The sequence below is a fragment of the Clarias gariepinus genome, chromosome 4 (assembly GCF_024256425.1).
Source record: "Clarias gariepinus isolate MV-2021 ecotype Netherlands chromosome 4, CGAR_prim_01v2, whole genome shotgun sequence".
Taxonomy (NCBI): domain Eukaryota; kingdom Metazoa; phylum Chordata; class Actinopteri; order Siluriformes; family Clariidae; genus Clarias; species Clarias gariepinus.
Window position 1 is genome coordinate 28,270,914 of NC_071103.1, and position 53,033 is coordinate 28,323,946.

Consider the following 53,033-nt stretch of genomic DNA (forward strand, 5'->3'; position numbering starts at 1 on the left):
TGGATTTAATCCAGTTTTCACATCATGCTCATTATAAACCATGCAGCATTATTTTTTAAAACAAGGAATGAAACCATTACTGATGAGAAAATCAGGTTTATAGAGAGTGGATTGCAGCATTATATAAAGCAGGGTATTTTGACATATCTAAAGGCTTTATGCCATTAGGAGAGGTTCACAGATTTTTTGCCGGATGCCCTTCCTGACGTAACCCTCCCATTATACCCAGGCTTGGGACCAGCACTGCATCCAGTGGCTGAGGGGGCTTGGGAACTGGCTGGGAATTGAACCCAGGCCTTCCGCATGGCAATCGAAACACCTACAGTACCACTGAGCCACCAGTGCCCTTTTTTAGTGGTTAAACATAAGTCTTTTAAATTTTGGATATTTTTAGGGACAATCATTTAGGGTGTCTCAAAGAGCACAAATGGAATTAATTTAATTTAGTATTTAAATGGATATCATTAATTGTTTGAACAAATATTTTAGAATTTTATTGGAATGTTAAAAATATTACCTAGTAGGCTGGGCAAAAACAGGAAGACTTAAGAAAAACTGCACACAGTATTATTATGTCTACTCTTATATGAGACATGAACCAGTCCTGTGGAGTATGATATGACTAATAAACTCAATGCTAAATACAAGCACTCCAAGACAGGCAGAAATGCAGTTTCTTACCTTTGGTAAATATTATACGATCATAAAACAAAATAATGAAATAAAATAGCTGTTTCTGGAAGAAATTGCCAAGAAGTCCCCAGCATATCAGAATATGTATTAATTTTTGCTACTAAAAAAAACTTTACGCACTATTAACTTTACCATACAGTATGCCATAAGCAATGACAATATATCTCCATATTTGATCCAGCTTTAAAGAAAAATTCAGATATACTATATAACACTGATTTGTGTGTTCCTAGTAAATTTAATGCATGGAGAGTTTAAATAAAAAATTTAGCAAAAAAAAGATTGTCAGGAAGTGTGCAATTACTGTATTGTGTAGTAATGCGAAAGTAGCAAAAAAAATAAATAAATGATAAACAAATATAAATAATAAAAAAAACAATTGCGGGCTCAATATACGGTAGAATTTTTTAATTTCTTCACACTCAATTTAACAACCTGTAACAGACAGTTTCCATCAATCATTACATAAATGCAACCACACAGTCTACCAAAAAATAATCATTTATCTTTAGAAAATGCTTTATCCTTGTGTTGGATCCACTGCTTACAATGGGAACACTGGGTGCAAGATGGAGACACCCCAATGAGACACCAGTCTATTACAGGACCCTATGCACACACACACACACACACACACACACACACACACTTATTTATACCTAGAGGCAGATTTACCGAAGCCAATTTACCTAGTGAGACTTGGCATAATTGTTCCAAATAAATGATGGCATAATGTGGTAGCCTCACATCTCCAGGTTCTCTGGTTATATTCCTGAATATGTATGTGTATGTGGTATTTTTCTGGTATCACCAACTTGTACCACAATTCTGATTAGAATAAAGCAGTTACTGATGAATAAATGAATAAGTGAATGACCTGTTGAGAAACTGCATTAACTCTTTTTAACTGTCACTGCCACCTTCCAGATAACCCAAAGGTTCGTAATCACCTTCTAAAGACAACACCATGAACGTCAGGAAGTGAGAACACTAATCATAGTTAGTGCTATTAGCTGTTTTAATGTAGGTAAATAATTATACTGATAAGGGCTGATATTGGTTATTAGTATTATGATATGAAGATGAGTGGTAAATATGGTTTTACAATGTGTGAAATATGTCAATAATTACAAATATAGGCAGAAAATAGAGAATCATAACTACAGAGAAAAGTTATTGTTTCGCCTTTATTGCTCCACTATGACATGAGCACCTTTAGATTTATTTTTTTCCATCATGAATTGAAATATTGATTCTAGTGAATCACATTTCATTTATAAAGCTACAGAGAGAAAGTGTTAAAAGTGTTTCTAAGCAGCAGCTACCTGTATGAACATGCCACCATCAGTAGAATTTGAAATGTGTAAATGCTTGTTGTAGGTTTATATCCTAGTGTACCATCATTTCCTATAAAAACTGAGGAAAAAGTGTGAGGATAACTTGCAGTAAGGATTATCAGTAATTTGTAAAAGTCACTGTAGTGTATGAAGTGCCATGCAGCGGGTTTCACATTCCTTCTTACTGTCAAATCTATTAAGGTTCCCACCACATCCTCCATACCAAAAATGAGAGCATTTATTTTGCTCTTGATCATAGAACCATTTGGGCACATAATTGCTGCAGGTCCCTTCATCCTTTTTCAGGTGGCACACATCTGTAACTATAGAGAGAGAGAGAGAGAGAGAGAGAGAGAGATATTAACAAGAATACTTTAGGAATAGTTTGTAACCAAACTCCTGAAGGGTGTATGGACACAGATTATTTACTGTTCTTGAAGACACGTTATGTAGCATTCAGTTTTTGTGCTAAATCTGTTGCTGTTTTCACCACAACCACCATACCAGAAGTGTGAGCATGCAACAGATTTTTTTTTATAGTACTACCTTTGCACATATTCTGCAATCCACTGTCCATTTGCAGTAAACACTAAACTACTGTAGAAGCAAATCAGTACAAAAACATGCATGGTGCATGCAGGACATACTGTAGGCATCACACTACACATGCTACATTTGCACTACTCACTATGTATCATTAACAAATGTCTAACAAATGTTTAATCTTTTTATATTATGTTATTGTTATCATAATCATTATAAGCATAGCTTAGAGATAACCTCTAACAATTCATATGGCTTGGGTTGCTACTGTCATAACAGATGTTTTTAAATTTTACTACAAAGCAAAATCTGCTTTACCATTTGAATCTCCCGGTTCTGAGTTCAGCACATGCCCATATTCATACTCGGCCCCCCTTAGTGTCACTGTCGGTTCAGCAAACTCTTTGTCTAATTCCTTTTCCACTTCTTCTGTCTCTGTATACTCCGTGTAAGTAGATTCTGTTAGAGGAATTCTGAGAAAAAAGTACTTCTTTTAAACAAGTTGTTTTTTTATTACACATTCTCCTAATTTGAAAAGCAGATGTAAACAATCCTGATGATCCATATGGCAGTGTGTTATACACATATATAATATATAAATGCTTAACTTTTTCATGTACAATCATACAACACTTAGTTCTGAACGAAGTAACCTGATTAAACAAGAGACATTCCACAAGTGCTGAAAATGGAGGGTAAATTGGATTGTTTTATCATTTTCATACTAAAATGTGAAAATAGGAAAAGGGGGACAGCAGCTGCCTTCTAAAAACAACATTAAAAACCAGTCACAGAAGAACTTTCAGGAAGAAAACACATCTGATAACATTATATAATCTATTTTAAGTCTTAGTAATTGCATCAACAAGGGCTGTGGTAGCTCACAGGACTGTGAGCTACTGATTGAAAGGTTAGCGGTTTGAGCCCCATTTCCACCAGGTTGCCTTTGTTGGACCCTTGAGCAAGGCCCATAATGCAATCTGCTCTATAATGGCTGACCCTGCGCTCTGACTCTAGTTACCCTGGGATATGTGAAGAAAGAATTTTACTGTGCAGTAATGTATATCTTGACAAGTAAGCTTTACATCTAGATCAGTCTGAATTGATAGTGCTGAATCACCTGCTTATTTGTGGTCCATGTAACAAATGTATCCATTGATGTTATTATGCTCACTACATACAATATGCTACTGTGTTATGGTCTAAAATGCCCCCGACCTAGGCCACGGATTGCCCACCTAAATTCATAGGTTTATGGTTTACAAATTACAAATTATAACAAATGAATTTTATTATAAAATAAGCAATATAAAAAAAGGTTGTACAGGGGAAAAAATATATATATTTATATACCACATGTATATTTTTATATTGCTTATTTCATAATAAAAATCGTTTCCTGTAATTTTTCACCACAAACAATATTTATTTAGTGTAATTTGTGATAAATAATTTGTTATTTGTACATTGACAAACCCCTGCAAAATAAATGTGCCATAAAATAATCATTTTTGGGGATTTGTATTAATCGTCTCGACGGCTGTCACGTGCCTAGGGTTAATTATAATAGTAATAATATATTCGATAATAATAAACCTTTGAATGTATGTCCAAATATAATATTTGATAGAGATTATGCAGGGGGGCAATCCGTGGCACGGGGGCATTTTAGCGCATAACACCTGTTTGTGTCCGCGTGTGTATTTTTGTATATTTAACAAAAATACAGAAACATCAGCATACACATTGGAATAAATGAATTGACATATATAATACCGAATGTTTCCTTATATATTGTTCCTCTGTAATTAACATGCCGACATTAAACCGTTATTGTTGCACTATGGTTCCACTTTTTCTCTGATGTTATTTTAATTTACTTGTATTAATGATCCATTTCTTTGTGTGTCATTATTAGTTTCGAGTGTCTGATAAAGAAAATAAAGATTAAATAAATCAATAATTTTGAAATTATGAATTAGAATAGGTACTTTCCTATTATTTTCCACTAATTCCCTCCCGTTCATTGCGCCCCACCTGTCATATCTGTATTACCCCACACTTATAAAGGTAAAACATATCACTACATTCCACATGTGAACAACATGTACATTGGTTTTTTTGAGGATTGCTAGCTATTTGTAAGTGTAATTCTGTCCGCTAAATATTGCCTACAGAATGAATGAATGAAGGTATTAATATTTAGTGATCCACTATGACTAAATAATTTGTAAGATAATGCAGTGCATTAAGAGAAAGAGACTGAGAAACACAAATAAACGCTTATGCACATTAGCGTCTGTTAATCTCAAACACTATGCTACAGTACCAAAAGACAATATGGCCCCCCCACTCACACACACACACACACACACACACACACACACACACACATAATCGCTATCAAATATTATATATGAACATAAATTCATAAGTTTAGTATTATCAAATATGATATTACTTTTATAATAAACCCTAGGCATGAGACAGCCGTCGAGACCATTATTACAAACTCTTGTATAATGTTTATTTTGTAACATTTATTTTTCAGGGGTTTGTCATAAAAATATGTAAATAAATATTTATATATATTAAAAATAAATAATTTAATAATTTATACGAAACTAATTTTATTATAAAATAAAAAATATAAAAGTATACATAATATTTCTATTTTTTCATGTACAACATATTTATTTTCATATTGCTTATTTTATTTTATTGTCTCATGTAATTTGTAATTTGTAAACCATTAACTTATGAATTTATGTTCTAATATAATATTTGATAGTGATTATGTAGGGGGGGCAATCCATGGCAGGGGGGCATTTCAGCGCATACCACGTGTTACAAAAAAAATTAAGCCGCTCTTTTTCCATTTCGTCAACCAATCGGCGGGCTTGTGATCAGTGTTTCTACTGTCGATGCATATCGCCTTTTAAACCAACGCACGAGCGCGCAATAATCCTAGACAACTCAATCCAGTTATACTAATCATCAACAACAGGTGAGCTCGAAGAACCGAATTAGCCAGATCGTAATTAGCACGATGATCTCATCTTAGATGTGTCAATTCATCTCGGATGTGTCAAGCGACGTACGAAGAACAGACCCCTGGTGGGTTAATATTCCTTCAAATGAGATGTAAATACCCTTGAGTAAGACATGAGTGTTGAGAATTTGTGGTGGTAACATGAAAAGCGCGCAGTTAAGTAGTTTTGCTGTAATGTTGTGGGACAGATGGTTAGCTATGCACTATTATGCTAGGCTAATCGACCTGTTGCCAGTGAATGCAGCAGCATACGGATCCATAGCGAGGTTAGAATCATAGAGATTGTTACCATATTAAGCGGCAGAAACGTTAAAGGGCTAATATACAGGACATATTGTTTTGCTTTAGGGCACTGCATTTTTGTATGTTTATGCAGTTATCAAATATATGTACAGAGGAAGTTGGCATGTAAAACATATCATTTGACAATTTGACAAATTATTTACTGTTTAAATTGCTGTTTGTTTTGTTTCATCTGGACCTGTGATATGTGTTCTAAAGTACTGGAACTGTTGTTCAACTGAGTAGAGCCATATGTGGAAAATGTTTGTTTTTCTCATCATTTTGCTGGTTGAAAAGGAATATTTTGAAGAACATATTTTCACGTACATTTTAATGTTCAATGCTCAAATTATAAATGTATTTACACAGACTAGAGTCACAGTTCTCCAAAGATTCTGTAATGATGAAGATGATGGTAAAGAACAGCTGAGCTACAGTGACCAAGCTGATGGTAAAAGTACCGAGGTGAATGAAGGCGTTGATGAGAAAGATGCAGAGCCAACTGATATAAAAGAAATGTCTGAGGCAATGGATACTTTGTTTGTATGCATTTATTTTTATCCAGCTTGCTGAGAGAAAAAGTGGTTGTACTAGGTGTTTATTTTGTAGTTTATCATCATAATGGTTACATATATTTTCCTAGTTTGTAATCATAAATAAAATTGATAAAAATATTCTGGAAATATAAATGTTTTCTTCTTATTGGCGACGATGAGTCTTATTTAATTTCCAATTTTTAACTTTGCCATTATCTACTGAACCAAGGTTGTGCCAATATTGGGCCAACCTATCTTTGACCCCACCAATGAGCCTATGTTGGGCCAATGAACAAAATAACATTGAGCCAACCACTAATGCCAACACTGGTCCAATGTGCACTGCTCAACGTTGGCCCTTCAGCAGTGTGCTATCTGGGATTAGCACCCAGAAATTAATGTAGCTGACATTCTAAAGCTAAATATGTGAAAATGTTAACATGTCTGACGTTATGCATGCAGTTTTTTGTAACTGGCATTTATTCAGTAAGTTTAACTTTAGTGTTAATGATAGGAGAATTGTAATTGTAAACATTAATATTTTTTAACTATTTATTGCTGGCTTTTTTTTTGGGGCTTAGTCAGTGATGCATGTTCAACCATTTTGACACTTTAAATAAATAAAAAAACATTTTCCTGTTTAACTGGCATGTAGAAATTAAATTTTCTTTCACAACACTAAACCCATTACACATTTCCTGCACTATGACATCCTAGCAGTGAGACAAATATTTATGATATCCTGGAAAGGATGTCTTGCATTTTTTTCTTAACTTGAGATGAGTTCACAAAAAAGCCTACACTGTATGTGAATACAAAATTAACATGTCCTGATTACACAGGGAAGTAGGTAAAACAAAACAAAACAGTATACTCATAACCTACACATGCTTTTTGGATAACCCAAACACATGCTTTATTAATCTATTAGTTTACTAATCTAATTTGTAACACACTCATAATACAATGACACTTAAATGGTAAAACAATGTAATTAGAGCTGTTGAAAATATTATAGATTAGATATACAATAAGCCTTGTATTGTTTTTGACATTTTTCTCAACTGCATAGTCTATAACTATAATTTTGACCTATTATCAAAATGCATTTTTTCCTAATTAAAATGTGATATGATAGGCAGGAGATCTGTACAATTACCTTTCAACAGAAGGTCTCTTAGCAGCCTCAAAGATAACACGGGTAATTTGACCTTGACTTTGCTGCTGCTGAAATCTCTCACACTGTTGTCTGAGCAGCGGAGAAGGGTAGGTATTTATTTTTCCTGCATTCACAAAGAGAAAACACAACTCAACCTAACAATAATACAATACCTGAGAACATCAAACAAAAGAGGATAAAAAGCACTCTTGTAATGATATGCATATATTTAAGATTTTTTTTAATAAATAAACAAACATTTCCTTACGGCTCAAAATGTGTAGGAAAGTCCTTATAAAGCGCTGTGAGTACTCCTGCTCTCCTTTTTTTACATGGCCCAAGTGAACTATGTGCTGCTCTTGAGGAAAGCTGGCAAGCTCCTCTACCTGGGTGTAGTTAAAATGATCCCCGACTGTTAGAGTGAGAAGCACCACACCCTGACACTTAGCCATCATAGAGATAAAGTCCAGTTTTGCTCGATCAGAATATTCTGTCTCCCCTCCAACTATCAGCAGCACCATCTTGTTTTTTCGTGGCTTGGAAGCAGTGAGGAGATTCTGCATGACTACAAATTCCACAGCGTGACCCAGCCTGGAGTAGCCACCAGTCTGCTGTAGATTTACAGAGATGCTCTGCTTCATCTGGTTGCGGTCTTTGAACTGCTGGAAAGTGAAGATCTGCTTGACTGGAGCCTGGGCTTCACTGTATGATGAACTCTGCTGATAAAGTGCCACTCGTGCCTGTGTGTCAACTTTACTGGGCTGACCACTCACTACAAGCTGGTCCAACACAGTGCGTAACACCTCCTTCACTCCCTGATACTGATCAGCCTGGATGCTCCGGGAACCATCCACCAACATTGCCAGATCCACGTCTACCTCCTTTGGAGTGGACACTGTGGTGGTTTGCGGACAATCTCTAGCTGGATTGCAAGGATCTGAAAAGACAGCAGATAAAATAATATTCTGTTAATAATTCTAATGCTGAAATAATTCAGCTTTCTTTTTACTTTTTATTAAAATAAATCACAAGAAATGCATTATTCAGATCACCATCAGCTTATTTTACATATTACCAAAGCAGATGATACATCGCTGGATCCTCTCAAGTGCTGCACCCTGAGCCTCTGATCTCTCCCGGACATTAATGAAGCTTCCTGTCTCATCAGCCTTTTTGTTTATAATACACAAGGAAAGAAAAGTATATAAAAGCCATAAAAGTGCATCACACTAATCAACCTGATTATAATTGCTTCAGATACCACTGTTACCATTTTATATTACCTGAAAAGCACGTTGAACATTAGGAGTATCTCCAAAACCAATAACACCAAGGTTTATATCCAGAGCCTTGTATTCTAGAACAGCTGTGGTAATGGAGGTCACATCCTGGGACTGTCCACCAGAGAAAAAGATTGCCACCTTTCTGATCAGGACACCCTGACGAATACGTTTGAAGACATTTCTCCCCACAAAGCGCATGGCTGCACCAATGTTGCGTCTGTTGGATGTACGTGTCAGAGGGATGTTCTTTACAGCTTCCAACAAGTCCTTCTTACGACGATAGTCAGAAAAACGGATGAGGTACTTAGTGTTAGAACTGTAGGACACTACAGCCACTCGTGTCCCTGTGGGACAGTTGCTTTCAGCGATATCAATGGTGTCCAGCAGAGAAAAAAGAGTTGAGCGCATTCTCTCAAATAACTGAGATGTCATGTCTTCAGACACGTCCAAACCAATCACCAATTCAGTGGGGTACACAGGGCAAACTGCTTTATCTAAAGAGGAAGACATGCCAAAAAATAGAGAAATGTGCTCATGTTAATTGCTGTTGTATTCATGTTAATCAATGAATCATTATCGTCCTTATTAATGGTATGTTGCGTGGCAAAAAAAGTAAGAGACCTACCTTTACAGCAGGCTGTGGGAGTAAAATATAAAATACAGGTTAAATAATAATTTATGTAGGAATTATATAATTTAAAGGAATATAATTAAAAAGAAATTTAACTATTATTTTCAAGGACCTAGTAAATCAGAGTAGAGTATTATAAAACTTTACCACAGTTTTGTTGTACGTAGCTAATCAGTTGACAAGTCTAAAAGAATACAAGGCAATTGTTATACACAGTAGAAAGAAACTGAGAAGTAAAAAGCAAAAAAAATAATAAACACTTACAGACTTTTCTGAGATTCCTGGTGGTCCTTTAGAGCCCTTTAAATAAAAATATATGGAATATGAAGCAAATTATTAGTTAATAAATGTCATAAATAATATTATTTAAAGCTTACAAACCCTTTGTCCAGGTGGCCCTATGGTTCCATGATCACCTGGAGCTCCTGGCCTGCCTGCATTTCCCTGTAATACAATCAGGTCAACAATGAACAAAGTGAGCAGTAAAAGAAAGGAACTGTTATTAGTTATGGACCATTAATGACAATGAATCTTACTCCTCTTCCACTTCTGCCTTTAGGACCATTATTTCCTTCTCGGCCAATATCTCCACTTTCCCCCTAAGCACAAAATTATAGAATTAATATTAATATTCTCACTGATCTTCCTTAGAACTGGATTTATATTATCTCGTGTTTTATGTACACACCAGCTATCTCTGGTAACTGTAGTGCACTTCAGGAATATTGGCTGAGGTTGAAAAAGTTTAGTACAGTACAGTACACAAAGTGTCCAGTAAATCATATACAGTAGTTTTGGCTGAGTGCTTGTGCAGGTATAATGAAGCAGTTAATATTCCAAATTTTCCTTAAACTTACAATAAATAGCAATAAAAACCTTCATTCTAATTGCTTGACAGTGTTCTACAGAGCAACGGGCCAGTGTTTCCCATGCATAGCTGATTACTTTTATTTCAGAAAGGCAAATAAAAAACTCCTCCAATGATGCACAAGTTGTGTGACTATTTATGGCAAGGTGTCAGGATAGTGAGAATAGCAGCCCAGGACTACAATGCCCATCACAATGCCCATCACTAACGGGCACAATAAGCACTAATATATATATAATGTTTGTATAGAACTACCAACTGTTTGCCAACTGTTTTTACATCCATGCAACATTTGCTTCATGCTTGTGTTTATGCTTTACATGTCCAAGTCATTATTCAGGTGTGTACTTTATAACTATAATTAAAATAATCTGTGCTTGCATCTGTCTCTAGCCTCTCAGTGACAGGACACTATTCCTATCCATGGATGAGTTCATCCAAATTATGTCTGATCAGGCCAAGCAGATCCAGGACAACCAATTGCAGCTCAACATAATGAAGATTATCCTGGACCAGCTCCAGGCTGGGCATCCTCAAAGAAATATTTGTGGGAGGGAAACAACCTGTGTACTGTATTTGCCCATAAACAGGCAGTGGGGCAACAGTGGTATGACAACAGCTGCTAGCTGGTTCATCAAGGCTACATATTGCTTTGTTGGTATTACCACTTTAGTTCATGTCATGCACCAGTAAACAAAAATATTAAAACAAAAATAATAATATAGATACAATTCCTTAAAAAACTTGTATGTGAATATGAGGGCAATGGTATTCCATTTGTTTCTGAGCAAAAGGCTAAAAATGGCTCATTTATTGACCAAGAAATTACAATGGTATAAGTCTGTATACTGCCTGTGATTCAGAGAGTAAAGTGGGGCAAAAAATGTATTTAGTCAGCCACCAATTGTGCAAGTTCTCCCACTTTAAAAGATGAGAGAGGCCTGTAATTTTCATAATAGGTATACCTCAACTATGAGAGACAAAATAAGAAAAAAAAATCTAGAAAATAACACTGTAGGATTAAAAATATATATATTTTCAAATTATGGTGGAAAATAAGTTATATTTGGTCAATAACAAAATTCTATCTTAATACTTTGTTATATATCCTTTGTTGGCAATGACAGAGGTCAAACGTTTTCTGTAAGTTTTCACAAGGTTTTCTTGTGAAGTATTGCACACTGTTACTGTTATTTTGGCCCATTCCTGTTGATGTTTTGGGGCTGTTGCTGGGCAACCCACTCTGCAAAGATTTTCCATGGGGTTGAGATCTGGAGACTGGCTAGGCCACTCCAGGATCTTGAAATGCTTCTTACGAAGCCACGACTTTGTTGCCCAGGTGGTGTGTTTGGGATCATTGTCATGCTGAAAGACCCAGCCATGGTTTATCTTCAATGCCTGATGCTGATGGAAGAAGGTTTTTACTTAGAATCTCACGATACATGGCCCTGTTCATTCTTCCCTTTACACAGATCAGTCATCCTGGTCCCGTTGCAAAAAAACAGCTTGTTGAACAGATGTTTCCACCTCCATGCTTCACAGTAGGTATGATGTTCTTTGGATGCAACTCAGCATTCTTTCTCCTCCAAACACGACAAGTTGAGTTTTTACCAAAAAGTTCTATTTTGGTTTAATCTGACCATATGACTTTCTCAAAATCCTCTTCTGGATCATCCAAATGCTCTTTAGCACACTGCAGGATTTGAGTCCCTGGCGGCGCAGTTTGTTACTGATGCTAGCCTTTGTTACTTTGGTCCCAGCTCTCTTTCTGGTGTCCTTTGACAGCTCATTGATTTTGGCCATAGTTGAGTTTGGAGTGTGACTGTTTAAGGTTGTGGACAAGTGTCTTTTATACTGATAACAGATGCCATTAATACATGTAATGAGTGGAGGACAGAGGAGCCTCTTAAAGAAGAAGTTACAGGACTGTAAGAGCCAAAAATCTTGCTTGTTTGTAGATGACCAAATACCTATTTTCCAACATAATTTGCAAGTAAATTCTTTAAAAAACCTACAGTGTGATTTTCTGATTTTTTTTTTCTTATTTTGTCCCTCATACTGTACAGTAGTTGAGGTAGTCCTATGATAAAATTTAGAGGCCTCTCTCATCTTTTTAAGTATGAGAACTTGCACAATTGGTGGCTAACCAAATACGTTTTTGCCCCACTGTGTGAGTCAAGGGTGTGTGGCTTGGGCTACCGCTGCAAGCAAGCTATTTATAAGTATTATACAAATATTTATAATAATCCTCCTCATAACTCAAAAAAGGTTGTATTTTTTTCAGGGTTATTTATATTCATTTGAATGTACAATATTGTTACAGTACCTTACCCTGTTTGCATTAGTACTAGGGTATCATTTCAGTATTTATTGCTTTAAGCTGAATGCTGATATCATCTTTGCACATTTTTCAAATAGCTTTTTTATTACGAAAATGTTTCATAAGCCTGTAAGAAATGCAATCTTTATAAAAGTATTTTATTTTCTGCTCTATAAAATTTTGTTAACTAAAATTTACCTGAAGTCCAGGATATCCTGGAAAACCAAGATCCCCCTGTATGCAGGCAGAAATTGCAAATTAGCATTTTGTTTAAAAAGTCAAGCTGTACTGTACCATAATGAAATCAATTTCTACTGATTTGTGATATATTAATTAATTATGTAGACACTGTGGTGTAACCTTCTGTCCTTTATGTCCTGGTGATCCATATCCATCTGGACCATCATTTCCCTGTTGTGAAGGCACAACAAAGAAAGTAGGAGTAAGGAAAATAATTCCTTATTTGAAGAGTGAAAAAGAGAATGACAACAGGAGATGGAGAACAGAAAAAAAAACAAAAAAAAAAAACAGTTAAAAAGACCCAAAATAACAACACACATACTTGAGGGCCCCTGAATCCTTCTGGCCCAGCTTCTCCTTTATTTCCAGGTTCCCCTGACTGACCCTATATAAGAACACAGACTTGTACATCGATTGACAAAGTGCTGCAGAGAAGCTGTACAAGTGATGTTGTTTCATATGGAAAATGTTGTAGAAATACCTTGTGTCCCCTGGGTCCTACACTTCCCTTGGATCCTTTGATTCCTTGTGCACCAGGTGGTCCCTAGTGAAAAGTTATTTACATTATTAAAAGCAAACTGCTTTAAAAACATCAATGTATTGTATGTGGCCAAAGTTTTGATCTGGATGTATACCTGAGGTCCTGGAAAACCAAGTATTCCCTTTTGTCCTGGAGCACCAGAAGGGCCGATTTGCCCCTGGGGAAGAGGAGAATGATAAATCCATCACAAAATTAATTAAAATAACACAGTTGCTAAAAATAATTATTAATGGATTTAAATGCCAGGTGTATTGCTACTGTACGTGTCACTACTCGGTACACATCTTCTCCATCTACACTACAATAAATTTAGACATTGCTACTAGTTTCTACTTTTTTGACCCTAAGCAGTTATTTAGGTGTTTTTTCGAAGGCATCCTGACTATAAGGTAGTAAAGTCTGGGTCTTAGGAGATTAAATAATTACCATTTCAGAATATTGGCCTATTGAAGCATTCTCTCAGAAAGCTAATTTAAACCATATGTAAAGTTTTAAATCATCCTCATGAAAGAAGAAGAAAATGGCACCTGTGGCCCTGAAGGTCCAGGGGCTCCAATTACTCCAAATTCTCCTGGAGATCCATTATTACCCTGAAGAAAAGAGGAAAATAGGTAATAGGTTCAGGAATAGGTGATAAAGTAAATCAAAAATCAAAGAAAATTTAAAAAAGTACATTGGATAAAAATGAGGTTTTGTCTTTAAATTACACTTTAGCGCTGTAATCTTGCACATAACTGTTAAAAACTTCACTTTTACTAAACATTTAATTTATAGTGAGATTTTTTTTAGATTAAAATTTAATTTATAGTGCAGGTTGAACTTCAAGCAAATACCTAAGTACTGCCATTAAATTTCATTAAATTCTGTCTGATAGTCAGTTTAAGAAGCGCCCAGAATTTGATGCTTGTTCAGTACACTAGGTCAACTTTAGGCGAACCAAAGTACTGCCAAATTCTGATAAAATCTGTCTAGACATACATTCTATTTCCTCCAATGTATGAAAAGTCAAGATATCATTGAAAGAGCAAGCTCTGACCAATGTACAGACAAAACCCTTTTATTTATATAGATTAGTGCTAAATACAACATACTACTGAACCAGCAATGCCTCTTCTTCCCTTTTGACCCTGTAATAGATAAAAATAAATAAATAAATAAAGGTTACTCATTTGAAACTCATTACAACATGCGTATTGTAATGCCTGAAGAAACATACAGGACTGCCTTTATCTCCAGGTCTGCCTGGGCTTCCATCTGGCCCTGGCTCTCCCTGTTATTGAAGAATAGTGGGAGTAAATTATTATGTAATGACCAGCATTTTACCATTACCTATAACTTTAGTAGCTTGAAACTGAAACACAATAAATAATTATTAGAGGCATACCGGTTGGCCTGGGTTTCCAATCTCACCCTTTGGACCACGTGCATTGTTGTCAATTCCTGACACACCCTTCATAAAAGAAAAGATTATAAGAGAAAATTATCTTTAGTAAACGTACATAATGCTTTTTTGTCTGGAAAAAAACACTTATAATTGTCAAATTTGTTGTCATATATTGTAACGGGTTCGACTCTTTTTGCACGGGCAGCACCATAAAGCATGGACACGAGACGAGGTCTTACGGAAAAAAAAGGGTATTTTATTTAAAGAAGGGGGCACGGAAAGAAAAGGAAGGATAGAATGTGCACACGCAGGTCTGGTGGGCAGTGCCCCGCTGGCATGTGGGAACAGGCTGGCGAGCAGTGGGCAGCTGGCAGAGTGGTAGCATGGGTCCACGTGGACAGCAGCTCCTGCCTCCGTCAGCTCGCGCTGACTCTGCTCTCGGCGGATGGCCACTCTGGCCACTCCCAGCTTTCTCTGTGGGCGCGGCCTCAGATGGGAGTCCTCTTTAACGTTCGACGGTTGGGCGGCTTTCCCCGGCTGGGAACAGGGGCCATAACGTGAGCCCCTAGCTGCCTTATCTACCTCAGCAGCAGGGTCATGAAATCCAGCTCCATGTAAGAGTATGAGAGCTGCAAGAGTTCTGGCAGTGAGCTCGTGGCTGTCCTCTTCGCGGCGATCAAAGGGAGGAATTCTGCTCCCTCTTTGAAGGCCATGGGGGCGTTACACAGCCCTGCTCGCGTGCCACTCCTGCGAGCCTTTGACAGGCGGCTCCCTCCTGCAAAGCTTGCATGCACTTGCGTCGCCAGGCGGCTTCTCTGTCCCTCCTGTGGGACCCAAGCGCGCTACTAAGGTCCGCCGCATGACACAGACATGCCAACAGCCCCCGAGCTACACTCCCCACTGTGTTCTATAGCACGGGGAGAAGCCCAGGATCATTACAGATGATAGCTCATCAGCCGTGCCTTATTCCACGACCCCGCTCCTTCGTGCACCTGCAGAAGGGGAGGCCGCATAGCTAGTGAGCTTTGTAGTGAGCGAGGAGCACGTGCCCATCACAGGCGCACGCCGTCAATATGTTTTATAGTATTGCAAAGGTTTTCCTTTTCCCTTTGCACATCCAGAAGATAAAATTTGGTTGTATAAAATGTGACAACGTTGCTCCTACTACTGTACCACTCCAACTGCATATTTTCAAACTGCTCACTCACGCACCGTTGGGGGCATCGTAACACACTCGGAGAACTATCTGGTCCATCCGCTTGTGTGAGCTAGGCCTCAGGCTGCGAGAGGTTACAGCATCACCCGGGAATCGAACACCGGATGATACGGCAAGCACTGCGCCACTCGGAAGCTTCATTTTATTTCTACATTTACTGTATAACAGACGCCTTCAAACTTTTCCCCATAAACCCCGACATCTAAAAAAGCAACAAATATGACAAGGATTTTGATATAAGACAACTGAATTCCAGGAGAAAAGCTTTAACACACACCTTGCTCTGTGGCAAAACTTCATCATCAAACTTTTTTTCTATTAATGGAATAAGAAACTGTACCTGTGCACTAACACCTGAGGTAATTCTGCCACAACCCTTGGAACTCCTGTTTCAGCTTGTCTGTTTCAAACAGTACATTTTTTTGTGCTGCACATCTTTTTTTTTGCTATACATTTTTGCTATTTTGCCTTAATTTATTTATGCTTTTTGCTCTTTCTTTTCTTTGATACCTTCCTTGGTTTAACTGTCCTGTACATACACAGAGGTAAACAAATTTGTGTTTCCTGCTGAACATCAATAAACACCTTCCCTTTTGAGAAAAGAATCTGTTTTGTCATGTTTTTTATGTTCTATTTCTAAAATGTGATATACATTTAAATGATGCAAATGATTTAAAGTAGTCTATATGAAAATGAATGACAATCCGGACCCAGGTGGCTTGGAGGCCACTGTAGTCTTTCCTGTAAACATAATGTAAATGGAATATCTGATCTGTAAAAATCAATGGATAACTTGTCTGCAGCTAGCAGAGGAGATTCATCTGACAGCAGGAACTTTTGGTTGATTTATGTTTTTTTTTCTATCTATATGAACATTATGTATTTTTGTTCTCTATAAATTTTAATGGTGGGGACAATTGATAAAAAGGGGAAAGACTGGTATTATGTAGCTGAATTATTATTAGTAAAATATGAGTATTTTGTTTTGGAATACTTCATGGTACTGTATAAAAGAATATATCAGTACATAACCAAGCATGTTTAACATAAATGTTTAAGACTGTTGTTTTTTTCTTTTGGGACCTTTCTGGTAATTCCTTAGAATATAAAAGCAATATGCAATTCAGTTTAATACTTACAGTGGTGTGAAAAACTATTTGCCCCCTACCTGACTTCTTATTCTTTTGCATGTTTGTCACACTTAAATGTTTCTGCTCATCAAAAACCGTTAACTATTAGTCAAAGATAACACAAGTAAACACAAAATGCAGTTTTTAAATGATGGTTTTTATTATTTAGGGAGAAAAAAAACTCCAACTCTACATGGCCCTGTGTGAAAAAGTGATTGCTCCCCTTGTTAAAAAATAACTTAACTGTGGTTTATCACACCTGAGTTCAATTTCTGTAGTCACCCCCAGGCCTGATTACTGCCACACCTGTTTCAATCAAGAAATCACTTAAATAGGAGCTACCTGACAGAGAAGTAGACCAAAAGCACCTCAAAAGCTAGACATCATGCCAAGATCCAAAGAAATACAGGAACAAATGAGAACAAAAGTAATTGAGATCTATCAGTCTGGTAAAGGTTATAAAGCCATTTCTAAAGCTTTAGGACTCCAGCGAACTACAGTGAGAGCCATTATCCACAAATGGCAAAAACATGGAACAGTGGTGAACCTTCCCAGGAGTGGCCGGCCGACCAAAATTACCCCAAGAGCGCAGAGACAACTCATCCGAGAGGCCACAAAAGACCCCAGGACAACATCTAAAGAACTGCAGGCTTCACTTGCCTCAATTAAGGTCAGTGTTCACGACTCCACCATGAGAAAGAGACTGGGCAAAAACGGCCTGCATGGCAGATTTCCAAGGTGCAAACCACTTTTAAGCAAAAGAACATTAAGGCTCGTCCCAATTTTGCTAAAAAAACATCTCAATGATTGCCAAGACTTTTGGGAAAATACCTTGTGGACCGACGAGACAAAAGTTGAACTTTTTGGAAGGTGCGTGTCCCGTTACATCTGGCGTAGAAGTAACACAGCATTTCAGAAAAATAACATCATACCAACAGTAAAATATGGTGGTGGTAGTGTGATGGTCTGGGGTTGTTTTGCTGCTTCAGGACCTGGAAGGCTTGCTGTGATAGATGGAACCATGAATTCTACTGTCTACCAAAAAATCCTGAAGGAGAATGTCCGGCCATCTGTTTGTCAACTCAAGCTGAAGCGATCTTGGGTGCTGCAGCAGGACAGTGACCCACATTATCGTGCTGCAGCAGGACAATAAACACGCCAGCAAATCCACCTCTGAATGGCTGAAGATAAACAAAATGAAGACTTTGGAGTGGCCTAGTCAAAGTCCTGAACGGAATCCTATTGAGATGTTGTGGCATGACCTTAAAAAGGCGGTTCATGCTAGAAACCTCTCAAATAAAGCTGAATTACAACAATTCTGCAAAGATGAGTGGGCCAAAATTCCTCCAGAGCGCTGTAAAAGACTCGTTTGAAATTATCGCAAACGCTTGATTGCAGTTATTACTTCTAAGGGTGGCCCAACCAGTTATTAGGTTCAGGGAGAAATTACTTTTTCACACAGGGCCATGTAGGTTTGAATTTTTTTCTCCCTAAATAATAAAAACCATCATTTAAAAACTGCATTTTGTGTTTACTTGTGTTATCTTTGACTTATAGTTAAATTTGTTTGATGATCAGAAACATCTTGTGTGACAAACATGCAAAAGAATAAGAAATCAGGAAGGGGGCAAATAGTTTTTCACACCACTGTATACAGTAGAGATTTTTTAAATATTTTAAGCCAAATAAATGAAATAAAAAAAAAAATACATATGTGGCACATTTGCCAACAACAGCAATAATCATCATCATAAAACAACTCACCGGATCACCTCTCAATCCTTTTTGTCCTGGAACACCTAGAATTCCTTGGATACCTTTCTTGCCCTTTAACACAATATGTATCTTTAGCAAACTAACCTTAATAATACCAAACAGAACAATTAAACCAAAGCATTTGATCTACAATTTTACACACTAAAGAGAGTGATGAATGAGAACTATAGACACATTATAATTTGAATATATTCCACAATGAAAAACACAAGGCAAAATTATTACTGGGCTGCCTGGATCTCCTGGCTCTCCGGGGTATCCTGCTAATCCAGTCACACCCTAAAGAAGGCAGAGAAAAATATCTGAACCCCACAATGGTATAATAATACAAAATATGCCATCCAAACTAACAAAAATAGATTATAATAGAAAAAATTATTAGTTTATTTAAAAAAATTATTTAACCTGTTCTCCATTTACTCCATCCAAACCATGTTCTCCATCTTCACCCTGTAAAAATATAACAGAAAAAAGTGCTATTGTGTGGCTATTTTACATAATGAAATACATATTGGATAATAATACATGTGCATTCTTTCCCATGTATAAATGTATATAAATGTTACTTTGATTTGATCCATTAATATGATCATTAAATCTAAATAAATATTACTTTGGAAAAGATGCCTTTACATCAATATGTGTCCAAAACAGTTTTTCCAGACTTTGTCCTGATCAACAGTAAGCATGTAATGGAAATTATAAATGAATATGAATATACATAATGCACACATACAGAGCATCTTAATTTTTTTTAATGAGTAATTATTTTTTACAACTGAATTTAAAAAGTCAAACTCTCATATAGTCTAGATTCATAAAATATAAAGTTAAATATTTTAAGCTTATTTGGTTTTTCTTTTTTATGTTTGCAAAAATGTTTAAAAATATGACAAGAACAGGAAACAGGGCTGATCACAGCCTAAAGAATATTTTCAAGCAATGCAAATTCAAGAACTTGGGAGAGCTTCACAAGTAGTAGAGTGAGGCTCTTGTGGAAATGAGCTAGAGCTGTTGCATTACTAGCATCAAGCCACTCCTGAACCACAGACCACATCAGAACTTACTGTATCACCCCTGTAGCCTCTGCCACCCTGTAGAAGAAAAAAGCAGAAATGAGTTTGGTTTATTTGTTAATATATAGTTGTATGAGGTGAACCACTCCTACCTTTATACCTCTTTTCCCCTGACAACCTGGATGTCCTTGGGTTCCATTTAAACCTGTTGGCCCCCTCTCTCCCTGCAACACCACAATTAGTTGAAACATGACAACAGTGTATGTTGAGAAAATACATATAAAACATAAATAATAGAGTCAGTCATACAACTCCTCCTTCTTCTCCAGGAAATCCAGGATGTCCTTTCTGGCCAGGAGAGCCCTGTTAAAAGGTAACAGATATGCAGTTAAATAATTTTTTTTTTTTTTAAATCCCAGTGTTATCACACTATGTCCATACTGTCTTGTTTCAGTCTGCATATGATCATTTATGATATTACGTGATACCTTTGTCCCTGGAGGTCCTTGTGGTCCTCGAATCCCTTCATGGCCAGTACATTTACATGTCACATTGCAGCACTCTCGTGAGGTCACAGAATCCTAGTAAGAGTTGGAAAAGTAGAGAAAATGGCATTTACATACCCCTTTACACAATTTAATGCTTTATACAATCTTTTTTGGGGGGCTTAAATCATCTTAAACTTAACATAGTGGACTGTACGCTAAAATAAGCTGTCTATTGAAACATGACAGGTATGATTCACCTTGTAATTGAATTATATAATTTTATAGTATAAAGTAGTTGCTATAATATGATAGAGACAATTTTAATCATGTTTTGTAATGGAAACATAAAATTCTTTTGTACAGTATGCTTCTGTGGTCATGGTTTTGCTTTTATGATGATATTGTGATAATAAAAAGCTATTCATTATCCTGATTTCTACCTTAGCATTATTATTAATTAAATATCTTCACTCACGATCTGCTTCTGCAGAGAACTGGCCACATTTTGCATGCCAATCATAAGAGGCTCATTGTAGCCAAATCCTCTTCCATATTCCAGCTTTTGTAGGTCTGTGGTGCTTTTGACTCCTTCCAGAGCGACTGGAATCAGTGCATGAACTCCTGGCATACAAAAACAATAACTTAAGGAACACTAAGGAGTATTAGTATAAGTATTTGTGTCACTGATAAAGAAGTAAGGGTAGGAATATAATCTATATTCTCTACATAATTAGCAAAGACTTTTTATGAACAACATACTGTATATAATATATGTAAAAGACACAAATGCAGGCACGCACACACACACAATAATTTAACTACTTCCTCCTTACCACTTTTCTTGAGATTTTCCGAGGCAACAAAGAGATTTTGAACTGATACATCCAGGCCATCGGTGAAAATGATCAATACCTGAGCATATCAACAAGGGCAGTTTAAGCATTTGGCTTTTTATCAGCCTAAGGCTGTGACTTACAATTAAAATATTAGTTATTCTACAATTTTTACACTTTGGAATACACCATTTCCCTGCTAAGTTTTCCAAATATATCTCACTATAAAAGTCTACATATATCTCAGTTCATGCACTAACAATGATAGTATTTCTTACTTTAACACCAGCTTTGGATGCTGCAAACTTATTCTGAAAAGAGTGTAGCAGCTGGGTGTTAAAAGCCAGAGCCTGAGTCTTATTATAGTCCATCACTTTCTTCACTGAAGCTTCACTGTAGGGCTCAAAGTTAATGTCGTGCAGTATCTTGCCATCGCTAGCAACCAGGCGGAACCCAATGTTGGTTTGTAGAACAGGCTGCCCGGGTAGACAGCACAAGTTGTTCACAGTGGAAATATGTCTGATAATCTCAGGAAGGAAGGTCTGCAGGCTATACTGGCCACTAAAGAGTGAATGTGAGCTACCACGGGATATATCAAATCCAATACCAATATCTACAGTGCAACCTGTAAAAAGAAACAAATAATGCATTAATTGGAAATATGTGTTTAATGTAAAGATTTATCAACCGATAAAGGTTATGATACTCATGTACCAGCACCTTCATATTTGGAAAAATTAACATTGCCTTCTTTACTTACTCCTTTGTTCTTCTGGATCAGGAGTGCAAATGCTATCGACCACCACCTGTGTTGTTTTGTTTAATTTGAGGCAATCAAAATTGTCCACATAAAATACTCTGTCAGGTGACGCAGCAATGTAGTTAATCTGTGACCATGAGATTTCACCTATTCCAATCACAAATATTTCAATCCCCATGGCCCTCAGTTGATCAGCTGGGCCCTTAACATCATCATGTGATTCTCCATCAGTGATCAACAACAGGTTCTGTGAAATTCCATCTTGAATGCGGCTCCCACGACTGGCATGAAAGAACTCCTGCACTTGTTTTAGAGCATATCCAATTTTTGTTCCTTCTTTCATTTGCTTAATGGCTTCAATGGCCTTCTTCACATCCACGTCATTATTATATTCATTCAAGTTAAATTCCTTTTTGTATTGTGAACTGAACTGGGCTACACCAACTCTAAAGAGGTCTTGTCTGATGCGTAGATTGTCAATGAGGCTAAGCATAAAACTTATTATGGTCTTCCATGACATCTCTTTAATACTTTCAGACCCGTCAATCAAAATGACCAAATCAGCTGCCTTTTTCTGACACTCTGAAAAACAGTAAAGTTAGACTGAAATCAGCAATTATGTAAGATTCTATTAGAATGTGGTACTTTATATAATAGAAAATTATGACAAATATTTAACACTGAAGACAGTACAAGATATATTTTCTTTTCATTTGGTAACATTTGAAATTATTCAGATTCGAGTAGCAGGATTTACTTACAACTGCGGCCTAAATATGTGAATTAACCTTACACAAGGTGCGTTCACATGGACCCTATTATTCCACTAATAATCAGAATATTAGGCCAATCAGGATAAAAATGCATCATGTAAACACTCAGGTCAGATTTTTGACTGGAATGAGAAACGTGGTAAAAACCTTTGATAATGTGTTAGTATATTAATACCAGCCATATAAACACTACAATCGATTGTTTCGCTCTTGTCAGAATAAATTTATTCTTTCCACATGTTTGCCGCATGAGGGGGTAACATTAGATTAGTTTTTTGAAATGGGAAATTTGTTTTCATTCATTTCATATATAGTAACATATCTCACCAATCACAGATGAGATATAATTAATCATAATTTAAATTTTGATTACATGCCTTAATTACATAAATGAATATCTTATTGGATCATCAATCTTGTAAACATTTATGTTAGACACTCTAATCTGAATAATTTTAAATTGGTTAAAGAAATATTATCCATTTGCACATAACTACACTTAAAAAAAACCTTAAAATTCAAAATCTTAATTTTCAGAGACGATAGTCTAATATTTGTGCAGTTACCTGGTTTTGTGTTGTTGCAGATCACACCAGAAATGTTTTTTTGCAGGGTCTTTAAAGCTTCAAAGTCATTAACATGGGAAATTTTTCTTTTGTCTTTGGTTATGATCTCCAGCTCATCTGTTTTTGCACCGGCCACGCCAATGCCATAAACACTAACACCAAGTTTTTCAAGCTCATCAGCAGCTTTGGGTAAATCATGTGGGTCTGTGGCCTCACCATCTGTTATGACAAACAGCATCTGTGGGACACCTTTTGTCCTTCTTCCACCATTGGCTTCACTAAAGTAGTTCAGTGAGTAAAGTAGTGCCCTGGCTGTGTAGGTGTTTCCACCCTCATGGTTTAGATTGTCTATAGCATCCCGCACTTCTCGTTTACTGTAGTAACGATTAAGGGGAAATTTGCTCTTAGGTGTGTCAGAGTAAAGAATAGTACAAAAACGGACATTATCCTGTCCAACCTGTGTGTTGTTTACCACTGAGTTCATAAAAAACTTCATACTGTCAAAGCCATCTCCAGTAATGCTGCTGGAGTCATCCACTAAGAAGACAACATCTGCTACCTGTGATTTCTGGCAATCTAAAAAAAAGAACCATGTGAAATAGAGACAAATGATGAGTAGAACATTTCAATAAATCCATGAAATATACCTGTTTAGATGTGTTTATATCTTTTCTTACCATACCATACCACACTTGGATATTGTATATAGCTATTTATTATATAGAGTATATCTACACCTATATAAGGGCAAAACTATGGTTTAGAAAAAAAAATTGGCCTTTTAATATTTTTTGTATGTACTGTATGACATGACTTTACGTATCTAACTGCCTATTTTAAGCCATTTTATTTCTTCAGTTTCTTTAATTCTACAAGGCTGTATGACGAATCAATAAACGCTACCTTTAGTTTACCATGCACTATACACCAATCATCCATAACATTAAAACCCCATGAGAGGTGAATAAATAACATTGATTATTTTGTATATATTAAAAAGCAAGTAAACAGTAAATTCCTGAAATTGTTATGTTGGAAGGAAGAGAAATGGGCAAGTATAATAATCTAGGTGATTTTGACAAGGGCAACATTGTGATGACCAAATAACTGGGTGAGTGCCTCTCCAAAATCGCAGTTCCTGTTGAATGTTTCCAGAATGCAGTGGTTAGTGCCTACCCAAAGTTGATGCTGGAAAACCTTGGATCTTGACATTTATGTGGATGCTACTTTGATATATATCACCTACATAAAAATTGTTGCAGACCACCCAAACCGCAAAAACTGTTTAGGAATGATTTCAGGTTGAAGATGTTGTACAGTATAGCTTCACAAAGGGTGGTTTTAATGTTTAAGGCTGGTGGTTTCAATGTTAAGGCTAATGAGTGTATGTTCTTTCCACAATGTCGGTAAAAATTTTATCTAGGACCCTATTTCTTTAAGGTATTCTAGAATTGCTAAAAAACTAAAGAACTGTTAAGACCTCCTTTTCCTCTAATTAATTAAATAGCAGTTATGAAATTAAATTAATTAATCGTGTGTCACTAGCATGTTGCTAAATTGCTATGTAAAAAGTATGTCTCACCATTATCAGAAGTGCAGATCTTAAGCAAGACATCTTTATATAAGGAGTCCAATGCATCAAAATCTCTTTCCAGATAAACTTTGTCCTGAGTTCCGCTGATCTCTCGCAGTTGTGTGCTGTTGGCATTACGTACTCCTATGGAGTATATTGCAATGCCTTTGTTTCTGAGGGCTTGTGCAGGCTGAGCAACAGCATCCTGAGATTCACCATCCGTGATTACAATGAGAATCTGTGGAGTGCTGGGACGACCCCCTTGTTGTGGATCAAAGTAATCTGTCACAAAATGGAGTGCATTGCCAGTCATAGTCCCACCACCCCGTTGCTCCATATCATTAATGGCCTGCTGCATTTGATGTTTGTTAGAAAAATCGTTAAGGGAAAATTCAGTTTGGGAGTCTGAGCTAAATTGCACAACTCCGAACTGAACACTATCCTTGCCGATTAGAGACTTCGAAATTATAGTATTCATGAATTTCTTCATCTTTGAAAAGTCTTCAGATTCAATGCTCCCTGAACCATCAATCAAAAAAATGACATCTGCCAACACGTTCTTGCAGGCTACGAAAAAGAGAAATACTTGATAGTCAATGCACCTATTAATTATCAGAATTTATTACGTATATTTTTATTCAACTTTAATTAAATGTGCATTTGCCACCCTTACCCTCATCTGAACAAATATCAGTAACAATTTCATTCTGGAGGGGTTTCAGTGCATCAAAGTTGGTGACGAAGTACATCCTCTTTGGATCAGCTGCTATCTCAAGGAGCTCTGGTTGATTTGCGTCTTTCACTCCAATGGTGTAGATGGTCACCCCCTGTGCTCTCAGCTTTGCTGCTGGCTCTTTCACTTTATCCTGGGACTTTCCATCAGTAATGACAATAAGAATCTCTTGAACCTTAGTCCCACGAGTCTTTTCAGCCTCCTTAAAAAGTGGCATCATGAAGGACAGAGCATCTCCTGTCTTTGTGCCTCCACCTATCTGCAGAATGCTGTCCACAGCCCTTTCAAGAGAGGCTCTGTCATTATATTTATTTAGTCGAAACTCTAGTGTGGTGTTATCGGCAAATTTCACCACCCCCACACGGACCTGTTTTGGCCCAATACTAAACATAAGCAAAAACTCAAGAATGAACTTTTTCATGTCCTGAAAGTCTGATGGATAAATACTTCCAGAATGGTCAATTAGGAAATAGATGTCTGCTTCTTCTGTCTGGACACATCCTAAAAATATGTAATATAAGGTTTAATGACAAAGTTGTTCAAATAAATGCAATCTAATCTAAATTTATTAATGCAATCCATTGTACTCAGAAAGCAATCTGACCTTCAACATGCAAGTGACTGATACCAGTTTTTACTTTGCATAATTTTCTAAAACGCTTTTTCTGAAAAAACGCTATGGGAGCGATCTTCGCGCAGCCGGTTGTTGCAGCATGTGTGTCAGACACGGCAAAAATTTTGGCATATATAACCATGGTCAGGTTTTGATTAGGTGCACCTGGTGGATGTACTGTAAATCTGGAGAGCACGAACTGGACACAGTGAGTGAAGTCTTTCCTGCTCCGGAGCTGTAAATGGCAGAGGACAGAGGCTTCAAGAACAACTGGGTGCATAGTTGAGAATGGAACCTTTGGAAGATAGTTAGGGTGAGGATGCAGAATAGCTTTGACTAGCCCAGGGGCAAAGTCTAAGCAAGATGGGGAGGCTAACCAAGCCTGCAAATCTCCAATTCTCTTCAGAGAAGTAATGGCCATGAGATCTTAAGGGTCAGAAGCCTGAAAGGCGCTGACTCTAGTGGTTTTCTAGGCCTCAACCATTTAGTTCCAATAAAGCGGGCAACTAAAGGGTGCTTTCCACAGAAACCCCATCACTCAGAACATAACAAGCCAAAATTGCGGCTACATACGTTCTGAGAATACTAGGGCATGAGCCTGAGGTCGGTTTTCTTTTTTTCTGTAAAAAAAATTCCAGCACTTAAACAATTTGGCAGTGGACTGGGTCTACATGTTTAACTATGCACCAATTTTCAATACACTCCATTTGAGGGCATAAGTTCTTCTAGTGGAGGAAGTCCTAACACTTAGTATACCCTTATATTAAACTGTCTGGAAGATCAGCCTCTCTTCACTGGTCCCCCTCTGGGGCCAGACGTGAAGGTAGAAGAGCTCAGGCCAGGGATGGAATGTCATCCCCTGCGCCTGAGACAGAAGCTCCCTCCTCACACGAGAGATATTAGATCTGAACACCACACACTGGTCGGCCAACGGGGCGCTATTAGTACAAGGTGCAAGCCTTGTTGACGGACCTTCGCCAGGACTCCCGAGAGCAAAGCTACAGAAGGAAATGCATAAGACGCTGTCTGGGCCACGTATGGGCCATCGCCTGACTACTTTGGGGTGGGGTTCCCCGTAAGATTTTCGGCATCCTAAAACATGGCAGGAGGGAACCGAACACCTAACATTTCGCTGGAGACCGCTGCTCCCCAAAACACCAATGATGGCGGAGATTGAGCCACGGCCTCCTGAGGGTGCCAGGAAGGAGTTTATATTCTTTATTGTAATTTTTTAGGTGCCCCTCTCCAGGGGGAGACACCCCCATGGTCCTGGGCACGTAAGCCTCAGGACTCCTTTTTAGAGGAGATAATGCTTCTCAGGTCTGGCCTCCTTAAGGCGGACTGCGAAGCGCGGGGAATCCTCTACGAGGGGGTGCTGGGCTTGCAACACTCTCCTTTTGTGCTTCACGCCTGGCAAGAACCGTGTGTGGTCAGGATTGAGACCGCTGAGCACGGCGGAGGAAAAACCCTTACAAAGGCCTGCTCGTAGAGCTTTGCCTCCCGAACCTAGTGGCAGCGATGTTTACAGCATTGCCAAAAAGGCCAGAAGGCGAGATTATAGCATCAAGGAGGAAAGCGCGATTCCTGTTCTTGATGCCCGTGAGGTTAAGCCACAGCTGTCTCTCCGTGGCGACCATTGCAGCCATAAAACGGCTGATAGCACGGGCCGTCTGCTTGGTGGCACGGGGAAATAAATTTGTGACTCGGCGCAAACGCTGTGTCATCGATAGACCTGCCAGTGCTCAGATCTCTCAGTAGGTCAGCCTGGTATGCCTGCAAGGCCTTCGTGTGCAGGGCAGCACCAGCCTGACCCGCTGCCTGAAAAAGCTTTTCCCACTACGAAGATGTTAGTCTACACGGCTTGTTGGGGAGTGTGGACTTTTTTAGGAAGGATGAGCTCCCCAGAGAGAGATAGCCCGCAAGTGTCTCTTCAACCTGGGGCATCATCATATAAAACCGCGCTTTCGCATCAACAACATTGGAACAAATCAATGTCAATAGCACAAAAACACGGGATGAATACAGCTTATTCCATGAATGAGGTAACTCTTCATGGAGGTCGCCAAAGAAGGGAGGGGGCCATTGTTGAGGCCCCTCCTCCGGCCACCCGACCAAAACCTGTCATCTAACTTTGAGCGTTTGGGGGATTTTTATTTTATTTTATTTTATTTTATTTTATTTTATTTTATTTTATTTTTTACGCCGAGTCAAAGTGTAAGCGTTCAACTGCGCGTGTTACCACCTCTAATAACTCATGATACGCTCGCTCATCGCTAGAGGAGTGCTCTGAAGTAAAAGTTTCCATCTCCACAGAAACAAGAAAGAAAGTTTTTTCTGCCCCTTCACAAGAAGCGCCGAAACTCGCTTGAGAAGTGGACGGTAAAGGCTCATAATCCGGCGAGAGAGCGAGAGAAAAGAAAGATTCCGTCTCACAGCCAGATTTGCACGTGAGAAATGCACAGCGGCTCGCGGTTTTGTTTTAAAGACGGCGAGCCGAGCGCGAAGGACTTTAATAGGGAGGAGATCGCAATGCTCACATGCTCTCTCAAGCCCAAGGATAGCGTGCTCTTTCCCCAAACACTGAAAACAGAAAGCGTGGAGATCGCCCTCAGCGAGATATCTTTTATCCGGAGGCATCTCCTGTCCAACTATGCTATCTTTCTGGTGAGTAATAAGACACTTTCTATTTTTGCTTTCTTTTTGCTTTGAAAAAGTGCTTGCACACATGCACACACACAATGCAGTCCTTGAAAACAAAAAGACCTGAGGATGTTTCCAGGTCATACCTATTTATAACCTTTAGGTGAACCTAATTAAATGACGTCACCTGATCGAGGTTATATATGCCAAAATTTTTGCCGTGTTTGACACACATGCTTCAACAACCGGTCGCGCGAAGAGTGTTCCCATAGCGTTTTCACAAGCATTGAGTGTAGCTTTTGAAAGGAACACAACCTTACATCCATATTTTTCTAAGATGCATTTTTCTGGTTTGTACATTAGCTAAACTATTAGGATTTATCAGGGTGACTGTGTAATACCTTACCTTGCTTTAAAGTGTATCTAACAGACTTGTCAACCGTTGAACGGACAACGTTGTTACACAGAGTCTTCCTTAGAATTGTTTCCATTTTATTAAGCCTAGCAAAGTTTTCCACACTGAAAACAAACCTCGCAGGAGGATAAGATGCAATCTCTTTCAGCTGCTCTACATTATCTTTCGTGACTCCCAAAGCATAAACCTGAACTCCACTTCGCCGTAGCTCTGTTGCTTGTTTTGTGACATTATCCAGCGAGTCCCCCTCAGTTATGACTACAGCAATCTGCTGCACTCCTACATCACGTCGGCTGCCCGTTTCATTGATGAAGAGTTTATCTTTAGCAAACTTCAGCGCCTTGCTAGTTTTGGATCCCCCACCCTTAAAGGGTAAAAGTTTAATGTACTGCAGGATGTCGTCTTTGTTATCAAAAGTGTTTAGGTAAAAGTCAGCAGTGGGTGTGTCACTGTATAACACCATTCCAACCCGCACTCCATCAGAACTTATCTCCAAGCCATTAATCATACGGTGAAGAAAGTCCCGAACCAGTCTATAGTTTGAAAAAGCAATGCTGTCTGACACGTCCACAATAAACACTATATCTGCCACCGCTGGAGCTGACTTGCAGTCTGTGAAAAAAAAAAAAACAGAATTTAATTATGAATCTAGTTCATTGTAAATAATTTCAAAATTAGTGGTGAACAATGTATGTGATTTTTGATGATCATTTTGACATGTGACTGAAAATAAAGACAATCTGACCTCCAGTTACTTGGACTGTTTCCTGAGTTTCAATGATAGTCTTTACATCTTGTGTTATTTCTACAGCATTTTTGTTTCTTGCATCATGTACAAAAGAAACTCCCTTCACGTTAGGTACTCCAAGTGCAGGAGCAGAACCACGTGGACCAGGACTTCCAGGTAGACCAGGTGACTGTAGGACAAATAGTTCCTTGCTGAAGTCAACATTGACAACAGTCACTTCCTCATCCTTTAATGCATGAAGTGCTTTGTGTACATCATCATGTGATTCTCCTTTGCTCACGATCAGCAGATACTGCTTATTTCCCTCGGCAATTCGACTGCCTGCTTCAGGGGTGAGAAGGTGGGTGCGCACATAATCCATCGCCTTTCCAAGTTTACGCTGTCCAGTGCCTCTGAGTTGAAATTTGCGAATAAGTTCAACTGCTTCATTTTTAGTTTTGTAAGCATTAAAACGAAATTCCACTGAAACACTTTCACTAAACTGAGCCAAAGCCATTTGATTGAATGTACTCCCCACGTTAAGTTGATTGGCTAGGCGATTTAGGAACAGTGACACCTTTTGGGTCTGTTCAACTGAGCTGTCCACCAACACAAGCACATCTTTGAACTTTGGAGCTAGAGCTGAAAGCAATAACAGTATAACAGAAAAAAAAGAACTGGTTTCAGTAGTGGTTTACTACAATATTATTATGTATTATTAAAGTTGATGATGAATGAGGTTTATTTCTAATTGGTGAAACATTACCTTGCTGTTGGGCCTCCATAGAAATACACACTTTGTCAACTATGGTGCTTGTGGCTTTTACCAGCTCCTCATAGTCTTTGAAACTCAATACAAAGTGCTGATATGGTTTGTTAGCAATGGACTCTAGCTCTGTAATGCTATCTTTACCAACCCCAATGGTGAAGATTAACACCCCCTTTTTCCGTAGCTCCGTGGCTGGACTCTTCATCTCATCAACAGAGCCACCATCTGTGATCACCACAGCGATCTGTGGCACACTCTGACTGATTCGACTAGCACTTGAATTTGTGAAGTAATTGTCTCCGATAAATTGGAGAGCTTTACCAGTTTCAGTGCCTCCTCTTATGTGGCTAAGGTTGTCGACCTTCTCCAGCAGATCATTTTTGTCTGCATACTGCCCCAATTCAACCTCATCTTGGGGGCTATTACTAAACTGTACGATTCCTACTTTTACTTTGTTAGGTGTGACATCAAGAGCCACTATGAAATCGTATAGAAACTTCTTCACCCTCAGGAAGTCTGCATCACCAATACTACTAGAGCCATCAACAAGGAACACAATGTCAGCTAAGTTAGCCTTGCACCCTGAAAATAAAAACACAAAAATATAACACACATTATTAAGTTAATTAATGTCATTCTGTAACTCATTAAACAGTTTAGTAATATGCATTTATCACAAGACAACCACGTTTCTTTTGTGGCTGTGTTGAATGTAAATGTTGAACACTAATCATCCTAACATATTTTTAGACCTTGGTAAAGAAACTTACCAAACATATAATAGGGAGAAAATGCACACTACAAGACTGCAGGTCAATATTTAAACCCCTGACCCTGAAGGCAAGGCAACACTTCTAACCTCTAAGTCACGATACTGCCCAAATGTGCCCAATTGTTGTGTAAATATATACAGTAGTGGCTTTAAAAAGTATTTAGTCCTCCAAACCTTTGCATATGTTCTTGTACTATAATTTTGATTTAATTTCATTTTCTATTAAGCCACATACAGTAATTCGTGATAAAAAGTGACAAGTTTCTTTTTCCTGCAGCCATTGTTTAAAAAAATAAAATAAAATTATTAAGTGTTCATACTCTTGGCTAAAACATTCCAAATTAAGCTGAGGTATATCCTGTTTGAATAGACTGTAACTGGAGTCCACCTGTGGATAATCTAATTAATTGGTAATGACATAAAAAGGCACATACTTGTGTCATCTAATTGTTTACAGACATAGACCTGAGCCTAAAAAATTATCCCTAAAGCCATTAATGTTCCCAGGAACACAGTGGGTTACATTTTTTTGAAGTAGAGGAAGTCAGGAACCACCAGAGGTCTCTTTTAACAAAGTATGTGTAGAAAAGGTCTAAATTACAGAGTAGGAACCGCCAAAACACATACGGAAGTCAACATTTATCACAGTTGTGTATGCACAACTGTTTGCAGTGGCCACCCCCATATGGCAATTTGTGGGTGTTTCTTTATGCAAATGAGTATGGCCAGAGCAGTTTAGAACATATGGGATTCATCAGCATCCACTACATACAAACAATGTTAAAAGGTCTAAGAAAGTACAGTTTTCATAAAACGTGAAGCCATATGTGCATAAAGTACAAAGTGTCCCAACAGTTTCCATAAACATTTTTCCTGATCATCAGGTTGAGGTCAGGACCAGACCAGTCAAATTTCTTCACACCAAACTCGCTCATCCATACCTGTATGGACCTTGCTTTGTGTACTGGTGTATGCTTATGTTGGAACAGGAAGGGGCCATCCCCAAATTGTTACCACAAAGAGTGACCCATTCTTTCACAAATGTTTGTAAAAGTGGTCTGCAGGCCTAGGTGCTTGATTTTATACACCTGTAACCAGGAAAGTGATTGGAACACCTCAATTTAATAATTTGTAAATACATTTGGCAATATAGTGTATACTGTATATCACCTCTCATTGTCAGTTTGGTGACACGTTGCTCTTTTGTTGCTCGCATTTTTATAACTGTGCTTATAATATATTAGACAAAGTACGCATTTTAATTATTAACATATAGGACCTGTACACACAAAAAAATGAATTTCTTTCATGTTTGAAACCCCATATAATTTTAATTTGCACGCATATACCAAAAAAGGCTTCACCACCTCCTCTTTCTGATCTTATTTTTTCCAACAATTCATCAAATCCCCACAAACTGATAAACGTAATGAGATGCACAATAATAGTAAATTAGAAAGTAACTACTAACGTTTTCCAGTTTCTGCCACATCCTTCCTTCTTACTTTACAGACATGCCTGGCATACATACTTATGCTTTGTCAAAGATCTGTGGGAAACATTCACTATCAAACATGCAACTAAACATACAGCATACCAAAGTGCTACTTTACCTAGTGGCACCTGAGACACTTGACGTTTAGCTTCCTCCACTGTTGTGCAAATGACCTGGATGAAACCCTGAGAGATTCCTTGCAAAGCTGTGAAATCAGTCACACTGTAGATGTGCTGGTCATGTGGCTTAGTAGCAATTTCCTTCAGCTGCTCCATATCAGCATCTTTAATACCAATAGCATAAAGTATGATCCCTTGCTGTTTTAGGTCTTGTGCATGTGGCTCCACATCATCCTGTGACTGTCCATCTGTGATAACCACAGCAATTTGAGGCACCCCATCTTTAGCACGACTTCCTGCTTCTTTCACAAAGTGATGCTTCAGCAAAAAGCTTAAACCTAATCCAGTCCTTGTGCCACCTCCTCGATAAGGGAGATTTTCAATGTAGTCAAGAATCTTCTCCTTGGTTTCAAAGGTGTTAAGGTGGAATTCAGAATGCGGTGAATTGCTGTACTGGACTAGACCGATTTGAACCTTATCAGGACTCACATCAAAACTGTTCACAAAAGTGAAAAGAAAGTCACGGATCTTCTGGAAGTTTTCTGTGCCAATACTAAAAGAACTATCCACAAGGAAGATGATATCAGCCAAGGCTTCCTGTGTGCATACTGACAAAGGGAAAAAGTCCAAATCATTTTTACAGTATGAATGTTTTGTAAATAAAAGCAATTTGCAATAGTTTTGAGAACTAAAATCTGCACATACCTGTTTTCTGTGCACTGCTCAAAAGGAAACCTGATGTTAAAATAATGAGCAGGAACTGTCCTTTTATTTTTCCCATGGCCTCAGTGATCTAATGGGGAAATTAAGAATATATTAATTTAATTATATTCATATCATTAAATGCATGCACAATTGCCAACATAAAACATAATTGACGCTGAATGCCTGACAAGTTGGAGATGAAAGAATTCACAATGACATTTGAGACAGCGTGAAGGTAGTAAACAGCTTTCAGTAAGTCATACAAAAAGCGGGCTCTTAAACAAACTAAGCAAATGATAACCCTATAATGTCAAATATTCTATTGCATATTTGAAACTACACACATTTTGCTATGTTCTTTGAAAATGGCATGATTTTTTTTATGCTGTCATACATGGGGCAGCAGTGTGACCTGGGAACAGTAGGTTCCCAACTTGTGAATTCCAAAAATAACCTTCAGGTTCAAAACAACCACTGGAGCACAAGTCTCCTACTGAGTGATGACAGCTAAATAAATAACATTAATACTTTGAGGCTAGATTTCTATTAAAACTGAGGTTTTAAGATTTCATTTATTGTCATAATTTATTGTCATAATTTAAGTTGAACATCTTAACAAAAGTCCCCAAAACATTCCAGTACACAGTGGTTCAAGGCAGTCCACTGACTAAAGAAGCAAATTAAGCATGCATTTCTTAGGTAAGTATGCAAAAAGGCCAAAACATGGACAAGATTCTATAAATAAAGAACATGAAATGATAGTAATTACAAAGTAGTAGTATTTAGTGATTACACAGTAGTAAAATATATTAAATTAGTATAATGTCTTCCTAAATTGGATTTCCAATATTCGCAATAAAACAACATTCGTGTCTAGCTACTGTACATTGTGAATGACTCAGTAGCGATTCCAGGCAATAGAGAAGACCTCCAGATCTGCTTAGTTACCTTTTTTTAATATACATTTACAAATAATGTATATGATCGTCTAATGTTAGGAAACAACATTGAATAAGTAGATGAAAAGTGAATAAACCATTAAAATTCAAAGTAGCAGGCCACATAAATACTACATCATTTGGCCAACACTCTTAACAGCTAATCCTCCCCAATGTCATAGAGAGTGTTTTTGGAATGTTGTTTAAAAAGAAACATCTTAACTGTTGTAAAGGAGCCTTTTTTTGTCAGTATTTTAAAGGATTATAACCTTTCTTTAGACCATTTATTATTCATTTATTTTTTAGTGTATTTCCATACACTTTCAGTGCTCTTTACCAATTGTTACATGAAAGTTCTCTTATTGCATTTTGCATTCATGTATTGGCTAGCAACAATTCCTTTACCCCTAACTGATGCAGTGAGTAGCTTCTTATTTGTTAAACAACCCCGTAGGAAAGATGTTTCCTGTGTTAATGAAGAAGACATTGGTGAAGTTTCATCATTAATGCAAAATGGCAGTAAAAAGCAAAGCTATGTTTAATAGTGAAATAAGAGCATTTTTATTCACAATGCTCCAAAAAGTCATACAATTGGGGCAAAGTTGTGACCTAAAAAAGCCACTTGTTAGTGAAGGTTTAATTTGTAGTCATGCTGTCTGATGGTACAAAATGACCATTCATGGATAGTGGCCACTGTACACATTTCTGGATTTATGGTCGCTTCAGGTGGTCAGGTTCAGACTTAGCAATGTTATGTGTCAGTAAAATGAAATCAGCTGATGACCTGAATATACTGAATAAACAAGTAATTCATATTCATAGTTTTTTTTTCCTTTTGGTCATATTCTAGGACAACAATGACAAGATTCATTAAGCTGTTAAAGAGCAGTTCTGGAAACATGAGGAATCATTCTCACACATGAATTGCCACCAACAAGTCCTGACCTTAAATGAAGCTAAATACTTTTTGAAATGGTTTGATGCTCTCTATACAAGAACTCAGATCTCAAAAATAAAAATAAAAAGTCTGTACAGAAATAACAGTATATACAGAATATAAGCATTTTATTGCAAACCATCAGAATATTAGAATTAGCCGCAAGGCAAGATGAGTTTCAAAATGCTACACATGTAGCATTGTGTGGGCTGAACAGCTGTGACCCAACAGATGTTTGGAATGATGGCAAGGAGCATAGAGTACATGCATAAACCCACAGTTCCTGTGCTCTGGAAAAAACCCAAATTGTTCAACATCTTTAGAAACACTAGCATTTTGCCCATTTTGCCAGGGAAAAATACGAGGACAGGGGGAAACAGAACTGCTGTCGCAAACTCAGTGAAAAAAAAAAGTACTCAGCCCTTTGAGTTTCTAAAACCTTTCTTAATAATAATTGAAGATAAAAATGCAAATCGCTAACTTTAATAACAGACATGATTTTAAAAAAAAGGTAGGACAAAGAAAAAACATCCAGAATATATGGCGGAAAAGGTAAGCAGCCTGTGCCCCAGCAATTGTCACTGAGATCCTTCTGACAGATTGACCTAAAAATGCAGAGCAGATTGTCAAGACCACCCTCAGATGAGACAATGTTCTCCTGCCAGCACTGACAAAGAAGAATACTGTCTCAGATTTCAAAGAGCCAAGGAGCCAAGATTTAAGACCTGGTGGAGCAGTGTTGCATCAAGAGAATTTCCAAACCACTTCCTCAGAACATCTTTGTTGGGAACAAATATGAAAAAGCCATTAGAAGTTACGCATAGGCTGCAGAAAAACCTGCCACTGTGGCTGTGGATCATGCGGAGCACCGAATCGAGCATGTGTTAGTAGGACACAAGCCAAATCCTAATCAGCTCTGCCTTGGCTGTCTGGGAAATGGTATGTTGTGTAAGGAACAGAAACAATCAATCTTTGCTACAGATAAGCTCATGCTTATATACAAAGCTGTCTCCTATATTACTGACATCACTGTAGCCTGTCTGTTTCTAAAGGATTTGCTTTAGAAAGGATGTTTTTACAATCTTTAGTTGACCAGTTTCAGAGAATGTATGCGCCCTATAGCCTCAGATTCCAGTTCCTAGGGAAACCTGATAAGGTATCTTGCAGCTCATCTGCCTCAAGAACTGATATGTTTTATGTTCTGCAATACTTTTTTGCTCACCAAGGTTGTAAATGTTTATGTGAGTTACCCTACGCTTCCTGTGCGATCAAGCCAGGCTTGCCATTCTCCTCTGACTGCTCTGTGACTGAATATTTACTCTAATCACTGGATGCACACTGGATTTCTTTTCTTTAATTTATGCATGTGTATCTATAAACCAGTGTCTTCCAAAGCATAGGCCATGTAAAGAGTTAGGTGGGTTTAAAATTCTAATAAAATATTTCTGATCAAGTGTGATATTCTTTAAATAATATACTTCATTTTTCTTAGTATCATGTGTTGATCAGAGTAGTGCTTAAAAGTGTGGGTGGGCCACATAATTTTTTTATTTTATTATAATGATTTTTTTTTTTATGGGCCATAGCCTTGTTAAATTTGAGAACGGCTGCTCTACACTGTTTTATTTTTTTTGTGAAAATCTCAAGAAATCAATAATACTAAATCCATACTCAATTGCAATGGTTACTGACATCACATACGTCCCAATTCTAATGTATAAATGACACGAGTGTAAATGCAGGTTAAAAATGTGACTGCAAATGTTATGCCTCACACAGGACCATATCAATATTCTTAATATAAATATGGTGCCTATGAAACTTCAATAACTTCACCACATTAACAACAGCATTCCATGAGGCAGATCCCTGCTTCCTGTTACTCCCCGTAAAACCAAATAAAAGTTCCAAGGAAGTTCATAATTATGTCTTATTATGTTTATCAGTGTACATAGACCATAGAGAGAGAGAGAGAGAGAGAGAGAGAGAGAGAGAGAGAGAGATTAGTAAGAATGCTTTAGAAATAGGTTGTAACAGTACTCCTGCAGGGTTCATGACTTGAGATTACTTACTGTTCATAATAAGTAATAAACAGCTTCTGTACTACATCGATTGCTATTGCCACCACAACCACCATACCAAAAGTGTGAGCATGCACAAACACTTCTAACCCATTCTACTTATAAGGGCATTAGTTTGCACTATGTTCTGTTCAGTTTTGTGATCTGGAATGTGTGCACAGAATAGACTCACCAAAAAAATAAACAAATACAGAAATGGAGCAACCTTATCAACCCTTAAAAGGAACACAGGACATGATATACATATGGAAAAATATAACTAATACTTGTATTGCAATTCCCCTCTCGTATTTTTTAAGCTGGATGTATGTGTGTATTTACATTTTGAATTCTAATGCTTTTTACAAGTCTTTAAACTCCTACTAACATCTGGCTTTGCTTGCAGGATCACCTTGTTTTTAAGTGAAGTTGGCAAAAGAGCAAGTTTACAGTTTCTGCACAGATACACAGCATTTCTATATCAACACGAGTTTAGTCTATCAAGATTAATCTAAATCCAGTCCCTCTGTTTACCAGGATGGGTGAGACTTCTTCCTAGTGTTTTGTTTGTAAACTTTTCCAGTAAACATCCTTACCTCTTAACGACTCAAGTAATAGCTCAATCATTTACTACAGACTTCTTTTAAGGGTAAAAATGGTACAGTGTTATTGTACTGTACATGGCACTATCCAGGAAAAAATTTTGATTTTTTAAAATGGGTTCATTAAATCTGACCATTTGACTTAACTTAAAAGTAATAACTAATAATACGTACTGTAATACATCTTGACTCCCAAACAGCTTAGGAAAAGTAAACAGTATTATGACTAGGGATAATTACTGGTTCTTAATTTTAACTACAGCTGTTATCAATGTATTTTACAAAATTAGTATTTAAAATGTGCTTGTTGTGTCCATGTTTTATTAGGATGATTCATCTACATTCTTCCTGATAACTGATCTAATTTAATTCACTGACCACATGCAGCTGATCTTCAACAGCTGGGATCAAACACACAAGACTGCACAGCAAAATCCCCAGTGTTAAATTAACCCCCAGAGCGTTGAATTAACAACCTGCTGTATTTATATATTGTCCAGCTGAAGGCAAAAGAACTCAGACAAACACTGATGATTTTAGTGCACGTCCGTGGTAAGGAACAGCTTAAATGCTTCAAGGTGGATGGGACTGCTTACAGTATACAGTATAAAACAACCATGCACTATGTTTCACATTGCTCACAGATGAAATACACTGCAATGCATATGTCAGTAGACAGCATAATTAAGTGACTATTCTCTTAGGAATCCTGTTTTTTCTGGTTTTATTAAGGGAATATCTTTTGTCATAAGAGACCATCCTTAAACGTTTAAAAATAATCTGAGGTACAATCTGACTTAAAGGAAACTCTTAATCGAGTGAAAAGACATTTTCCACAGTACCTCGGGAAAGAACACATATTAGTAGATAATAAGTAGTTTTGTATTTTTGCACATTTTATGTGTCTTTAACTTTATTTATTTATTTTTAAGATGTTTACACTTTTGGGGAAAATGATTACCCTAGAAGATCCATATACTGTATGGTAACTTCACTTTTGCAACATAAAAATGGCATTTAAAAATACATATTCACATATATAAAAATCTTGGAAAGTAAAAATAATAAAAAATATATAAATCTTGGAAAAAGTTTTGACATTGTTGATTATTTCAGTAAGTGCCACATAAAGGGCTTAAATGTAAGTAAAAAACACTAAAATATTTATTAAACATTTTTTTATATATATTTTCTTTGTAACAAAAAAACTTTTACAAAACGGTCTGCCTTTCTGTAGTGGATGCACTGCAGTTAGGTAACTGTACGGATTCATAATTACAGGTCGACATATAAAAAGAAAGAAACATTCTAAAAAAAGTACCAAGCCTTTCTTCACTCATATCACACAACCAATACACACATGCACTAAACACAGCCAGCGATATGCTTAAACCAATGAATTAAACCCGCACAGCGCGCATAACCTAAACCGCACCTACACACTCCTACCCTTAACATAACTGAAAGAATGAACCCGGGAAACTTCTCTCAGAAGCTGCTCACCTCAAAACTTCGATGTAGATATCATTGAAGCAAAAATTTCGTTCACAAAAAAATGTGATTTTCAAAATCAGAAGTAGAAATACAGCGCACGCTTTAACCGCGCATGTACAGTATATATTAAGTGCTACTTCATTAATGTAAGGAAGAAAAAAAGCAGGAGTCTAGAGAACACTTAAGCCACGCCTCTCGCCTTCTCACACACGCACAATCACCACAGGATGAAGCTTCCCAGGAACAACTTCATTCCTTTCTTCCCTTGCACTAACCATGCCCAAAAAAGCGATGATTAATCCTCTTTTATCAGTGCATCCTCTGTGTGTAATGTTTTTGGGTTAATATTAATACTATGAACAATAAAAGTATTTTATTAAACCGTATTATGATCTAGAGAACACTTTAAAAGTTTGGATTAGCCTGCATGATTTTACAAGATCATAGACAAATATACAGTATAGGATAGACAATTTGGCATCACTACAATATGCTGAATTTTCCACAGCTTACAATTCACTCGAAGCTCATTAATTTTAACTTAAAATAATTCAAAAGAAAAGTTGTTTAGATTCATAGTTTTAACCCACCTACTTGATTAAACTCTCAATTAGAGGCTTAGTTTAACAGTAAACACACATTTCATATATTTATACAGTATAATGAATTTTCAGAGTAGATGTTTTGCATGGCTTCTCCTTAGCCAGATTGTAACTGAGGAAATAATAGCAGACAGCAGTGTACTTTTTTTTCTCCTTTGGAAGTCATCCTAGCCGAAAACATTTGGCCTAAATTATTGCCTTTTTGTCACACATCTAATATATTTGTACAACACTTGTCATTGCAAGCAAACTTTAGTAATTTAAAGAAAAGAGAATTTCTACTTACAGTATTTCCACATTTCCAGAGGTTAATATAGCCTAGTGATTAGGAATTCCTAGTTATTTTTCTAAATCACCTCATGTTCTCCTCATTTATATAAGACTAAATTGCAGTGGATTCAATGTCAGTGGCAGACTGTTCTGCATGCATGTCTCCATATGTGCATAATGAACAATGCTGACAATATGGGTAAACTTGCACTTGATTGCATGATGTTATGTGAGAAGTATGTAGTCTGTAAATTTAACCAAAGCTGAGTACTTTAACTCAAAACCAAACAAAGTTACAGCTGTGCTCCCCTATTCCCTACATGGGTCTTTTTTGTCATCTTTAACTTCTACTATGTTTATAGAAGATGTTCAAGTGCTTACTTCACTACATTTTTGTCATATACAGTATATACAGTTAGTATGCCCTTCCCTCTAGAGAAATAAACCAGACATTAGGTGTAATAACCATTTTAAGCATCTGTCTTTTTACAAAAAGTATTCAGTTTTGTGGTATTTTCTTTAATCACTTCAAACCACACTCCTACTAAACCAAAAATGCATAAAGGAGAAAAAAAAATCAAAGTTGTTTGGCAAACTTGCCAAAATAGCACAAACCCTTTTGGGGTGAGAGTTACTCATTTTGGCTGTACAAGATAAATACAATGAAAATGTAAGCCATGGCCAGTGGTGGTTTGACGCAAAGCAGAAGTTTGGCCTTCTGCCAAAAGCTATGTTCCCTTTGTATAGAGGCCCACCATCTTATCTTTTCATACAAAAGAATACCTTCATTGGAAATCCTTTACGCTGGCTATACAGAGAATTTACCTATTAAGCATGAGAAAATGCTGAAAAGAGAACAAAAAATAGGTTAAATAAAAGAGAAAAGGTAATGATTTAGAGTTAAAAAAAACATTTGGATTATTAGCGTATTATTTTGTGCAACCATTTTGTTGCTATGTATGGATTACTGTGTTTTCACTATTCTGTGTTGTAATGACCTTTTCCAATTAATTAGCTGGAAAAATACGATTGTGATGACATGCAGTCATTTATAGCTATTATTTAGCTTGCTATGAAATATTGATGGGATATGAAAATAGATAAGATATGACTGTTTATGACTGCATTGTGGTTTAGTGGAAAGCACTGTGTCCTTGTACCTTCAGGTTCCGGGTTTGATTTCCAAATGGATTTGGACTTTATTTAACTATTTGGTGGCTGCAGAAAAGGCGCCGAATACAGCTGGTCTGAGAAAGAGCGTGGCATACAAGTTTGAGGGTGCATGTCAAGTTTAAAATAGTGGTTAAGATATTCAGGACTGTATAACATAATTGTACTGCCCAATCCATTAAAAATACAAAATGATTTTCAGGCTTTTGTGCAGTGGCACATTTAACTTAATACCAAATCACTTGTGCTATATTAGGGCACAGTGCATTGTTTAAGATTTTGGAACTTATGCTTAATGTTTTTTAAGCCATTATGTATCTCTTACTGAATCTGATTTCTTATGCCCACTGCCCCCCAACCATAAGTTGTTTAATCGTTTACTGTTTAACTTGATGCCCACTGGCCTCCTCTTTTCTCATCTTGAGTGAGAGTCAATCCTTTGCCTCGCCAAGGAGGCACAGTTGTGTACTGTGTAATGCGTTGCTGTATTCTAATAATTTTTCCTGATAACGCAGTAATGTAAGGCTTTACATTTTAAATGCATGTAATTTGATTACAGTTACCAATGTAAATAACATTACATTACTAGTGTTACAAATGTAGTGTTTAAAAAATTTATCAAAATGCATTTTTAAAAAATCACATTTGTCAATCTGATCGTTGCCTTTTTTTCCCCCTTGCGCACTCAATGCCACCCCAGGCAAGATCCCACTCTGGATCGTGAGTCAATGAGAGCAATGAAAAGTGCATTGTGTGTTGTGGTGGCGACCATGACAGACAGGCTGAGAGAGGGGGTTTCCTTTTGTCCATTGACTGTATGTGTTTCTCTCATACTATTTCCCATGTTTTAGCAGTGTACTATGTAAGTAATATTTCTCACTCATGTCTTTGAAGATTCTCAGTTATCCAGATAAGGCTATCTGGAAGTTGAGTCAGGTCAACTGGACTTTTTGTTCAGGAGGTATCTTTCACTACTCATCCAACTAGCTTCTTCCATCTAATGTAAGTTGGAAAGGTTCTCGTATTTAAGTCATTCAAGGTCCTATGTGAAAAGTCTAGTTATGTAAACAGTGAAGATGTGAGACTAGGAGGGAGGGTCATCAGAGAGTGGGGGGGGGGGGAAGCTGCTGGGAAGATAGAGATTAGAGAGAGAGAGATTAGGGAGATTTGTTAAGGTGTAACAACCAAAGAGAGTATGGGCAGTTTACAACCTTAAGTGTAACTTTCTTCATGGACATCTGAGAAGTGGATTTGTGGGATTTGTCTCCAATAAACATCACTTGATTTTTAGAATACCAAAAAAAATGTGTCCTGTACTGGTTTAATAGAGAACACATTTTTTACTTCCCAGTTACGAGACATATTTTACGAGAGGTCGTAAATGATGATTGTTTTTTTGAAAGGGAAGCCAACTTGTCCTGGCTTATCTTCAGACATGACAGTAAAAGTGCAATACTGTGTTTTACCACACATTCGCCACATACAGTAGCATTTTCTTTACTCACTGTAAATACTTAGTGAAAAACAGAAAAGATGCCATTTAGCAACAACACAGAGGCGTTTACTACCAAAAAAAAAGTTCAACTGAAGTAAATAAAAACAACTTAAAATTACATGTACAGTCTAAAAAACTTATTTTAAATACTCAATAAAAAAGAAGAGATGCCACCCAGCAACAACACAGAGGATTTTACTACAAAAAAAAAAAAAACCCTGAAGTTAAAAATAAATAAATAAATTACATGGACAGTCAACAACATATCCTGAAGTCTGGCTTCCCTTGGCTTTTGGGAGAAAACTCCACTGGGCATAAAATTTTAACTTTAGCTGACTATAGGGTTTCCAACCTTCCCAAACAATACAGAATTGTGTGATAATAACATTTGCACAATTAATTTTATATGAATCTTTTGCATGTCACATTGTTCTCATTCAACCTCGCTATTGCCCTAATTCTGGTTTTTGGGTGAGGCAAAGGACTGGAAAGGTTTCTCACTCAGGAGAACAAGATAGGGAGGGAGGGAAAATGCACATATCTTACTCTCTGTCAATGCAATTTTCAAAGTAAAATGACTCACACTACAAAATACCACCAAGTAAACAACATACTGTATCATGAATATATATTGTACTGTACAGTTTCACAGGCATGTTTCATTCTTCTGTTTTGTGTGAAATCTTTAACAATAATGTACTGTACAATCTGTCCACACCCCCAGCCTCAAATTGCAATGATTTGCTTTTAACTTTTAATTGGGAGTAATGTCCTAATGCTTTTTAAATGAATAAATAAATAAATAAATCTTTATAATATTATGTAAATAGTATAGTACTGAAACTCGTGCTTCTGCGTTTGTCAATGGGGCAGCATAGCTCCAGTCATTTGTGTTTCCCAGTATGTGAAAAAGAAGTTGTGTTATGCATTTGTTGTTGAAAATGCATCTCTTGATTTAGGAAAAAGTATTCATAGTTAAGTATTATTTCGAAGTGATCGTGAATGGGGACAGAGTTTAAAAAAGGTGGCAGAACACATTCCTTCCCATACCCATCTCATTTCCCCTATCTTACACCACCTGATCCCTACTTGAAGGAAAAGTTAACTGTGAAGGAAAGTTAACTGTGAAGATCCGCCAAAAACTGTGCATATATTATGTGAGCAAATCGTCTCCGTTTGCAGGAGTCTGCAGCAAGCTTTGTTCTAGGAATCCGAGTTGAGAATCTGCGCGAACGAAATGAACACCCAGTGAGGCGGTGCACACACACTTCAAACACGCATATCGGAATAAATCAACTTGCTAATAGTGTGTATTTTTACAGAAGAAACAAACTTAAAAATAACAAGATCATATTGTTTTTGTTTTTGTTTACTTTATATGTTTTCATTTACTGTATAACACTTATGTTAACTTTCTATGTTGTGTCACTAGCTTACCTAGCATTGGATATAATTTTAAATTTATTTTCATAATTTCACATTACCAAAGCAAAGTTAAATCCATGTAACAAGGCACTATATTGAAAAATTGTATTACCACAAAACGTAAGGCAAACTATTTGAGTAGCAAAGAAACAATATTAACTATTTTATTTATAATAATAAATAAATGCTATATACAACTTTTACAAATATCCTACAAGCCCAAACAGCTCATATAGATATATTATAGAAACAGGGTGTCTCCTACACACACACACACACACACACACACACACACACACACACACACACACACACACACACACACACACACACACACACACACACACCGTGTCTTTGAACTGTGGGAAGAAACGGAGTATCCGGTGGAAACCCATCAAGCACAAGAACATGCAAACAGACCTGAGGTGGGAATCAACTTAACCCTGCAGGTTCGAAGCCACAGTACTAACCACTATGCCACCATGTTGCATTAAATGTCAATCAACATATTTGTAAAAATATTGCACATGTGCAACATTTCCCTGAGTATTAAATCAGGATTAAATTAGATCCCAAGGAAAGAGTAAAATGGCTACCAGGTTAGTAAAAATCATCTAGACAGGATTGAAAGAATACACAATAGTTTGTTGGCTATATCTGACCCATAGTCAAGTTTTGAGAATTCAGTGCAGTCTTAGCTCTACCCCGAATAACAAATTTAGCCCAGAGTAAACAAACATGTGCTAATGTAACAGAAAAAGGTGAACTCTCTTCCCTTTGCCTTTATTGCTTCCAGTGCATTTTAGTGTTCACTGTTTTCCCATTTGAAATGATTAAGTTTGTTTTTGATGCTCCCAAAACAAGTATCAAGAGTCACACTTTTTAGATAGGGCTGCTTAAAAATCTTTACTTTGTAAAATGATTTCTGGGCAAGTTTTACTGCTCAAATTTAATAAGACTTTGTTACGACTTTGTTTACTTTTCATGATATGTTTACCATTTCACTGATGATTACTGCGCCTAAGCCAAATGAGAAAACTGTTGCAAAAGATAAACTCTGTAGGTACATAGCATCTAACTGGCTATCAGGATGTTGAGATCCAGACTGCAGCAGTTCCAGATGTTTTTTAAACATGGTTATATAATGGAATTTATGGCAGTGCTGCCACTGATTTGTTTTACTTAAACAGAGGAAAATTTATATGCATGATTTTTTATTGGTATACTGTATGAAAACATAGGGGTGAAGAAAAATGGCTGCATGTGTTGGTGAGTCAAAATTGTAACTATTTGGCTGTAGCAAAAAGCAGGTTGTTTTTGCGTGTCTGCGAACATGGTGAACCGTCGAGGCCCAGATAGCACACACACGTCGCAGAGACATCTATGCGACATCATCTTTTTCATCTGGCAGATGTCTGGCAGAGGGCGTTTGCTCATCTGGCAGATGTCGCCGAGACGTAGATGTCAAAACGACGCTTAGCCTGTGTATTTAAAACGTAAATGAATTAAAATCGTCTCTGATCCGCTCTTTAGACAATGTTAATCAGATGTTCATACATCTGCCAAATGTCTGATTCATGTCGGATAGACGTCGTTTTATTAAAACACCCCCCTCCTATTATTTTAATTAAATACCCTCGGCACGTCTATAATGCTCCGTAATGCATGTTACAATGACCAAATATGATAATAAATAAACAAACCACACTCTTAACTAATAATAAAACACAGATTTTTTAAATATAAAAAAATACATTTAATAACAAGCAAACATTTGATTAATTTAAACCAAAAACGAGAGAACTAGATAACAAACTATATACAGACAAAACAATACACTTTATATTTATAACATATATACATACATAAACATGCATAGGTGATTAAAGATAGAGATGGAAATGTACTGACAGATGCCAGGAGGGTGATGGGAAGATGGAAGAAGTACTTTAAAGAGTTGATGAATGAGGAAACGAAAGAGAACAAAGAGTAGAAGAGGTGACTGTTGTGGAGCAGGAAGTAGTAAATATTAGTAGAAGTGAGGTAAGAAGGGCGTTGAAGAGGATGAAGAGTGGAAAGGCTGTTGGTCCTGATGACATACAGTACCTGTGGAGGTATAGAAGTGCTTAGGAAAAGTGGCAGTAGAGTTTCTAACTAGTTTGTTCTTGGAAAGTGAGAGGATTCCAGAAGAATGGAGGAGAAGTGTATTGGTGCCAATTTTTAAGAACAAGGAAGATGTGCAAAGCTGTGGCAATTACAGAGGCATAAAGCTAATGAGCCATACAATGAAGCTCTGGGAAAGTGAAGTGGAAGCTAGGTTAAGGAGTACATCAGATGCAGTATTTGCTTTGAGGATGCTGGTGGAGAAGTACAGAGAATGTAATAAAGAGTTGCCTTGTGTCTTTGTAGATTTAGAGAAGGCGTACGACAGGGTGCTGAGAGAGGAGCTGTGGTGTTGTATAAGAAAGTCTGGAGTGGCAGTGAAGTATGTTAAGAGTGGTGCAGGACATAAACGAGAGCTGTAAGACAGTGGGGAGTGGGGAGACAATGGGGAGTGGGAAAATTTGGAGAGGTGGAGGTATGCTCTGGAAAGCAGAGGAATGAAGGTTAGCCTCAGTAAGACGGAATACATGTGTGTGAATGAGAGAAACCCAAGAGGAACGGTGAGGCTACAGGGAGCAGAGGTAAAGAAGGTGCAGGACTTTAAATACTTAGGGTCAACAGTCCAGAGCAACGAAAAGTGTGGAAAGGAGGTGAAGAGGCGGGTACAGGCAGGTTGGAATGGATGGAGAAAAGTTTCAGGTGTGTTGTGCGATAAAAAAATATCAGCGAGAATAAAAGGAAAGGTATACAGGACAGTGGTGAGACCAGCGATGCTCTACGGCTTAGAGACAGTGGCACTGAAGAAAAAACAGGAGGCAGAGTTGGAGGTAGCAGAACTAAAGATGTTGAGGTTCCTCTTTGGAGTGAGAAGGATGGATAGGATCAAAAATGAGTTCATCAGAGGGACAATCCATGTTAGATGTTTTGAAGATAAAGTCAGAGAGGCCAGATTGAGGTGGTTTGGACATGTTCAGAGGAGAGATGGTGAATATATCGGTAGAAGGATGCTGAGGTTTGAACTGCCAGGCAGGAGGTCTAGAGGAAGACCAAAGAGGAGATTTATGGTTGTGAGAGAGGACATGAAGTTAGTTGGTGCAAGAGAAGAGGATGCAGAGGATAGGGTTACAGTAGATGGAGGTAGATGATTCGCTATGGCGACCCCTGAAAGGGAACAGCCGAAAGATAAAGAAGATACATAAGTAAAAAAATAACAAAAAATTACATTCTCCCTGGGGCCAAGCAAAGCTAATTTTTGATGAATTTTTCAGAATCCGATTCTGCCGGAGACTAAAGGATTGGATTCCTTATAGCTGAAACTGTAAGTTAAAAGAAACAATTACAATAATTTAATAAATATAAACCTTTTCCCACTTACACTTAATTAACGTCAGATATTTTTTCTTCATGTAGTTCTTCTGAATAAAACTCTATCTTACCTGTTCAACTGCAGCAGGAATGACTTTGGTGATTTTATTCATAACTTATACATGAAAAAAAGGCAGTTTCCCTCTCTTTTTTAGTATTAAATGTGTTTAAAATCTCTGCTCCAGCAGGTAAGCTCAGGGTCTGTGGAAGATGATAACGATGCTAAAGCCTGCTAATGGCGGGAATGTTATGGAAGCCGGTTACCGCCACTAAATAAAAAATATATATATATTGCGACTTTTTATTTCACAATTCTGACTTTATTTTCCCATAATTGCAAGATATAAACCCCATGAAGATGAAGAACTACATGAACTGGCACTGTAAATCACCCCTTAAATTTCAAAGAGGTTACCAATTCTGTTCCTGGAGTGGGTTTAAATTCAAAACTGATCCAGCACACACTGAAAAAAATAATCCTTAAAATTTACTTGATTTTAATATGTACATCGGTCCCACATCATCAAAATGTGGCCAAATTACACAATTTTCGCCTGCTAAACCAAAATATTCCATTCATGTTAAACTTGTGTGAAAGAATCATGTTGACTTAACATAATCTTTATCATTTACGGTAATAGCAATTGATTGTGCAATTGTAATGTAATTGAATTACATCTATGATACTCCATTATCATTGAAAAGTCTAACAATTTCTTAGTGCTTACATTATTCAAATGTTTAATGTATTTTAATAAAAAAAATAATCAGTCAAATTAATTAAATTAGGTTCATTTAACCTATTTACTACAGCTGAGTCCAACATAATTTAATACTGTTAACATAAATGAATAGGGTTGGTACAACAATTTTTTTAGTTGTAAATTACAGTAAGTTGATCCAACTCAAGTAAATTTAAATTTCAAGCCCTGGTCAACAGAATTCTGTGAAGGAAGGAAGCATAAGACAAACGCGATAAAACTGAGATTTTTATTTTATATTTAATAAAAAACCTGTTTTACACCAGCAGCAACTCACAAATGAGGTCTCAATTTAAAAAGATGTACAAAGCATAAAACACCACAAATAAGTATTAATCATAGAAAAAAAAATTAAACACCAACAGAAACATTTTGTACTTTATAACTTTTCAGTTGTTGAATTTCATGCAAATACAACATAATTTATTAATGTTCATCTTGGAAACATGAAATTATTATGTACAAAACACATATTCCGTTTATGTCCATGTAGCACATTCCTTTTTTTGAGTGTATTAGTAAGAAAATGGGAAAAGGAACATAAACCTACATTTACATCTACAAAGTAATGTAGTGTTCATCTTTAAACGTGCTATAAGTTCTAGTAAAATAACCGGGTTAAAAAAAAAAATTATAATCATTAATCAGTCATAGCTGATGCACATACTGTACCACATACCAGCAAATTTCGGATAATAAAGATACGTTGTATAGACGTCGTAGGATGTAAAGACGATGAATCATTTAACAGCTCAAACAGGCAATCTACAGATGATCAAAATACTACTATAAAAAAACGAATGTGATTTTTACCAGATGATATGCTCTTTAGCAGACGTCTCCGCGAACTACCTGTGCTATCTGGGGGTCTATGCAAGTTTTGAGTTGCATTTCTGCAAATAGAGTTGGAGATTTTATCAGGATTATTAATGTCCTCAGTGCTGATAAATACAGGCAGATACTTCTGCATCATACACTATCATCGGGGTGGCATCTGATTAGCCCCATTTTTCAGCAAAATGACCCCAAACATACAACCAACGACATTAAGAACTATCTTTAGCATATAGAACAACAAGGAGTATTGTAAGTGCCCCACAGAGGCCTGATACAGTATTATTAAGTCCGTCTGGGATTACATGAAGAAGCAGAAGAATTTGCGGCAGGCTACATCTACAGAAGATCTGTAGTTAGTTCTCCAAGATGATTGGAACAACCTACCCAACCAGTTCCTTTAAAGAAGAAATAATGCTGTATTGCAGGCGAAAACTGGTTACACCAAATCCTAATTTAATTTGGATTTCACTTCTATTCATTTACTTTTAATTTTGTTTACTGATAAAAAATAAACCACTAATATTTCTATTTTTAAAGGCATTCTTACTGTAATGAATTTTTAACACCTGCGTAAAACTTTTGCACAGTATTGCACACGCACACACACACACACACACACACACTAAGATTTCATTACCTTTAGCTTCAATTACAGAACACAACATTGCTTTTTTTGCTACCCTTCCTACCCCACACATAACCCTGGAATAGTGTCAACCTACAATAAACTTTTCAGACCACATGACCAAGTCCAATCTTTGTGCTCTCTAGCAAAATAGAAGCATTTGTTTCTGATTCGATTTACTAACAAATGGTTCTCTTATGGTTACGCAGCGGTTTAGACTCAATTCTGTGAGTTCTCATCACATTCTGTGCATAAAATGCTTTTATGCTTCTTTAAGTGCTTAAGTGATCCTCTTTCATATGATTTATGAATAGGAATGACTAAAGCTTTTGGTGAAGCTGCATGATCCTTTTATCTGCCAAATCAGTTTTACTGCCTAATTTTTATGTTTTATTTTAACTTTGTGAAGCACCTTGTCAACTGTTAATTGTTGCTATATAAATAAAGTTTTATTAGATTTGATTTTAATTAATTTTAATCATTTTTCATCATTTTTATCTACAAAGTTGACAGTTCAGCACTATCTTTCCAGGTTTGATAATATGTAAAAGGGTCCTTAATACTGTGCCGTCAATTTCAAAAGTCGACAAGCATGTCACAACCCAGATAGAACTACTTTGTACTAGATGGTGCTTCTCGCTAGGGAGGAACAAAACTGTATAGGGCTTAAATCAAACTTCACTCATGCACACACATATGAAACACTCACACATACATATATACTATTAACCGCTCAAACAACTATGAAATGCACACACACAATACTTTCCGCGCACATACATACATACTTTCCGCGCACATACATACATTTTATTAATTCATACGTTATATATATATATATATATATATATATATATATATATATATATATATATATATATATATTTATGGTATCAGTTTTTGTTTTACTAAATATTCTATATTTAATGTCCGTACTGTAAAATTTCTACAGCAGCAGCGACAGGTATCCAAAGTGCTTATGTTACCATGGTAACGCAAGGAGGAAGTGACATTGCATGGTGTTCTGAATGGTGGAATTTTGTAGATTGAAGTTCCCTTATCAGACATTTCCTGCGCAGGGAGTAGGGTGTAGGGAGTAGTAATTTCAATGTATATGAACTTCATTTTCCCTGATTAGTAGTAGCGTTTCTTAAATACACCGTTAATGGACAGTTTAGAAGACAACAAGTGATTTATTTATCACTACAAAAGTGGGTGATGTGGAGGGTCGGTACAATGTTTGAATTTCCGATTCAGAGTCCCGTAGGATTCCGATGAGTTAGTTATTGTTCATATTAGCGAAGGCGAGGAAACACATTTCACAAAACAGTAATTGTTTCTGTTGTAGGATCCGACAATTTTCTTTTTGCAAATCATCACCTGCGTTTTCTGCCCCTGCAATATTCAGACATTATGTGGACAGTTCTGAATACGCCGTGTGATTGAGCAGTGATGTTTATTATACTCCGTCTTCTAAACTGCTGGGGTCCGTTCTTCGTACGTCGCTAACTCAGTTAGCTGGATTTGATTGTTGTGGATTTGTCCTTATCTTGGATTGTTTCGTTCTTCGATGCGCTTCTAGCATTTGTTGTTATAGCAACATATCCGTATGCATGAACCTGCTCCGAAACAGGTTTATTTCATGTAAACAGGATTTAGCCTGCGCTCCTGCCGGGTTATGATTGGTTGAAATGGCGAGGTCACATCTGATTGGTTAAAGAGCACGACTGACTCACGTGGAAAAATATAAGTATATGCCCTCTGTCATGGACCCCGCCCCCCCCCCGGTCAAGAGCGGTCAAGACCATTAATACAAATTCTTGTATAATGTTTATTTCGTAACACATTCATTTTTCAGGGGTTTGTCATAAAAATATGCAAATAAATATTTATATATATTAAAAATAAATATTTTATAATGATAAATTGGACGAAACTAATTTTATTATCAAATAAACAATATAAAAGTATACATAATATTTTTATTTTTTCATATACGACATATTTATTTTCAGATTGCTTATTTTATTTTATTGTCTCATGTAATTTGTAAACCATTAACCTATGAATTTATGTTCTAATATAGTAACGTATAGCGATTATGTAGGGGGGGCAATCCATGGCAGGGGGGTATTTCAGCGCATAACACCGTGTGCCAGAAATGTTAAAGCGCTAATATACAGGACATATTGTTTTGCTTTAGGGCACTGCATTTTTATATGTTTATGTGGTTGTCTAATATACTTACTAAGGGCGTTGACATGTGAAACATAAGATTTGACAATTTTGCTAGGTTATTTACTGTTTAAATAGCTGTTTTTAGTTTGTTTCATCTGAAGAAAAATGTGTGTGCTGTAATAC

General features: G+C 37.0%; 1 protein-coding gene across 1 annotated transcript; it reads right to left on the bottom strand.

Annotated features, from left to right (window-relative positions):
* Positions 1 to 1,086: 1,086 nt before the first annotated feature.
* On the bottom strand, positions 1,087 to 40,188 carry LOC128520229 (collagen alpha-6(VI) chain-like). Its single transcript, XM_053494375.1, has 40 exons — positions 40,029 to 40,188; positions 33,989 to 34,076; positions 33,283 to 33,891; positions 30,895 to 31,479; positions 30,147 to 30,770; positions 29,393 to 30,013; positions 25,674 to 26,234; positions 25,010 to 25,567; positions 23,428 to 24,003; positions 22,089 to 22,670; positions 21,607 to 21,953; positions 21,329 to 21,407; positions 20,971 to 21,116; positions 20,496 to 20,588; positions 20,317 to 20,370; positions 20,160 to 20,231; positions 20,059 to 20,085; positions 19,397 to 19,441; positions 19,217 to 19,270; positions 18,980 to 19,042; positions 14,870 to 14,935; positions 14,702 to 14,755; positions 14,577 to 14,612; positions 14,013 to 14,075; positions 13,580 to 13,642; positions 13,426 to 13,488; positions 13,267 to 13,329; positions 13,065 to 13,115; positions 12,903 to 12,938; positions 10,053 to 10,115; positions 9,898 to 9,960; positions 9,781 to 9,816; positions 9,664 to 9,700; positions 9,511 to 9,522; positions 8,886 to 9,379; positions 8,678 to 8,771; positions 7,871 to 8,539; positions 7,603 to 7,726; positions 2,892 to 3,046; positions 1,087 to 2,353 (listed from the first exon to the last, which is right to left on the bottom strand). The coding sequence occupies exons 2-40, from the start codon at positions 34,062 to 34,064 to the stop codon at positions 2,166 to 2,168; spliced, it is 8,202 nt and encodes a 2,733-aa protein (XP_053350350.1). The 5' UTR covers positions 34,065 to 34,076; positions 40,029 to 40,188; the 3' UTR covers positions 1,087 to 2,165.
* Between the last annotated feature and the right edge of the window lie 12,845 nt (positions 40,189 to 53,033).

Excerpts from the sequence above, each read along its gene's own strand:
- LOC128520229 (XM_053494375.1), bottom strand. The coding sequence starts at position 34,064 with ATGGGAAAAATAAAAGGACAGTTCCTGCTCATTATTTTAACATCAGGT. Across the intron at positions 14,613-14,701 it reads CTGGAGATAAAGGCAGTCCT|GGTCAAAAGGGAAGAAGAGG; the intron begins GTATGTTTCTTC and ends TATCTATTACAG. Across the intron at positions 13,643-14,012 it reads CTGGACCTTCAGGGCCACAG|GGGCAAATCGGCCCTTCTGG; the intron begins GTGCCATTTTCT and ends CCTCTTCCCCAG.